The sequence below is a fragment of the Eschrichtius robustus genome, chromosome 5, assembly GCF_028021215.1.
Source record: "Eschrichtius robustus isolate mEscRob2 chromosome 5, mEscRob2.pri, whole genome shotgun sequence".
NCBI classification, from domain to species: Eukaryota; Metazoa; Chordata; class Mammalia; order Artiodactyla; family Eschrichtiidae; genus Eschrichtius; species Eschrichtius robustus.
Genome location: NC_090828.1, coordinates 53,289,086 through 53,361,174, shown reverse-complemented (window position 1 = coordinate 53,361,174; position 72,089 = coordinate 53,289,086). Strand labels below are relative to the sequence as shown.

The 72,089-nt window shown below is 38.0% G+C and overlaps 1 protein-coding gene across 1 annotated transcript; it reads right to left on the bottom strand.

Moving 5' to 3' along the window:
• Nucleotides 1-15,434: 15,434 nt before the first annotated feature.
• LOC137764627 (heat shock cognate 71 kDa protein-like) lies at nt 15,435-47,010 on the bottom strand. The gene is given in 4 exon segments (XM_068543680.1): nt 15,435-16,215; nt 16,218-16,475; nt 16,477-17,535; nt 46,825-47,010. Coding segments are annotated over 4 exon segments (2,202 nt in total). The 3' UTR covers nt 15,435-15,516.
• Nucleotides 47,011-72,089: the final 25,079 nt, after the last annotated feature.

Below are 72,089 nucleotides of genomic sequence, written 5' to 3'. Positions count from 1 at the left end.
AGACATTGTCCTACTAGCCATAACATTACTATGAGTGGTAATTACTAGGAGGTAGGAAGGTAATATTATCCCTGTTTTACAAATCAGGAAACAGGCATACAGAAATAACTTGCCCACTGTCATGTAGCTAGTAAATGGCAGTGTTAGAATTCCGATTCACACAGTCTGAATTCAGAGCCTGAGCTGGTAATTGCTGTGCTATACGCTTATTCCAATCCATAGGGAATGTGCTTACTGGAAGAGAGTGAGCCTATTACCAAATTAAGTATTCCAGTCATATGAGAACAACAGGCCCTTCTAGAAACAATCAGGAACACTTGGAGCGGGGGTACTTCATGGAATTTCAGATAGGTAGAGACTTCAAATAATGTTTTGGGCAAAAACATAAATACCACCCTTTTTGATAGCTTTAGTCCGGTGAGTCCAACGGACTTATGAATTTTATTAACTCATCATTTCCTCTCTAGGTCACAGTCAGTGGGATTATGCCACAGATTGGTAGATGACATAGATTCAAATGAGCAGATGTTTAACTATGATGGAAGAAATTAGTATGGTTGATGCAGAGTATCATGGCATATTTTTTATTGCAAAACAAAAACCTTGGGTTACTTATATTTAACAGATAGAATAGTAGGGAAAAAGAAGAAAAATGTACATTAGGACAGTGAAAGAAAAAATAGTTTTCTGCAGTAACCAATGCTGTTACTCATTTCACTGTTCCTTTGGGGTTAAGGGTGACTTCCTCTATGAATGTCTTATTTATGTGAACATACATGACAAATGGGGCCTATCTGGCCACATATTTCCCAGAGAAAGGGGTGGGCCTGTGTGTGTCATTTCTTCTGATCCTATTTTTACTCTCTTTACAGTTGAAAGATTGAAAAATACTGTATTTCTTTTTTTTTTTTTTAATGTGATGATTTATTTATTTATTTATTTATTTATTTATTTATTTATTTATTTATGGCTGTGCTGGGTCTTCGTTTCCGTGCGAGGGCTTTCTCTAGTTACGGCAAGTGGGGGCCACTCTTCATCGCGGTGCGCCGGCCTCTCACTATCGCGGCCTCTCACTGTCGCGGCCTCTCTTGTTGCGGAGCACAAGCTCCAGACGCACAGGCTCAGTAATTGTGGCTCACGGGCCTAGTTGCTCCACGGCATGTGGGATCCTCCCAGACCAGGGCTCAAACCCATGTCCCCTGCATTGGCAGGCAGACTCTCAACCACTGCGCCACCTGGGAAACCCCAATACTGTATTTCTTGATGCACTATTTTTATTTTTATCTTTCATTTTCATTATTAGGAAGGCTAATCCTGGGTGTGTGTTGAACACTGGGCATCTGTTTTGAGCTTTCAGAATGACTGTGATGGTGGGGCTGAGAGGTGTTGCCCTGTGTTGTTCTGCTCCCGTATTTACCTGGATGATTGGTGAGTGTGAGCCTTCTATCTCAGCTCCCAAATATTACCAAGGAGCTCTAGGTAATATCCCACAACCACTGGGAATAAATCTCCCTTGTAAGACTCTGCTCTCCTAGCTTCTACATTTACCCCTTTTCAGTCTGTTTTCCACACAACAGCCAGGTGATGCTTTTTGGTAAAATATGAGTCAGATCTAGTCACTCTTTTTTCTACCAAAAACTTTCCAATGGCTTTCCAGCACACTGAAAAAGTATCCAGCCACCTTACAAAACCGGCCCCTGGCTATTTCTCCAACATCATTGGGTAGCACTCACCCCTTACCCTTCCTGGGCCTCTGGTCTCCTTTTCTCCAGTATGCCAACCTCACTCTCCACTTGGCCTGCCCTGTATTTTTCATCTGGTGGCTCTTCCCCCAGATACCTCTTGGCTCACTCTCACATTCCACTCAGGGCTCCACTCAAATGCCCTTCCTCAGAAAGGGCTTCCCTCACTGCTTCCTTTCAAATAGCACCTTGGACAGTATGCAACATCTTACCTTGCTTCATTTTTCTTCATACCTCTTATCACTACCAGGCTGGGTCAGGTGGGTCTTGTTGCCCATGGCAAAGACATTAGAGGGGTTTGAGTGAAGTTATCTGCTCAACTTATCTGCTGATAACTTATCTGCTTATAACTTCATCTGAGTTATGGTTTGAAAAGCCCGTGTTGGCTATTTTACTGAACTACTAGAAGGAGTAGGGTGGGAATTAGAAGCTATTACGTTAATTCAAGTGAGAGGTGATGGTGGCTTGGACCAAGGTGGAGGAGGTGAAAAAAGGTCAGATTCTGGATGAAATTGGAAGCTAGAATTGACAGTCAGTGTGTACTTAGCTCACGGAAAAGTATTAGAGAGAAACATATTTGTGAGTGCCAGCAACTTGCCTGATCCATATGGCCATGTGGGTCTGTGGGCCTCTTCAGAATGAAAGCTTATTAATAGCTCCTTGTAGGCTCTTTCTCCACCCATGATGATTCTGCTCCCATCTGAATGTTTTTCACTTGCTTATATTTCTGTGGGGTTAAAATAAGCTAAGTGTTTATGTTTATTTCACTGGGAGTTACATGTTCCAATTAGAAAACTCACCAATAAATCCCTTTTTGATGCTTTTTAAAAGAATTACAGTTACTTTATGTAGGTAGATTTGATCAAAAAGGTGCTTACTCTCCAGCTTTGCATTCTCAGTTGTTACCCCCACCTCGGTTTAAGAAAAAAAGAGTAATAACCAGTAGCCATGTGGACTCTATCATAAGGCTTAGAAAGGAGAGGAGGCTCAATGATCATTTCTATTTAAAAAAAATCTTCTTTGAAATATTATAATTATCATGCATTTACTATGCACTGGATTTAGGGACTTTTATTTTAATGACTTTATGGAGATACTTAATCTCACAGAGCTAGAATACTAATTACTATACTGTGTTGCAGTAGGAAAAACAGCAAATTACTCAAATTGTAATTATGATATTCAGTTTTAAACAAGTGTGTAATAATTGACTTTGTGTGCAATAATTGATTTGTCATTTAGGCAGTAATTTTTTATGCAAATAGAGTACTTTATATGTGTGAACCAGTTATTATAAAATTAATTACTGAATATAATATCTTGCAGAACTGACTATCAAGAGTTCCTCTAGCTGGCTTATCCATTCATGCAAAATTTGGGTTTTTATGTACAGTGATGAGCTTTATAACCAAAGGAAACTAAACCACATTCTACATGCCTGCTAAATGTGCTTTTCATTGCAATTATCCTTTTCAAGTGCTTTATAAACACTTTTCCTCAAGGCTCTCCAATAATGAATTTTCACAGTAACCCTAAAAGCTAGTTAAGCATTTTAAATCTTCCACATTTTGGAGACGTGGAAATTTATTCTATGGTTATATAGTAAATATTTGGATGATATTCACTTTGTAGTATCACTAATTATATTTGGTGACCTGGATTCCCCTCTATGAAGGACAATTTTTATTTTCTTGGTATTTTTTTTTCTCTTAGAGAAATTAGAGACAGTTGAGGGTAGTGAATGGGGCTGTTATTGAGGCACAGACTCAAGGGAGAAAGGAATCCAGAAGACCCATGAATATTTGTGCAGATCAACACAGCACATGGCTTCACATGGGCATCATAGCACAGCCATGACATCACTCCAGAAACTTCTGAGACCTTCTTTACATTTCCCAGGAAACTCCTCAGATCTTTCAGTCAACTTAAACTGGATATTTGTTCGAAGCCGTTTGACATCATTTTCTCCCAGTTCTCATGCTTGGCCCTAAGCTTGCCACTGGGAGAAGTTGAGCAGTCACTTCTTTTAAAGCAATTTTTGAAGCCAAAGATGGCTCATAATTGAGGCTCTAGAGTCTAATTAACTGCAATTACACATTGTTTTGGCTTTCAGATCTATTTACCTTCCCAAATACTACCAAGAATTTAGTGTTGTCTTTGTATGGTTTAGCTTTTCACAGTTAGCAGGGGTGCTTCATAAGGCAGGGATTTTGGCCGTTTACCAGTATCCGCAACATCTAGAACAGTGTCTGCCATACAAGTAGGTGCTTAATAAATATTTGCTGAACAAAGAAGTAGTTACAGTACATTGTCTTTTTAAAATTTTATTCACTAAAACTGCTATTGGTATTACAAATAATGAGAACTTTTATGTTCAGTGGGTTTCCTTTTAATGCTGATACTAAAAATGTAGAGTATATTATAGGAAAAGGAGTTAAAATTGACTTTCTTCTGAATATTTTTCAAGATCATACATAAAGTCATCTTGAAAAGTTATTAAATTATGGTTAGCACATTATAAGAATTTCTCCTCAAAAGAAGTTACACTGAAGACAGTATTACAAAGTGGTTGGTAGTAAGTAGGGTGAACATGATTTAGGTTCCAATCTCAGTTCTACCATTTAGTGACTTTTCACAGTTTCCCTGTTCCTCAGCCTTCCTCTTCTACCAACCCTCTTACAAGGCAAGTTTTTCTGCACCTGTTAACTCATCTCCACTGAGAGATCAACTGATAGTCCTCTCAGTCTCCTCATCTGTAAAACGGGAATAGCAATGCCCCAGAGCTGCTTAGTGTAATTAGTTTCAGTTCCATAGTCAAACACCATCATGTATTTCTAGGTACATGACTAGCACTAAATACATACTGGGTATTATTACTATTAATTTTATTAGTAAGCAGACATGAATACCACATATTGGACCCATGTCTGATCTTTATAAATGAGGTCACTTTCCATATATGATTCTGATTCTCAAATAGAGATTATTGAAATCATCACATCAACATTCTAAATGTAGGAAAAAGTTTGGGAAAGGTATTTATTGAGGAAAAAAAAAATCTGAAATTCAATGAATATGGATTGTTTTTCCTCATATATGTTAATTTTAGGCCAAGGGCCTTACAGGTTGTTGAATTTAGATACTGTTGGGGGAAATTTCCCAGTAGAAGTAATAGATTTCTCTTCTTGTTTTTTCTTTAATTCATATAAAATAAATTGCTCCTACATCTAGTCAATGTGACTGAGCCTTCCCTGGATATTATTGACATTCTTTGTTTGTGACCTTTGTCCAAAAACTATAAAATGTAAAATTATAACTTTCTTCCTATCAAAAATTCTGCCTATGTGGCCGGGGGTGTGTGGGGTGGTGGTGGGATGAATTGGGAGACTGGGATTGACATGTATACACTAATATGTATAAAATAGATAACTAATAAGAACCTGGTGTACAAAAAAATAAATAAAATTCAAAAATTCTGCCTGTGGAACATAGGACATAGAAATATGGTAGCTTATGGGAAAAACTGTGAAGCAGGCGAAATTTAGACTTGAGAGTCTTCTCTTTTCCAATCAGCCCATGCTGGTGTCTTTCACTGAAACCTGGTGCCCACCATGCCAAATTCATATACTGTTATCAGTTAATCCCCACTGAGGTGCTGGCTAACAATCACTCAAGGAGTTGTTCTCCAATGCAGTATTTGTGTGTAGCAAGGACTCTTGAATGCTCAAAAAAAAAATCAAGACCCAAATAAATAAATCGGTAACTGTGTACTTATAGGCCCCTCTGACAAACAATAGGGAAGATGATGGCAGTGTGGGAGTGTGGCAAGATTGCCACTTCAAGGTGCCCTTAAACATCCCTCGTAGTTAGCCTTCAAATAATAATGAATATTGTCTTGTAGTTTACCGTCTCTAAGTGTTTTGACATGCAATGTTTCATGTGATCTCACACTCTTCCAGTGTAGTAATTAGGGAAATGTTATTCTCCTCATCTAACAAATAAAGAGTCTAAAATATAATGGAATTAAACTATTTTCTCAAGTTTACCTATTTAGTGACTGATTTTGTAAAGTCTGGAAGCTTTTTACTCTACATTCTTGTAGCCATCATTGACCCTTTTCTTTTTATCATAACCCTACAAGACCTACCATGAAAGTATTGCCAGAACTCAAACATATAGTTTCGCCTCCACTGCTAACACCCTAATCTAAGTCACCATCATTTTTCATCCAAATTGTATACTAGCTCGCTAACTGGCTTTCTGGCTTCTGCCATTATCCCTTATTCTCCACAAATCAGCCCGAAGGATTCTTGAAAAAAATAAGTCAGGTCATGCCACTGATTTACTCAACAGCTTCCAGTGGCTTCCCATCTAACTCAGAGTAAAAACCAATGTCCTTATAATGATTTTCAAGTCCTGGGGTGCTCCATGTGGTTGATAGGCTCTACACTGCATATGAGTGCCCCAGACTGAAGCAGCTGATAGAAGCTGAAATCCACTCATCAAACCATGTGTTCTGGCATTGACTGATGTGTACCTTTTTCTAAGTCTCATAGAGTTGCCATATGGGCCAGCAGAAGCCTTTCACCTAAATCTCTGAGACCTTATGAGTCATCATTGACGCCCACTGCATGCTCACCCAGTGCCAATCAACTCCTGCCCAGCCACATTGACCTCCTTGCTCTTTCCTGAACATAACCTGAATAACCAGGCATCATATGAGCAGTGTCCTTTGATTATACACATATAGGGGAGAATTTGGTGGAAAGTTTTATGGCTTTATCAAGATTGCTACTTCCTGAGACCCATATGCCACATTTACATCTTGCTGAGAGAAGATAGATCAATTTCCATAAATACCCTACACATATAGTTTCTAGAGGGAAAGGAACTTGTAGGAGTACCTGTCCAGATAAAGTGGCCCCAACAAAGGCCCAGTGACAGGAAAGGCAACGCAGCCACTGAAACAAAATGATCTTGAGATTAATGAGGAGGACTTATTACAGTACAGCCTTCAAGACAGCCACTTTGGCATGGTGTGGTATTCAGGGGAAAAAAGTACTGAGCATGTGAATGTCACGTAAGACAACTGATAACCCTTGGAGCCCAAGCACACCATTATGACCCTTGCAAGAACTTGAGCCAGTTAGCAAGAAGACTGATGCAGAATGAATAGAGTCCACCTTGCTGTGCAAGCATCAGCTCCAACAGCAGCACCATGTGGCAGCAATGTGCAGTCACATTAGTAGGCTAATTAGGTCTTCATGTAGCTATGGAAAGTATCCCGAAATAGGAAATAAACCCCTTTGTACTGAACAAAGTACAAAGAACCTACTATTTGAAAGAGTCTCAAAGACTTACACCTGGACCTTACTAGTGAGCTCTGCTGGGGACTTTGCTACTCAGACCATTGTTTAAGAACTTCTTAGACTCCTAAGAGGGAAAAATATGGCACAGACCCAGAAGATATATGTTTTAAAAACAATAAGTGTCTGTATACAAACATATACACACATATATATAATTATATATAATAAACTAAAAGAAGTACATCTACAGCTGCTTCTTGGTATAAAAAGTAACAAATTTTCTTAAGATTGTGGAGCGTGCATATGTGATCACATATTTTTCAAGGGCTTCATGGTCTACTGAAAGCCCTGCTATATAACTCCTGTGATACCCACTAAGACATGATGTCCTTTTCCCCTCTGATTGTTTCTATGTCTCTGCACAGGGCATGAGGGGAAGAAATTTTGAGATTTGATGATGTAAGGCAGGTTTTCCTGGTGTTAGGTGGTGAATAAGAGGACTGTCAAGCATATGATCCTATAGTTAAAGTAGTCAACAAGACCTTTGGAAAAGGTCTGCACAATTTTACTTTCTGAAGTGCACCAAATTAACAAAATAAGAATGAAACTTAATTTCCATTGAAACAGATGGAGAGCTCCAATTTCAAATCACAGACCCCAAAGAATACTTTCTGACACAAGATAGCACTGTGAAAGAAGTTTAGTGAACTTACCTAGTTCACAAATTTTAACCATTTCCTGCCCAGACTATGCTTACTATCTTCTACCCTAAAATAATCTTATGACTAACCCTGGCCCCAAAACATTATAAGTACCTTTCTCTAATCTTCTGCATATTATATGCTACCGCGACTTTGTCGAGGTGGTACCTGCCCTTGCTCAGCTATTTAATAGACCCAGCTTTGTGAGCTCAGTACATATTCCCTGGGGTCTCTGCATGGGGGATTCGATAAATTATCTTTGGATGGAGTTTGCCCTTTGTCCTAGTTCAGGCTGCTATAACAACAATACAATAGACTGGGAGGCTTAAACAACAAACATTTCTCACAGTTCTGGAGGTTGGAAAGTCCACGATCAAAGTTGGCAGATGCGGTGTCTAATGAAGGCTCATTTCCTGGTTCATAGGAACCAGGTCCTCTAACTGTCTCTTCACATGCTGGAAAGAGGGCTAGAGAGCCCCCAAGGTCTCTTTTATAAGAGGTCTAATCCCTCATAACCTAATTACCTCCTCCTAACACCATTGCACTGGGGGTTAAGAGTCCAACAGAGGATTGCAACATAAATGCTGGGGGGACACAAACATTCAGTTCATAACCATACCTTTTATATCTAAAGATTCACGCCTTCCTTAATTTCATAAAATTTGTTTCATTACATTTTTTAAAATATTTTTCCTTTTTCTGTTTTCTTCCATCAGGCACACCAGTTATACTTCCGAGTTGAGTAGTATTATCTTCATAAATGGCATCTTCTCACTACTTGCTCTTATTTTTGTCATGTTTTCCCTCCATGTTTGGTTTTTTGCAATGTTGAGTCTGCTCTTTGCACTTTCTAAAGCATTAAATTTAAAATGTTCTTCAATGCCTTGGAGAAATTTTTTTTCCAAGTGTGTGTTTTGACTGTCTTCTGCATGCCATATTCTCTCTTTACCTTGTGGTTGCAGAATTTTTTCATAGATAGCATACTGATTTTTTTTCTCTTAGTTATTTTTAACATATTCAGTCCTACATGAGTTTCCTACTTCTGCCAAAAGAATCTGAGTGGGAACTTTGACTCTGCTGCATCTTTATCTGCTCTTTTATAAGTTTTTCCCTTAAAGCTGAAGTTGAAAATTTGAATGTTGAATTTCTTTCTTCTCTGGTAGGATTTTGGATGCCCAAGGAGAGTAGGGTGAAAGCTGGGACCACGAGTACTCTTAGTCTGGGAACTTTGTCCCTGTGTTCTTTTGGCTTGATTTTATGATTTGGCTCCAGCAAGGCAGATTAGCAAGAAGCCAGGTGAAAATTTTAAGCTCCCAGGTTTTTTCTTTGGTAAGTCAGTACATTTTTTTTTTCAGATGATAGTAATCTTCTGTAATTCAAAGTTGGCTGCAGGATATTGTTTCATCTCTTTTCTTCGCCTCTTATAAGCTTTATTTTCAGCATGTGCTTAAGTGTTAGGATGCCAAGTCAATGAAAATGCCACTGGTGATGCTGTTTCTACTTCAGCCCTGGCTGTCATTCCTGTTTGGCAGTAGAGACAGACACCACAGGTATAGTGTTTTCTAGCACTGTCTTGTCTTCAGAAAACAAGAGCTGTGCACCATTACTGTTAATTCAGTTTGAGGTCTTCTCTCACAGCCTATTCAAACTATGAGTTGGAATGAGCTGATAATAAAACCATTTAGCTTAGTTTGTGTTGCATATCAATATTAGGTCCATTTTATCTGCCTTAAAAGTCGTAGTGTTTTCCGTTCCATTTTTCTTTATAAAGGAAACAGTTTAAGATATAATCTGGTAACCATTTTTAGTTAAATATTTTACTGAAGAAAGGAGCTTATAAGCATCTGTAAGAAAAAGAAATGTGTCACCTCTAAAGGGGAAAATGTTACAATCGTCTTTGAATATTAGATGCTAGTATAAATGGAGCATTTTGTACATTATTTGGAAGGAGAAGAAAGTATGATTCAATAATTTCTCTACCCAGACAAATTCATGAACATAAAGTTCATGAGTCAAAGCAATAAAATGATACTTAGATATACAAAATTTTATGAAATGTGCAACTCAAGCATGCTTCTTAAAAATGTCTGTGTCTTGTATTCCAGACAATTGAAAGACAAATCAAAATAAAGAACTCATATGGGGAAGTTATGAAAGGATAGGGGAAAAAAAATACCTGTTTTGCAAGAGAGAGAGAAAGAGAGAGTGAGTGAGCAAGAATGAGAGAGGGAGAGATAGAGAAGAAAACCTAAACCAAGTGAATTGTTACTTTTAAAATAGTTTGCTATCTTTAATTTTTAAATGGAATTTGTCTGGCAGAGGGAAGATAACCTGTAAAGTTCTTTGTTCAGGTCAGAAAGGACCAATAGGAGCTACTTAAACAATTAACATTTACCTATTGAAGGATTACTAGAACCTGCTCTATGATCAGAGTATGGAAAAAAAAAAATCTTCCTGAAAAGTTTATTTATTCCCCTAAAAACATAGTATCCAATTATAGAATTATAGCACTCAATTCATGAAACATCTCCCCTGTGGCAAATGATTGTTTTTATATCTTCTAGTAAACAGAAAAGAGCAATGAAATGTGATGTCTCCAGATGCCCTGCTGGCTTTATGCTTGTATAAAGTCCTCATTTGCCTTCTTTGGCAGCTGTATTTCTTTCCTGAGAGACATTGCTCCTGTCAGATTGGCTCAGTTTTTTCCATCCCTCCTTGAAGTGTTAGTGGTACTGACCAGGGGAAAAGAGGACAGACTAGAAAGTTCTCAAGCGTGAAATTGAACTCATGGCCAAACACTGAAAATACTCTCTTTGTGGCTCAGCAAAAGTTCCATTACCTTTTGTTTATTTCTGGGTAACACAGTATTTCTTCTTGATTATATCCAGCCCCAGCTGTGGAAGTAATAGAAATGTCTTGTGAATCAATTAGTACACGGGGAACTGTTGTACTATAAAAAATTTACAAGCACCTGAGTTTGAGAATGTTTTTCTCATCTGTACCTTAAATTATACAAATTCAACCATCCTTATTGAAGATTAGCTTATTTTCTAAGAACTTGTTGAAGCTAGGCCTCAGAACAAATGAACTGAGATTTTGTTACTATTTTCTCCTACAAAACAAATTTTCCCATGGAATGGCACAGAAATGGCTGTTTGAAGGAACTCTTTTTCATTTACAAAGAGCTTTTTTGGTGTATTTGTGCATCATTTTAAAACCCATGTCTCCCAATACTATTTCTGTTTGCAATCCTGATTTTCAGTACTTAAAACTGACCATAATCTTTAATATGGTGTTTCTAAGATGGAAAAGCTATCCTTGTTAGGCAAATCATCTGAGAAAGTGTCTGGCACAGTTTTTGACACATGGTTCATTAGTTTCTTTTATTTTTAGATTTTTTTTCAACTTAAAATATTTTCTCTCCTTCTTGACAACTATTGTGTCTAATGCAGCTACTGTCCCTCTTTAAAACAGATTGTGCTTTGTCAGCAACTCATAAAATAGAGATAGATTATTTCACATATTAAAGAAAGTTTGGTTTAAGGGCAATTTACAACTGGACAGAGAAAGCTTAACTTTTTTCCAGGCAGTCAGAATTTTCAATAAGTCCCACATATAGCAGTGAAGTATAATATAAATGTTAAGGTATCAAGAAAGATGAAACCTCAGTTAGTGGAAATGAAGTATATAAACCAGTTATGATTAGTGTTGTTCATCTGACCTTTCTGGAGTATGGTCCATTCTCCTGTATGCTGCATGACTTTAATTATAGGATGCTAGGCTCCTATATATACACACCCAACTTTTTGTGCAGAGTGATGTATAACACCTAGCACGCTGGTGGCCTTCATTAAATATTAAATAATAATAATGCACATCCTGCCTCACTTAAAAAGTAAATACTGCCTTATTTTAAAAGGTCGTAAGTTTTCGTCTGTGCAAGGGACTATACCGTGAATTTTTAGTGCTGTTTTTAAATGATTTGCTTTATGGTGCTAGTTTTATAAGTGAGCTAAATTGCCCAGCTTTTCAGTGTCCCATCAGAGCAGTGGTGGAAAAGCAGCCTTGCCTATTCAGCATCAGTGTCACAAGGGGAATTTATGCAGGTGAGGCTCTTGGGATAGAGTCTTCTACAGGTGACGATATGATGGCTCATTCTTATTTTTCTCCTGAGGTTGATGCCTGCTGTCAGAAGACGTATAGATTGATTTGATCACCTTCCTTTCCTCCCTCTGGTGTCCAGCGTGAAAAAACTGAAACTAAAAAAGTGACCTCACTCTATGGAAAGAGGGGATCCAGCTATATTTCGAGTGGCTCTACAGCAGCCTTCAGTAATCAGAGGCCACTCAGGCACGCATCTCATCACAGATGTCTCAGACTCTTTTTTTTTTGTTTGTTTTTTTTCCTTTGCTGTAGGGACACATTCATACAGGTGATACCCGCCTCGTATGCAATCCTTGGTGTCTTAGCTTTCACTTCACACTTTCTCTCCCTCTTAAGAAAGTAGATATCGTAACCCCAGTGGGGTGTTGACTCAGCATCCCCACCACTCCCTTCCGACACTGGGGACTTGTTTCCCAGATCCCCTTTCCTGTCTGGTTTCAGGCTAGCTTGCTGAAGAAAGGTACTTGTGGAAGGTTTGGGAGGCAAAGGCAGAAAGGAAAGAGGAAACCATTATCCTGGGAAGCCACCAGATGAAGCAGCGTCAGAGACTTTCCCACCAGCGCCCACTTTGCAGGCCAGGTGGCCAGACACGACATACTCTTAGACTGACCACAAGCCCAACTCTCCCAGCCATGCCCGGGCTTTGAAATCACTAGTGATTGTTTCTTTGTCCCGGTGCCTACAGCTGTACAGTCCCTGCCACATTTGTATAAACCTTAATTTCTATATTGAATCCTTTATTCCTAGAATAATTGCAGGGGCTCTGTTTTTCTGACCAAACTCAGACTGACCAAACCCAGAGAGAGCCATATTACAGGTATAACCTTGTATCTGCTCTGATTTAAGAAGAAAACTAAATTATTCAATCAAGTTTCAGCACTTTATTAGTAGTAACAATACATGTGGTACGTTCCATGAAAGAATATGGAAAACCTATGTGTTTTGACACTACAGTTAAGAAATTATTCCTCTATTATTATTGTTATTATCACTCCTCTGTCATATATTAGCTATAGTAGTCCCCTCTTATTTGTGGTTTCTCTTTCGGCAGTTTGAGTTACCCGGTTTGGTCAACCAAGGTCTGAAAATAGTGAATGGAAAGTACTAGAAATAAACGATTCATAAGTTTTAAGTTGTGTGCTGTTCTTAGGAGTGTGACGATATCTCACACTGTCCTTATCCATCCCACCCAGACGAGAATCACCCCTTTATCCAGTATATCCTGCCTGTTGGTCACTTAGTAGCTGTCTTGGTTATCGGATGGACTGTCCCACAAATCCCTCCTCAGGGGATATACTGCATACTCCTTAGTTCTCCACTTATTTTTGGTATCCCAGTACTTGTGTTCACGTCATCATTATTTTACAAAATAATGGCCTCAAGAGTAGTGATGCTGGCAATTCAGATAAGCCAAGGAGAAGCCGTAGTAAAGTGCTTTCTCTAAGTGAAAAGGTGAAAGTTCTAACCTTAATAAGGAAAGAAAAAAAAATTGTTTGCTGAGGTTGCTAAGATCTACTGTAAGAGTGAATTTTCTTGGGACTTCCCTGGTGGTCCAGTGGTAAAGAATCTGCTTTACTATGCAGGGGACCCAGATTCGATCCCTGGTCGGGGAGCTAAGATCCCACATGCCGCGGAGCAACTAAGCCCACATGCCACAACTACTGAGCTCGTGGGCCTCAACTAGAGACCGTGTGCCGCAAACTACAGAGCCCACGCGCCCTGGAGCCTGCGTGCCACAACTAGAGAAGAGAAAATCTGCACGCCAGAACTAGAGAGAAGCCTGCACGTCTCAATGAAAGATCCCGCATGCCTCAACAAAGGTCCCATGTGCTGCAACTAAGACCTGACACAGCCAAAAATAAATAAATAAAAATTAAAAAAAAAGAATCTTCTATCCATGAAATTGTGAAGAAGGGAAGAGAAATTCCTACTAGTTTTGCTGTCACACCTCAAAATGCAAAAGTTATAGCCACAATGCGTGATGAGTACTTAGTTAAGATGGAAGTGGCCTTAAATTTGTACACTCAAATATTTTGAGAGAGAGACCACATTCACACAACTTTTATTTACAGTATATTGTTACATTTTTTTCTGTTATTAGTTATTGTTGTTAATCTCTTACTGTGCCTAATTTATAAATAAACTTGATCATAGGTATGTATATGAAAATACACAGTAAAATATGGTTGGGTGCTATCCGCTGTTCCAGGCATCCACTGGGGGTCTTGGAACGTATCCCCTGCTGCAGGCAAGTGGGGCCACTATACTGTACTGTACTTAAATTCTATCTAGTAAAGCAGTAGTGTGAGGGGATGCCTATTGTTCACTTAAGCGATACCATGTGTATATGCACACCTGCATGCTGGCGCACACACAGACACACATTACCCTCATTATACAGATCCCTACTCAGGGGCCAGCCACACTGCTCACTCCTTAATTCTCTGTTTGTTTTTGGTAACCTGAAAGCTGACACAGTGACCTGCCCTCTCTCTTGTCTAGCCAGTTACAAATAAGCAATACCCTTGCCCTCCCATCATCACTTTGTATTAATTCTTCCTCTTTTCTGTCAGGAGCCTTCTGAGTGAAAAATGATTGTTGATATTCTACCAAGCGGTGGAACAAATATGGGCTTTGAGTGGAAAAACCTGTATTTGAATCCATTCCTTTCTGGTTACTAAACACAGAGTAATGCAAAGCCCCAGCAATGTGTCTACCACATCACAGGTATTCAACACATGTTAGTTTACTAGACAAGACTTGGCCCCTGTATGCTTTGGTGTCCTCAGTGGTAAAAGGAAGCACTAGTGATCTTAACCCACAGGGGTTTTGTGAGACTAGTTGAGGTTATGCTTAGCACAGGGCACAGCGTAGTGAGAAGCTAGCCAGTGGTGTCTGCTTCTGTTGTTCTTGTTAATGCCTCACCAGAGATATAGTATATGAGATTCTCAAATGCAACTCTCTTTTTAAAACCAATCCCAAGGTAGATCTGCCTTTCTTAAAATTACGTTGTGTATCTAGAAAACACTCCTCTGTTCCTAGAGTCACCCTTGCCACTCTGCAGAGGCCTTAGTGTTCAACCTTGCTGACTTGTTATTTCCAGCTCTGCTAAGGCTTTTTTATTTTTTTATTCACCGCATGTCGGTGATGGTGAGTTTTATGTGTCCACTTGGCTAGTTTTTCATTCAGACACTAATCTAGTTGTTCCCTGAAGGTATTTCTGTAGAGATGATTCATATCTTTAAATACTTGACTTTAGGTAACAGAGGTTATCCTGCTCCTTTAATAACAAATAACTAATAGAGTTTGTTATTATTTAACGGGTAGCATGTTTACATAACTAATATTTATGAATTGCCCCCTTTTTTTATGGTGCCAATTTTAAATACAGTTTTATTTAAGACATTGTATTTTCCGCTTATAGTACAGTGCTTGTAAAGTGCAATGTTATTTCCTTTCCCCGTGCACACATTCCATGTTCAAGCATCAAGAATGCCCAGTTTACTATAGCAGCTCAACTTTAAAACTGCCATGGAATTTGCTACAAATTTGGGTCCTTCAGTGTTTTGTGGAACAATGCTAAACCTATGCTAGGCTGGCTTAATCAACCTCTTCAATGGTGGGCCCAGAGGAGGCACCACCAGATGGAGGAGCTCCACCACCAGGGAAGCCCGCAGGCATTCCTCCTGGCATGCCTCCTGCACTCTGATACAGCTTGGTAATGATGGGGTTGCAGACTTTTTCCAGCTCCTTCTGCTGATGTTCAGATTCTTCCTTCTCTGCAGTCTGGTTCTTATCAAGCCAGTTGATTATTGCATTACACTTATCAAGAATCTTCTGTTTGTCCTCATCATTAATCTTGCCTTGAAGTTTCTCATCCTCAACAGTAGCTTTCATGTTGAAAGCATAGGATTCAAGAGAATTCTTTGAAGACACCTTATCCCGCTGCTTCTCATCTTCAGTTTTGTACTTCTCTGCTTCCTGAACCATGCGTTCAATGTCTTCCTTGCTCAAATGGCCCTTGTCATTAGTGATGGTAATCTTGTTCTCTTTTCCTGTGCTCTGATCCACAGCAGAGACATTGAGGATGCCATTGGCATCAGTATCAAAAGTGACTTCAATCGGAGGAACACCATGGGGGGCAGGAGGTATGCCTGTGTGTTCATACTTGCCAAGCAAGTTGTTATCCTTGGTCATGGCATGCTCACCTTCATAAACCCGAATGAGTACACCGAGCTGGTTGTCAGAGTAGGTTGTGAAGGTCTGCATCTGCGTCTGCTTGGTGGGAATGGTGGTGTCGTGCGCTTGATGAGGACAGTCATGACTCCACCTGCAGTTTCAATTCCAAGGGAAAGAGGAGTGACATCCAACAGCAGCAAGTCTTGAACATTTTCAGATTTGTGTCCAGATAGAATGGCTGCCTGGACAGCTGCACCATAAGCAACAGCCTCGTCAGGGTTGATGCTCTTATTCAGTTCCTTCCCGTTGAAGAAGTCCTGTAGAAGTTTCTGAATCTTGGGGATGTGGGTTGAACCACCCACCAGGACAGTATCATGGATCTTGAGACTTGTCTAGCTTGGCATCCTGAAGGGCTTTCTCCACAGGGTCCAGTGTGTCACGGAACAGGTCAGCATTCAGTTCTTCAAATCGGGCACGGGTAATTGAGGTACAGAAGTCGATTCCTTCATAGAGGGAATCAGTCTCAGTACTGGCCTGGGTGCTGGAAGAGAGAGTGCACCTAGCACGCTCACAAGCAGTATGAAGGCGACGGACAGCCCTCTTGCTCTCACTGGTGTCCTTCTTGTGCTTGTGCTTGAACTCTGCAATAAAATGGTTGACCATTCGGTTGTCAAAGTCCTCTCCACCTAAGTGGGTATCTGTAGATTTGACCTCAAAGATTCCATCCTCAATAGTGAGAGTTGACACATCAAACGTGCCACCACCTGAATCAAAGATCAGCACATTTCTTTCTGCTCCGACCTTTTCGTCTAAGCCATAGGCAACAGCAGCAGCAGTTGGCTCGTTGATTCGAAGTACATTGAGCCCAGCAATAGTTCCAGCATCTTTGGTCTCAGCCTGACGCTGAGAATCACTAAAGTAAGCGGGTACTGTGACAGCAGCATGGGTAACAGTCTTCCCAGGGTAGGCTTCTGCTATTTCCTTCATCTTTGTCAAAACCGTGGATGACACCTCCTCTGGATAGAAACTTTCTGTCTCTCCCTTGTATTCTACTCGAACCTTAGGCCTGCTTGCATCATTCACCACCATGAAGGGCCAGTGCTTCATATCAGACTGGACCACAGCATCGTCAGGTCTTCGCGCAGTGAGGCGTTTGGCATCAGAAACCGTGTTGGTGGGATTCATTGCAACTTGGTTCTTTGCAGCGTCACCGATCAATCGTTTGGTATCAGTAAAGGCGGCATAGCTTGGGGTAGTTCGGTTCCCCTGATCACTGGCAATTATTTCCACTTTACCATGCTGGAAGACACCCACACAAGAATAGGTGGTGCCAAGATCAATGCCAACTGCAGGTCCCTTAGGCGTGGTTGCTGGAGCGTAGGCGCAGGTCTGCTGCAGGAGAAAACGGCAATCTGGGAAGCTGCCTCCGCATTCAATGAGCTTGCCCCATATTAACAAGCATTACTGAGTGCCTACCTAATACATCCTGAGGAGTACTAATTCTCTGATCTTAGAATCTTCATTAATTAACCTAATAATACTATCTCTATAGAGAGCAAGGATCTACAACTTGTGTGTGTGTGTGTGTGTGTGTGTGTGTGTGTGTGTGTGTGGTTCGTTCTGTTTGGTCATTTGCCCTCACATGCCTTCCTCCAGCATCTTTCTTCCTACATCTCAGGTCTCTCTACATTCTATCCTTGGTCACTTCTCCCTCTCTGTATTTCTTGGCATTCAAATTTCCTTCATTCCTTCCTACTTTTTTTTTGTTGTTGTTATTCCTTATTCTTCCTTGAGACAGTTTCACAAGCATCTTCACCATCTCTTCTCTAAGCAGATGATCAACCCCAGAGGGAAGATCCTATCACAAGCCATCATTTTCCCTGGGCTCTGGGCTACAGTTTGTCAGTTTGTACGCCTGCATTTGTTGGTTCAGCGTGGTACTTTGTGCGGCAAGCATTGTTGTCTTTTAATTCTGCCTAGCGCTGGAACTCATTTCCTGTTTCAGGAGGATCCCCAGCTCCCTGTTCATAGAGGTGGTGAGCATATGAACTCAGCTCACCCACTGTCCACAACTTCAGGGCATTTAGACTCCTGAAGGCACTCAGACACTGAGAGAGTTTGGTTCTCCCTCTGTGATGGAGAGCAGGCAGAGGGCAGTGGAGCAGCTATTGTAGGATTTACAGTTGGTGGCCCAAGCAGATCATGGCTGGAGTCTGAATCTGCTGTGTTCTCTTTTCAGAGTTTGGTTCTTCACACTTTTGATGAGTTCTGTGAGCTATGCAAGACCTTTCCAATGTGTTCCTTTTCTGCTCAATTTAGCCAGTATTGTTTCTGTTGTTTGTAATCAGGAACTGTGACTGCCTAGAACACTTTAAATGGGTTATGTCGTTTTAACTGTGGTGTCTCTGCTAAGTGATGTGGGAGGATAAGGGTGGATGGGCAGGCACTATGTCTGCAGTTTGAAAAGGCCTCTTTACCCCTGGATATCCTGATCCAGAGACCTGTACCACTTGGCTTGCTTAATAAATGGTAGTAACTTGATAATTGATTGAGTTTCTAGAAACTTTGCCAGTGGTTTGCTGAGAGGGTGATGGGCAAACATTCCTAGGACCACTCTGCCATGGGTTCCCTGATGTATTATTATCAAGTTACTCTTTGTGCCTATGAAGTGAGAATAAGTCAGTTCCCAACCTAGCTGAGAAACGTGTCAAATTACAAATGAGTGAATATGTGTGATGAACTTGCAACCCCATGAAAGAAGTGACATAGAAATGACAGATCCTTCATCAAAAAATTATAAGAATTACTTTTTCTATCATAAAATTAGTGAAGGTCTAGACCATAAAACTTAGAACATATAGAATATCATAAAGGAGAAATAATAATTTGTAATTCCAGGACTTAGAGTTAATATTTTGTATAGTCACTAAAAGTTTTCCAAAGGCAGCAATATTTCTTTGCTGTTCTGATTACAGAATCATATGAAGGTTTGAGAATTAAGTTCATAGTTTTTAATTCACGTAGAAATTTCCTTGATGTATTAATCTAGAGGCTATTGGAGAAGGGAAAATTTCCCCCTATCCTTTTTGGTTCTTTTGGCTAGTCTAATAATTAAATTGACACAAGGCATATTAACAGGAGTAAAAATTAATTTCATATGTATAAAGGCCTTATAGGTGCATGACTCAAAGTAGTGACTAAAGCCAGGTACCTTTTTTACCAAGAAACAATAAATTTGTGAGGAATTGACAAGAAAAATAAGTTTGGGCTTGCAAGAAACAAGGTTTGTTTATACAGCCTTCTCAGATTTGAATTCCCCATCTCTGGTGATAAGGATGTCTCTGTACCTCCTGGTACAGGGAAGTTACCTTTCACATGGGAGATTTATTTTCTTCTTTCAGGGGGGCAAAGGAGGGTCAGAGTATCCTTCTTGCATTGGCTGTTTCTTAAGTAACTTTAATTTAAACTAGTCAGTACACCAAGTGGCATATTGGGGGTGGTCTGCTCTGATCCCCATCGTGGCCAGATTATGATTCTAGAGAATGAGTAGATATTAGTCAGTGTTCTTTGGTGAGTGTTTGGTGCTCCAAGCAAAGAGCAGGGCAGAAAGCCAAGGTCTGTGGATGTGGAGAAATGAATTTTGTCCAGGGATGTGGATATGGTTCAGGGTGGCTGGAGGTCAGTGGAGAAGTGGATCAATAGGCAGGTTTTCCTTCACAGATGGCTCAGACGTTTAAATTTTATCCTGAAACTAGAGAAGATCTTTATAAGGGCTCACAGCAGAAGAATGAGTTAATCAGATCTGCTTTCTTGAAATCTGATTCATCAACAGTTTGATTCATCAGAGAAGACTGGGGATGAAGAGTAGGGCAAGACCACAAGCAGGCTACTCCGTTGCAATAGTCTAGCAGCAGTGCCAAGACTAGAAACAAAAGCAGTGGTGGTGGCATGGAGATAAGGAAAAGACTCTAGCATCACTGAGTAAGGGAAACCAGACAACTCTCTGACTATTTGGGTATAAGGAGTGGAGTATAAGGAGTGAAGAAGGCCACCTTACTAAGCTATGTGGTTGGTCACCATGTGCTTAATCACAGAAGTGAAAGAAAGATGCTTTCACATCTACTCTAAAATTTACTCTCTTAGCCACGTCTCTGAATAATGAGACTCAGTCTCAATGGTTAAACTCACGTTCTCACCTACCCTGTTCTTTCTTGGTTCCATTCAGGAACTCTCAACTTTTCCCAGAGGAAAGTAATAAACCAAGTTCATACTAAGATGTTGCAAAGAGGTTTCAGTCAATGTGGACCAAGGATTACCTGCATCAAAGTCTCAAAGGGGCAGGGCTGGATATCTGCATTTTAACAGGCATCCAAGATGATTTTTATGCCCAGTAAATTTTGGTAACCACCGTGACAGAGACTTAACATCTCAACTCTCCCAAGAGTATTTTAAGAGAGGAACACAAAACAGAATAATCCAATTCAATAGGTGTTTATTCAGTATATCTAATGCCTTTGCTAAACACTATCTGCTCTTCCAGATTATATCTATCTACAGGGGAACAGATGGGAAGGGAGGGAGCGAGGGACAGAAAGATCTGCCCACAGGTCAAATAAGTAAATAACTAACGCTAGAATTTAGATATTCCTCTGCAGGTCAGGAGAAGAGAGATTTTTACAGTACGAATGAGGTAATTCCTCTCAGGAAGCCTTAAATCCTAATCCTTGGGTGAATGCCTACTCTCTTTCCACCACACATAAACGCTGTCTTTCCAGGAGAACTCAGAAAATAACTTTTTGTAATTTTTTAAAGTCAATCTTAGAGATTTCCCCCAACTATTGTTAGAGCCACAAATAGGACCCACCCCAACCCTTCCATAAGCTTTTATTGCCTTTGTATTTGCAACTGTAAATGGTTTTATAGTGTTGTTCTAGATAGTCTAAACATAATTGATTTTAACAAGGAATTGGCAATAAAGCTCATTTCAATCCTTTCGGTTTAAGTGGAAATTCATAAAAAGTGAACTGAGATGTAAAAAATTGATTAAATCTTGGAAACCAATGTATGATCTAAAATAAAAATTCCGTATCACAAAACAATTAACTCCAGTGATTTAAAAGGGAAAATTTAAAAGTCTGATAATTTCATTCTTAGCTAGATGGGAAAAAGTTGAACACACTGTACTGACAGTGTTTAAACCAGAAAACATATTCAACATCTGTTTAACCTCAGTTGGAAAGAGAGCTCCTTGAAAGTATTTTTTATGCCTTTTAGATTGCTTCATATCATCGAGAGACTCCATTTCCACTATATATAACTACCTATTGAATGTGATGAGCAGTTTTACAGGGGGATTGGGCTATAGCTGAAAATACAGAAAATTCAATAGATATAAAAACCTGGCTTAGTTTTCATTGCTATTGTAATAGAGTAATGCTAGATCATTTTAGGTTAATAGAGCAAAGTATTTTTAGAAACTTCTGGACCTTAAATAGGTTCTAAAGCAGTAGAAATAAGATTTGAGAACTTTAAAAAAATGGGAAAAGATTCACATTTACAGCTTTGTCATAATGTGAAAGCAAGCATTAGAAAAAAATTTGGCTTATTATGATTTTTAAACAGTAAACCCTTTACTGAGTATAAGCTGAGCTCGACAAAGAAAACTTATTTCAAGAGTAATAGCTGATTTTCTGTAACATTAATATGAGCATCCATATCTAGCACCCTCCCTCCCAGTTGACTAGTGAAATGGAAAATAGAATATAAGGATGGGGAAAGCTTTATCAAGTGGAAATTAGGAGAATGAGATATTCATGCCCAGAAACTTTGAGCAATTTCTGCAAGGTAAGTACAGACATAATGTAGCTAAGAAAGGGAAGGACAATTTGTAAATTCCTACCTATGAAGTCATGACGTAAGTACAAGAGATTCCAACATCCTCCTACCCCACCCCACGCCAGTGCCACACGGTCATCCCTAACTCATAGGGGCAAAGGCTGGAGGCAAACCCCCATATGGCTGTGTCCGCATTAGCTGGGGAAGCCTTGGTGATGCTCACTCGTCCACCCTCCATACAAACACACTTGATGTGGACTACCAAGTCAGGCAGAGAGCTGGCATTTGGCCGTGGTCACCTTGCATTAAGAGGAAGTGGACAAGGTTTAGCATACAGGAGAAATGAGGGTTGGAGCAGAATACTCCAGCACATTTCTGGCTGCCATATCTAAGAAGAGAAAGACACCTTCAACCAAAAGTAAAGTTTTCTGCTGCTGCTGCCTCAGCCTCAGGTGCCTTCCAGACTGGTCCCAGAGAAGGGAGATTCTGAAATAGCAAAGTAACACTATAGCAATTCTGAATTTTCTTTTTCTTCTTTTATCTAGACCTGTCAGGTTAGAGTAGGAATCCAAGCACTCTTACAAAACCAGTCTCAGCTCCTGCCTAGACAATAATGGAACTTCCTCTGTACTAATTGTAATGATGTTGATTATGATGGTGATGAGAACAATGATTATAATGGCAACTACCATTCATTAAGCAATTACCATGTGCATGACACTGTGCTAAACTCTTTCTGGTATTAAATCAGTTAATTATAACTGAATTTAATAAATAATCATATTTATTTTCATGATCATAATCATGCTTTTTATAGTACGTGCCATGATTAGGAATATTTTATAAATGAGGACTCTGAGCTTAGAGAGACTTACTAACTTGCCCAAGCTTGTTTATCTAGAGAGAAACTGAGTTAGGATTTGAATTAGGGTGAGAAAACAGAGAAACATCGATGAATTTAAGAGACGGTAGGTATCTACTCTGAGAAATCAGAGCAAACAAGAGAATGAAGAATACAGAAGTTTGAAAAATCTCTACCTCATGTTCTTTAAAGGATACTACGTTTATAAAGTTAGAGGAAGCAAACATGAAATGAGACTAATCTAAGATCTGAAAGGCCTGAACGTAGTTTAAAAGAAATAAAAAGATTGCTTCCATACGAATTTAGAAATTTTTTGTTCTAGTTCTGTGAAAAATGCCATTGGTAATTTGATAGGGATTGCATTGAATCTGTAGATTGCCTTGGGTAGTATAGTCATTTTAACAATATTGATTCTTCCAATCCAAGAACATGGTACATCTCTCCATCTGTTTGTGTCATCTTCAATTTCTTTCATCAGCGTCTTATAGTTTTTGGAGTACAGGTCTTTTGCCTCCTTAGGTAGGTTTATTCCTAGGTGTTTCATTCTTTTTTGATGCAGTGGTAAATGGGATTGTTTCCTTAATTTCTCTTTCTGATATTTCATTGTTTGTGTATAGAAATGCAACAGATTTCTGTATATTAATTTTGTATCCTGCAACTTTACCAAATTCATTGATGAGCTCTAATAGTTTTCTGGTAGTCTTTAGGATTTTCTGTGTATAGTAGTAATATGTCATCTGCAAACAGTGACAGTTTTACTTCTTTTCCAGCTTGGATTCCCTTTATTTCTTTTTCTTTTCTGATTGCTATGGCTAGGACTTCCAAAACTATGTCGAATAAAAGTGGTGAGAGTGGGCATCCTTGTCTCGTTCCTGATTTTGGAGGAAATGCTTTCAGCTTTTCACCATTGAGTATGATGTTAGCTGTGGGTTCATATACATGGCCTTTATTATGTTGAAGTATGTTCCCTCTATACCCACTTTCTGAAGAGTTTTTATCATAAATGGATGTTGAATTTTATGAAAACCTTTTCCTGTATCTACTGGGATGATCATATGATCTTCTTCAGTTTGTTAATATGGTGTATCACATTGATTGATTTGTGGATATTGAAAAATCCTTGCATGCCTGGGATAAATCCCACTTGATCATGGTGTATGATTTTTTTTTAATGTATTGTTGGAGTCAATTTGCTAGTATTTTGTTGAGGATTTTTGTGTCTGTGTTCATCAGTGATATATGCCTGTAATTTTCTTTTTCTATGGCATCTTCATCTGGCTTTGGTATCAGGGTGATGGTGGCCTCACTGAATGAGTTTGGAAGTGTTCCTTCCTCTGCAATTTTTTTAGAATAGTTTTATGATAGGTGTTAACTCTTCTCTAAATTTTTGGTACAATTCACCTGTGAAGCCATCTGGTCCTGGACTTTTGCTTGTTGGGAGTTTTTTAATTACTTATTCAATTTCAGTACTGGTAATTGATCTATTCGTATCTTCTATTTTTTGCTGGTTCAGTCTTGGGAGATTGTAAATGAAAAAAGATTGCTAAATGAAAGCACAATGGAGGCAGGACACATTAGGTTAGATAAAATTAAACCAATACTATAGAAAATAAGTGTAAGAATTCTCCCAAAATTTAGGAAAAGAAGTAAAATAATGAGAGAAAAGATAAGAGACCCAAAGAACAGATCTGAGAGATGTAACATACAAAATAGGAATCTAAGGAGTAAATAACTGAGCAGATAGAGAAAACAACAATAAATAATAAGAAGAAAGTTTTCCTTAAAAAAGATTTGTGTCTTCAAGGCAAAAGAATTAGAAAAATTATAGACAGGAAACAAAGATTTCCTACCAAAAATGAACAAACAAACAAAAAAGGATAGTCTAGCAGAGAAAAAGAGAGAGGGGAAAGATCATTAATAACAATCTAGAGGGTGAAAGAAATAAAAGATTGTGACTTGAACTGTCAAGTTGCTGTTTATGAACAGGGGTAACTGAAAGTTATTCTCATATATGGAAGGATCTAGAAAAGCACACAAAAGGGCCCTTCCTAAAAAAAACAAAAAAACAAAAAACTCTCAATCAGTTCTTTAGGCTAAGATTTTAATCAAAATAGAAAACACAAGAACAGGGAGCTAGTAACATTAAGAAAATTTTTAATGTACAACAAAACCAGTGGAACATAAATGTTGTGATAACTATAATGCATTGGTTTTTCTACTGCAGTAACAAATCACCACAAACTTAGTGGCTTAAACAACACAAATTTATTTTTTTACAATTCTGCAAGTTAAAAGTCTGACACGTGTCTCTTTGGGCTAATATCAAGGTGTCAGCAGTGCTGCATTCCTTTCAGAAGACTCTAGGGGAATTTTGTTTCCTTGCCTTTTCCAGCTTTTAGAGGCTGTCGACATTCTTTAGCTGATGGTCTCCTTCCTCCATCTTTAAAGCCAGCAGTGTTGCATTGTTTGGGCCTTCTTCTTCTATAGTCACATCTCCCTCTGACTCTCTTCTTATGCCTCCCTCTTTTTAAGGACGCTTGTGATTAGATTGGGCCCACAAGGATAACCAGGAAAGTCTTGCTGTCTCAAGTTCCTTAACTAAATTACATCTACGAAGTCCCTTTTGCCACGTAAGGTAACGTATTCACAGTTTCCAGGAATTTGTTCTAATTGGAGGGGAGGGGAATTTCCTGCCTATCACATGGTAATAAAACAATGTAAACATCAAACCTATTCTGAAATTACTGTAAAAATTAGTATTTTAACTCTTGTTCTAAGGTTTCATGATTATGTGTTTTCCTCATATATTTCTTTTGACTCTGGCCTTAAATGTTGCTATTCTTGATTTTGCAGACAGACTTCTAAATTCCTATCTTTGGCTTTTGAAACCTGACACTGACTTTAGTTTCTTCTTCTGAGTTGGAGTGAGTATAGGACCGCTCTATGGGAACGCATTATATAATATTACACTCCTATGTAAAATCTACAGATAGAGATGAAATTAAAATGCTTATTATCTCCACTGTTCCACCCTTGGATGGGTGTGTGAAAGAAGGGAGATGGGGGTTGATATACTTACAGAAAAATGAAGACATTCAGGAGAGCCAAACTTTAGAATACGGGGAGAGTAATACAAACTCATATACAAAATATAAACTAAATATAAATTACAAGATGATTCTTAGATTTTTTTTGGTTTGGTCTATATTTGAAGCATGAAGTCATGATTTTTAAAACTAAAAAGTGATAGACAAAGTTTATATGCATATAAAATATAGATATATACATATATATTTACACATGTGTATGTAGATATGCATACAACATATCCGTAAGTTATCAAGAAATAAATAAGCTTTCACCTCAGAGAAGCTGTTACTTGAAGCAATTTTTACACGCTATTGCGCAAAGGGTAGAACTAAGAGGAATGTAAATATAAGTTACGCTTGAAAACCTGCTTTGGCTAAAACCCTGAATTCTTTTTAAGTGATGAAAGAAAAATGGGATTACAGTAGATATTTCCAATCCAGTTTTTTAAAAGTAGTGTTAATGTCTGCCTGTTAAAGGAGGTCATTATTTGTAACCTAAATCTGTTGATGTTTTTGTTGGACATTGATTCATTAAAAGAAAATTCATAGGCAAGACATTCCTGCCAGTTGTCTGAAAAGCAAATTGAAATAAATTGGCAGGAGGGGTTTAGGCATGAATGAGAACTCTGCTTGCCTGCTTCCTTTCCAACATGGGAAAAATTTGCGACATTATTTCTAAACTGGAAATTTTGATCAGATTATACCCAGGCTTCTGAATTTTAAAAAAGTAACTATACAAGGAAAGTATTGGCAGGAATTTTAAACTATTACATATATTTGAATGAAGTATATAACTAGATCTATTAAATTCAAAACCACATTTTAAGAACAATATGAATGAACTCCCAGGTAGTTGTAATTGAGGTGGTGGGAACCATGCCGTAAAACAAATGTGTGAATGAGTGGGAAAAGTTTCATTTCAAAAAAATAAGTCTAAGAAGAACGTGGAGCAGACTTATTCCATGTTGCCCTCTGGGTTAGGTATCTCCTAATTGCCACTTCAGACCCAGTCTCTACCTTTCTAGACCCTGGAGCCTACAATTCCTGCAATTTCTATACTCTACAATTTCAAGACCATGGTCGGCAAACTTTCTATAAAGGACCAGATAGCAAATATTTAGGCTTTGTAGGCCATATGGCTTCTGTTACAAATACTCACCTCTGCTGCTGTAGCACAAAATCAGTTATAGGCCAACCTTATATATTGAAAAAGGCTGTAAGCAAAAAAAAAAAAAAATCTGTGGACCTGTTCTAGACTCCAGTCTTCAACTCCCTATAGGTACATGAGGCTGGGGGGTATGTGGTTTATAGACCACAAGCCTTGTGATATGAGGAGATCTTAGAAAATAGGATTCTTAGGGTACGGGGGGAAAATATCACAAACAGTACAAAGATAGAGCTCCCTTTCAAATCATAAGAAAACTATCAGACCTGTGAAAGGACTCAGTTGTCTGGAAAAACAGGGAATCATTCTGAGTAATTATTTTTTAAGGCCCCCAAAATAGAAGTTTATTTATGAAATAAGAAAAGAAAACATGGTAAGGGGCAGTATCATTGACAACCCTCCAATTCTAAGGCCAGGGACAACCCTGCTTAAGAATGAAGCTGGAGCAGGACAACAGAGAATCCCCCTACCACTGTTGTCGTAAGGTTAGAAAGTACCAAATAACAAGCAACACATATCTGTCCCTGAGAAAGAGCTAAGAAAATTGAGATACAAGCACAAAGGGAAGGCTGAGAGCTGAAGGTGGGACAAGAGCATTGAGGAAAAACCTCTGGCTACACAGCTCCCAAGGTTAACACGAGATAACTCTGAAGGGGACAGTAGCATCAGCTACTCAAAAATCAAACCAGCTCAGAGACTGCATGAAGTGACACAACCTCCCACACTACTGGTCTAACAGAAGAGGCATACCCATTCCCAGGCATAAATATTATGTGACTCAGTTCCTACTTATGCTACACACAATAACGGGCATTCAAAAAAAAAAAAAAAAATGAGACACAAGCAAGAAAAAAGAACCCACTGTCAAGAGACAAAGCAAGTAACAGAACCAGACTCAGAAATGACCCAATCGTTGGAAATATCAAACAGGGAATTTTAAATACTATCATTTATAAATAATAAATTATTATTATAGTGGAAAACATAGTCAACAGGCCTGAACAGGTATGGAATTTAACAAAAAAGATGTAAGCTATAAGAAATAGTCAAATAGAAATTCTAGAAATACCTTCCAAAAATGAAATAGAATTTTTGAGACTAAAGAATGAGTGAATGAATGAATGAATGAATGAAAAGAGAATTTAATATCAGCAGACCTACACCACAGGAAATTTAAAAAGAAAACAATCCACAGGTCTCTAGGCAAAAGGAATGTGATACTGGACAGAAACATGGATCTATACAAATATGTGTAAATGAAGAATTCTAGGAGCAGTTAAAGTGCAGGTAAATATAAAAAACATTTTTCCTCACTTGCATTTGCTCCAGAAAATAATTGAATGTCTAAAGAAAAACTATTAGTTATGCATTAGGGTTTATGGCATATATAAATGTATCACGGATGACATCATTTACATCATTGGCAGTATGCTGTTTTAAGAATTGCACTCTAAATAAGGCAGCATAATATTTGGAGTATACTGTTATTAATTAATGATGTACATTGAAAGCCCAGGGGCAACCACTACATTTTTAAAAAGAGGTATGTATAATCTAATCATGGAGATAAAATAGAATTGTGTAAATTAATCAAAAGTAAGCCATGAAAAAGAGACAAGAACAAAGAACAGATGGAACAAATGGAAAACAAATAGCAAGATGGTGGATTTTAATTAAACTGTATCAGTATTTAGTCTTTTAAAAAATGGCTTAAATACACCAATTAAAAGACAGAGACTGTCAGATTGGATAATGTCTTAGTCTGTTCAGGCTGCTATAACAAAATACCATAGACCAGGTGGCTTATATAAAACAGAAATTTATTTCTCACCGTTCTGGAGACTGGGAGTTCAAGATCAAGGCACTGGCAGATTTAGTGTCTGGTGAGAGCCCGCTTCCTGGTTCCTAGATTGTTGTCTTCTCACTATGTCCTCACATGGCAGAAGGGGTGAGTGAGTCCTCTGGGGTCTCTTTTATGAGGGCACTAATCTTATTCATGAGGGCTCTGCCCTCATGACCTAATCACCTAAGGCCCTGCCTCCTAATACCGTCACATTGAGGGTTAGGATTTCAACATGTGAATTAGAGGGTGGGAGGTGGCACGTTCAATTTATAGTAGATAAAAAGCAAGACCCAACTTTATTCTGTCTAGATGAAAACATTTAAATATAAAGAGATATGCAGATTGAATGCAAAAGTATATGCTGTGCCAGCACTAATCAAAAGAAAGCTGGAGTGACTATATTAATATCAGACAAAATAGACTTCAGATCAAGGAATACTACCAGGAACAAAAGAAGGACATTACATCATGATAAAGGGTGCAATTAAATAATAAGACATAGCATTCCTAAATGTTTATGCATTTAACAACAAAACCTCAAATTACATGAAGCAAAAACTGATAGAATTAAAAGGAGAAATAGACAAATCCACAAGTAGTTTTGGAGACTTCAATGCTTCTCTCTCAAAAGTCAATAGAAAAGTAGACAAAGAAACTGTAAAGATACAGAAGATCTGAAAAACACTATCACCTAACTTCATCTAATTAACATTTATAGAATGCTTAGCAATAACATTAGCAGAGTACACATTTGTTTCAAGTACTCATGGAACATTCACCATATTCTGATACATAAATCAAATATTAACAATTTTAAAAGAATTTAAATCATATAACGTGTTATCCACAACAGAAGTCAACTAGAAATCAGTAAAGACATTTGCAAAATATCCTAACATCTAGAAATTAGATAATACACTGTTTTAAACAACTCATGAGGCAAAGAAGTCACAAGGGAAATCACAAAATACTTTGAGTTGAATAAAAATCAAGACATCACACCAAATGTTGTGAGATGTTGCTTAAGTCGTGCTAAGAGAAAAATCTAGACATCAAATGCTTACGTTAGGAAAGAGGGAAGGTCTTAAATTTATTATCTAGGTTTCTACCTTAATAAATTATGAAAATAAGAGCAAATTAAGCCTAAGGAAAAAGGGGAGAAAATTACGTTTAATCAAAAGCATAAAAACAATAGAATGAAATTAAAAACTGGGTTTTTTTGACAGATCAATAAAAATGATAAAACTCAAGCCAGGCTGATCAGGAAAAAAAGAGAGAAGACACAAATAACCAACACCTGGAATGAGTAGGGAACATCACTGTAGAACCTATAGATATTAAAAGGATAATAACAGGCTATCAGTTTTATGTCCTTAAATTTGACAGCTTAAAAGAAATGAACAAATCCCTTACAAGACACAAACTACCAAAGCACACTGAAGAAGAAACAGATAATCTGATTAGTCTGACATCTATTAAAGAAATTAAATTTGTACTTAAGAAGTTTCTAAATAATAAGACTCCACACCTAGATGTTCTCACTTATAAATTCTATCATACATTTAAGGAAAAAATTACGACAATTCTACAAAACTTTTCAAAGAAATAGAAGTTAAAAGAACACTCTTGTTTTATGAGGCCAGTATTACCCTGATATCAAAACCAGTTAGAGGGGCTTCCCTGGTGGCGCAGTGGTTGAGAATCTGCCTGCCAATGCAGGGGACACAGGTTCGAGCCCTGGTCCGGGAAGATCCCACATTCCACGGAGCAACTGGGCCCGTGAGCCACAATTACTGAGCCTGCGCGTCTGGAGCCCGTGCTCCGCATCAAGAGAGGCCGCGAGAGTGAGAGGCCCGCGCACCGCGATGAAGAGTGGTCCCCGCTCACCGCAACTAGAGAAAGCCCGCGCACAGAAACGAAGACCCAACACAGCCATAAATAAATAAATAAATAACTTTAAAAAAAAAAAAAAAAACCAGTTAGAGTACAAGAAAAGAAAACTATAGAATAGCCTTCATGAATATATATATATATATATATATATATATATGTGTGTGTGTATATATATATACACACACACACACACACACACACACATATTTTTTTTTAGGTGACAGGATCAAGTGAGATTTGCCCCAAGAATGCAAGCCTAATTCAACATTTCAAAATGAATCAAAAGGCAAAGCTATGTTGATGAAAAACCAATCAGTGGTTGCCAGGGGCTGGGCTGGGGCTTGGGGTAGAAACTGACTACAAAGGGGCCTGAAATAACTTTTAGTAGGGATGAAACCTTACATATCTTGATGGTTGTGGCAGTTACATGAGTTTATACATTTGTCAAAACTCATAGATCTATACACTAAAAAAGGTGAATATTGTATGTAAATTATACCTCAGTGAATCTAACCTCAAAAAAAAAAATTGTCACCCTACATTCAAGCAAAATAAGAAAAAATTTATTTATTTCCTCAAATATTTTTTGAATGTTTGCTATGTAAGTGACACTGTTTGAGGGCTACTATCTAGATATACCTTTTTCTTTTCATTTTCTTTTAAGTATAATGTGAGTTGTGTGTGACATATTGATTTTTTCCAGTAAATATTTTTCATTGACATAAAATACTATCTTAATGGCCCAATTAAAGTATTATTTAAGAAAGCTTTTTCTACTTTTTTTAAAATTCTGAATTCCCTTTCTTATTATGATAAATCTGTAAGCAAGTAGGTGAAATCATGAACATAAAACAATTGTTTGTTTCAAAAACTATTTCAGAAATTCACAGTGAAGTAAATGATGTTTTTGTTCTTGTTCTATTACTTGGTAAGGACAATTGTTAGTCTAACCATCATTTTAAAATTAGGGTAAATAAAACTTTTTCTGTAGAATGCTTTTGACAGCATGCTGTTGTATGGAATGAGCAGGAGGAGTGAAGGAGTGTCAGAAATGATGCTGGGACTTTGAATTGCTTTTTTTTTTTCATGAAGTACAGTGATAACTCACTTATCTCATACAATAACCCACAATCAATATGCTATAAAACTCATTACCATGAATTAGAGAGAAGTGAGAAATGTTAGCTTATCCTTTAAGTGTTAAGGCTGTAATACTTAGCATCATTTTAATGAGTTGCCTGTGATTTATTCACCATCTAGTATTAATTGAAAAAAAGACATCTCAGATAATACTGCTCATTGAAATAGATAAAGGAGCATTTTTGGAAATAAAGCAATACTTTGTATAGAATTTCCTTCTAGACACATATTTGGGGTAACAAATCATTGTACAAATTTAGAGTTAAAGTGTATCTCTAAGAGAATATATGTGTTCTCATGCATGAAGCCCTCTATGCCATATGCTTTGGTTGATGCAGGCTGAAATCTGCTCAAAGGGAGGTAAATACATTTAATATTGACTAGTGTGAACTGGGCCATTTCACTATTTCAGAGTAAGTAACTGATTTCGCTGTCCTGTTTATAATATTCCTGCTTTGCATGAATGGGAAGAAAAACTCTCTCCCCAAACTTTCACTTATTTTTATTTCTTATTATACAAATATTTTAGAAATTATAATTAAACACCAAATAAAAGGACAGCATTTGTTCACAATCTTGTCACATCCACAATCAAATTTTAAGCTTTCTATTATCCTTTTGAAGCCTTGACAATCTGTCTTATAAAATTTTTGACATAGTAGTAAACATAGTGACAAAACTGTTTATTCATTCGTTCACCAAATGTTTATTAAGTGCCAACATTATTTTAGGAGCTTAAGATATAGCAGACCAAAAAAAATCTCTGCTCTCTTGAAGATTAAATTCCAGGGGATTGAAGACAGATGATAAAAAAAAAAAAAAAGTACGTTATATTACTGCTAGAAAGTGATAAATACTTTGGTTAAAAAATAGAGAAGATATGGGGGGTGTCAGTAGTGCCAGGGTAGGGGGAGGTGCATTGCCATGATAAATACTAGTATAAACTGAGTAGGTCTCCTTGAAAAGGCGACACTGGAACAAAGACTTAAAGGAGGTGAAGTGGTTAGCCTTGTGGATGTCCAGACAGGGGCCAGAGCCAGGCTGAGGCCCTAGTGGGAGCAGGAATGGAGGCCAGCATGGCTGGAGTGCAGGGACCAATGTGGAGAATGGTAGGGGATGAAGAGAGACAGCTGGTAGGGGAGGGGTCGGGGAGGACTTTGTGAGCCACTGCAAGGCCTTTAGCGTTTGGGTTGTATAGTTATCTTGTATTCTTGTTGCTTATTTTTTTCCCCACTTACCATCATATCAGAAACATTTTCCATATCATTTCATCCTCTTCTACATCAGGTATATGGCACAATAGAAAGTAATTCCCCCAGTGATGTTAGCCTGACCAATGGAGCATAAACAACCTTCTATGAAAAAGAAAACAGGGAAAGATACAAGTCAGTTAAATTTTACTTTTGGAATCTCTCATTTTTCTCACGATTTATTTCCATTTTTTTCTTTCTCATCCCCATTACCACATATAGTTGCCTAGAGGGAAAAAAACCTGTTCTAATATTTGTATACCTTAAAGTATTAGAGACTTGATATATAGATATATATATATATTTTTTTTTTTTTTTTGCTGTCACTTCTTTATTTTGGATGTGGAGAAAACAATGTTTAACACAAAAGGAAACTGCAAAGAAAGAATTTCAGGCATTGGAACCTTCTCCCATCGTGTGTAAGGAAGACTTGTTTCAGGGGTGGCTAGGATATCGACTCAATAGTGGTTGATATAACAGATGAGTCCTTAATAAGCCAATGTGTTTACCCTCCTGTGAATGCATGTGGCTAGAAATGGACTTTGGTCCAAAGATGACTATTTAAAACCATATAATTCTGAGGCACATATGTCTTTAAGAAAGTCTGCCTTCTTCCCAGGAGATAGTGTTAGAATTGACCTGTCTTCACATCTCTATGCTAGCTCTTCTACGAGCCTTACTCATTTTTCCAAAACTCTTGTCAGTGTCCATTGTACATGCAATAAATAGAGAGCAGAGCCTGCTCGTTTCTATGAGACACTGTCATGCACTCACATTATTATTTCTTTTTTGATGCAACTGGCTAAAATGTGTTCTTAAAATGTGGCAATTAAACAACAGATTCAAATTTCCGTTTTTGCTTTCAAGTGACTAGCTAATTAGATGATTTATATTTAAATGCTATCCAACCTATGCAACTGTTCATTATATTTATTTCCAGTGTAAATATAAACTTTAAAACAACAAAACTTAGAATAAGCATTGGTTACCTAAAAATGAATGCACTCGTTTCATTCCTTGTTATTTTGCCAATTTCACATTAGATTTGTTTCTATGTAGAAGCACATTGGTCAATCGAATTAATTCTCCCACATCTTCATCATTTATTCCTTACAGGAATAGTTATTCCTAAGACTTAAAATGAAATATTTCAGATGTTGTTTTGCTTGATTGCCATGTTATATTTAGGTAAGCATTTGCCTTTTAGTGCTCTCAAAGCTGTCTAATGTGATATACTATGAGTTTAATTTCTGTAAGTCCATACTTTATTTCATTGACATAAATGCATGGATTTCAGTAAACTTAAACTCCTATTTATAGGAGGCAGAATTAGCTTTAGTTACATAGAGTAGGTGTCCTCCTTTTTCCTCATTTTTGCTTCTAAACCATTTCTCCTTCAGCACTGCCTGCTTCTTTGAAGTGCATTTTATCAGTTTTTTTTTTTATTATTATCAGTTTTTCTTTTTCCTTTTTACTATCATCTACCAATGCCAGGAAACTGTCCTCCCCACGTGGATCTTATAGTTACTGGTTACTTTAATACGTGGGTCACTGTACTCTTCTTCAATCTAGTGATTTATTGTCTACAACAATGACCCCCACTCCTGGCATCCCAGCTCATTGGCACTTCCCCTGCAAAAGATCTTTTTCTCCTTATCTGCGCTGCCTTGAAAAATTTCAGTGTCAGCCATCTCCCTCTCTGACCTCCAGTCTTTTCAGTTCTGTGACTCTGTACCACCTTAGGACCCCCAGTCCATTCACTCCGCTGTTTTTCACCCTCAGTCACCTCCATGTCCCCACTTAAGATTCTGGGTCTATCAAAGTCAACACAACCTTCCCCTCAACACCTTTGCCTCTCTATAAATCCCTCAATTCTCTTATTCTTTACCTATATCCATGAATCTTAATGGCCACTCATATACTGCCAGGTAATAATATTATACCTCTCGAATAAACTGCCTTCCCTAGTCTGTGAAATGAATACTTCAGACCTATTCCTTTCTTCTTTGAGTTTCTAACACCTGTCCCTATACCCATCTTGGCCAATTACTGTCTCATATTTAGAGAGAAAATTGATGCTATCAGATTAGAACTACTCCCCTTTCCCACAACCAAATTCACCAACCACCCTACATCTACATCCACATTGCCATTAAAATAGAAAAAAATATCTCTCTTCCTTTCTAAAGTTAACCCTCCATTAGTGTTCTGGATAACCTCCATTCGGTTCTGTGGGATAGCACCATGCAGTCATTAACGGTGAAGATAAGTTACTTGTGTGCCTTACTTTTTTCATCTATAACCTGGGGAATAATAAGAGTACCTCACTCAGTGTGAATGAGGAGTAATTAGTAAGTACAGACTAACCAGATCAGAGCTTGGCATAGCAAGTGCTTTACAGAGTTTAACCATTTTTATTTTTTCTCAGTTTTTATTCCTGGAATTTCCCCCATTATCTCCTGTATCAATTTCTCACTCTCACCTAGATTACCCCCATCAATACACAAAGATGACTTAAAACTTTCTCTAGACACCAGGAAGGTCTACCTCCAGCTATGCCCTGTGTTCACTGTATATATTCACTGTCTATACTCAGTGAATCTACTTCCTCATTTTCAGTTCTTTCTTCAACTCTCTTTAATCAAGTTTTCAAACCCACCACTGAAATAAATCTAATAAAGGTCATCACAGCTGCAGTTGACATGGTTGGCTTCTCCTTTTATCTTCAAACTCTTAATTTTATAGGATTTTCTTCCACTACACTCAGTAGTACTTACTACAAATTTACTCACTTCTTCTAATATACTTTTATTATTTATTTCCAGTTGGGAAACATTCTCCATGGGTCTCTTGCTATTTTCTGCACATCTTGCAATCAGAGGCACTCTCTGTCTTTGGTCCATACCATCTTTTCAAGGCTTTTTGTGTAGCAGATAGCCTTGGAGGATATAGATAGTGTCCCTCCCCAGTACAAAGGGTAGGTTTGTTTACTGCCCAGTATACTAAAATAATGTCTCCCTTGTAGCAAAAGTGGAAAAGGCTAACTGTCTATTAGAAAGATTGAAGTTTCCTAAGTTCACAGTTCTTTAGGACACAAACCCACTGCATGTACAGCATCTACCAGACTCCTCTGTGTCACCCACCATGGAAACTGGGATATAAGCATGATGTAACATGGTGATGCTCATTTTACCTGTTATGCTATGAGTAATAAAATTCTTTGCCTCTGATCTAGGAACCTGTCTTCTGCTAAGATTCATGAAACTTTAGCAAGCTAATTTGTTAGCTTGAAAGAAGGGCAAAATCTCAGACCTTTCACAATTCTTGCCACTTCTCAGTCACCAGTTCTTCCTCTTAGAATGTTTTAAGCTTAGCCCTTGTCATTTTCTTTTCTCTGTCAGCATGTTCTTCCTTGACAAGCTTATGCAATATCCTGATAACTCCCAAATGTGTAATTGTAGCCCTGGTCTCCCCACTGAGCTGCAGATTCTTAGATTCAATTTACCTTAAACTTTGACTTAGCTATCTAATAACTATCTCAAATTTAGTATAGTGAAAATAAAGTAATTAATATTCACCACTCCCTGTTCTGCCCCAAATTTATTCATCCTCAAATATTTCACCTACCTGTAAATAGCACTAGTATCTACCCAGTTGTTTAGTTTAAAAACCTAGGTCCTGTCATATTTAGCTTTAAAATATATCATAAATTCTATCACTTCTTATCACCCCACACCATCACCCTGATTTGAATCTCTTAAAGCTTACATCTGCATTATAGCAGTAGATTCCTAATGATTTCCTTACCCCTTAATAATTACCTATTTGTCAACCAAAGTGTTGTTTTAATCATAATCAAACAGAGTCCCTGCTTAAAAATCTTAATTTTTTATTCTCAGAATAAAATCCAAATTTCTTACCATGAATCATACATAATCTCAAAATCCAGAGGCAAACATGTTTAATAATTGTTTCCTTCTAATCCTTTTAACAATTATGTTTCCTTCTAATCTTGTTTGAATTCCCTTATGCCATTAAAATGCTTTGTGATTCATGTTTTTAATGGCAGCGTGATATTCCATCATATGAATGGATCATAACTTATGTAACTAATATCCTAGTGTTGGACATAATGATTTTCCTGAAGTCAAAGAATAGGATCTCAGTTTCACTTATTGATAGAAGTCTCCTGGCAACTATGAGAGAATACATTTTCTAGCAGAGTTAGGAAAGGAAGGTATGGTTTAAGAATGAACCACACCTAGATAATCAGTTCCCAACTAAGGACTCTGTAGATAAAATAAATTTAGCCTATTTTATGCATCGTAAGTAAATGCATAGAGTTAAGTAGTTTTATTGCATTTAAACTAACTGGTCTGAAAATAAATTTTGGAAGAGTTAGTTTAAAAAAGAGGTAAAGTGGTAAGAGGGGGCTGGGTGGATCCATTTCTGAGACATAACCAATGTAAGATGTAAAGATCTTTTGGATTAGTGTCTAAAACAGCAGAGCCTGCTATTACGCTCAAATTGAATCATGTCAAAATTGGGGTGATTTGGAGGGAGAGGATCTACCAAATATCTATGCTGCAGGTAGTCTTCAAAATAAAGATGGATGATTCAATAATATTTACAAGGAATAAATAGTTACATTAGGATCATATGTATCCAGAATTTAGGTAATCAGTTTCAACAAGCAGTGATACTGTATTTTATCTAGGACAGAGATTTATTACCTTTTGGCAACACGGATTCCTTTCTTGATTTCTGATTTAAAATTTTAAAAAATCTGTCCAGGAAATGCATATACGTATATAAGTATAAAGTTTTGTGTATACATTTGGGCAATTCCAAGATGCTCTGAAAAACATTGTTTCATTCTAGCTTAAGAATCACCAAGATGAGAATTAATAAAAAGTATTCAGAAGAATTCTCACAGTATCAAGAAATGTAGCCTACTAACAAAGGAAGAGTTTAAAAAAAAAAGTTATAAAATAATCAGAAGATCTCAAAATACGTGGGAATTTACTGCAGTGGCAAATGGCTCTATATATCTCATGTGAGAAATCCATAATTGTTTAATTGGATCTAAACAGAGTGTTATGAAAGATGTTCACAGCACATTCTCTGAGTTATAAAGAATAGCTAAATCATCTTTGGAGTTTCTAAGAAGGCACTTAATTTAATAAGGATTTCATCAAAAAAAACTTAGTATTAGAAATTTAAAAGGTGATATGTCCAGCAATTCCACTAAAGAGACCATCTCATTCCCCAATGATGCCAAATAAGCAAGTTGCTATTATAACAATATCAGTCTTCTAACAGTCTTCCTCACATACTTGAAACTTTTCTTAGTTATAAGATCACTTCAGTTAAGAGGAGCATTCAGGGCATCACCTTTGAAAAACAATTTTTTTTTCTTCAAATATAGTTGATTACAAATATTAGTTTCAGGCATATGACATAGTGATTCAATATTTTTATAGATTATACTTCATTTAAAGTTATTGTAAAATATTGGCTATTTTTCCTGTGCTGTACAATTTATCCATGTAATTTATTTATTTAAACATATCAGTTTGCACCTCTTACTCCTCTATCCATAGTGGTAACAATTAGTTTGTTCTCTATATCTGTGGGTCTATTTCTGTTTTGTTATATTCTTTCATTTGCTTTATTTTTTAGATTCCTCACATATGTGATAACATAGAGTAGTTGTCTTTATTTGTCTGACTTATTTCGCTAAGTGTAATACACTCCAGGTCCGTCCATGTTGCTATAAATGGCAAAAGTTCATTCTTTTTTATGGCCTAGTAATATTCCATTGTAGATAGAGATAGAGACAGAGATAGAGATAGAGATATAGAAGTGAGGACAGGGCACATCTTCCCTGGGGTGTGCTGGCAGCTATTACCTTGGTGGGAGTTAGGGCTGGAAATGGAAGGGCTAGAGCCAGAGCCAGGTGTGAGCCTGGGCTTCTTCTGTGCTCAGTGGCCATGGGGTTGGGGCCCAAGGTGCTAAAGCAGAAGTGCAAAGAGTCAGGTGTGAGCTGGTTTCCTTCTCTCGAAGTGTGCCCTCTCCCTCCAGCAGTGGCTCCTCCACACTACTGGAGAACAGCACCAGAGCAAAAAGGGCTAGAGCAGGTCCCTGGCATGGGCTGGGGCACACTGGGATGGTCCTGACAAGTCAGTTACTGCCCCAGGCAGCTTTTAGTCTGCTACCTCTGTACCTGCAATGGCAATGGCTGTTCAGATGCAGTGCCAGGTTTGAGCCGGCTCAGTTCCTTAAGTGGGCACACTCCCCTCGGCAGATGCAGCCTTCACCCTAGTGAAGAGCTCACCGGAGTAAGAGGGGCTGGTGCAAGTGCCTAGTGTGGGCTGAGGTACATGCTGGGGTGGTCACAGGAAACTGGCCAAAGCCCCAGGCTGTTTTCAGTCTTTTTCATCCACCTTGTTTCCAGGAGTAAGCAGGGGTCTGCGTGTGCTCTTCAGGAGTGGAGTTTCAGTTTCTTTAGCCCTCTGGTAAGTTCCACTGGTTTTCAAACCAGCTAAGGGGACTCATCTTCCTGGTGTCAGACCCGAAGGCTGAGTTGCCCAATATCTGGCTCAAACCCCTTACTTCCCAGGGAGGATCCCCAAGCCCTTGATATCCCCCTCCACTCTGTGTCCCCTGCTGGAGTTGTGGGTCCTGACCCAATTGCTTCCCCTCCCTGTCTGTCCAGTCCCACGTGGATATTTCTAGGCTTGGTTGTAGAAGAGCCTTACTGTCAGTTTTCAGCAAGAGTTGCTCCACAGGTAGATGTATTTTTGATGTGTTTGTGAGGGAGATGAGCTCAGCGTTCTCCTATCCTGCCATCTTGATCTCCCTCTCCAGAACTCCATATCATTCTCTTTTTTTGCCACATAGCTCGGCTTGTGGGATCTTAGCTCCCCAACCAGGGATTGAACCCGGGCCCTCGGCAGTGAAAGTGCCGAGTCTGAACCACTGGACCGCCAGGGAGTTCCCCGTATCATTTTTTTTAAATGTATCCAAGGGATATATTTTCATGATTGTTGTTTGGTCCCACCAGTGAAGCTTCTGCAAGAGTCCAGTGTTTGTTTGTTTGTTTTTGCCTTCTCCAGCAGGGAAGGCAGCCAGTGGGCCTGGGTGTCTGTGCTCAGAGAACTAGGTGGGTGTCACCTGGCCTTGAATGTGTGTGGTGTTCGGCTGGGGATCACTTTCTTATAGTTAAGAAACCTTTACAGTTTTGCCAAAATTGATTGTAATAGATTGTAACAGATTGACATAATTTAAATGAACAAGAGAATTCATCATTTAAAGTAATCCTATGGTGAAAGATTTATTTAATGTGAATTTCTTTAAAACTCATTGACTTTACCACTTCACTCACATTAGGATGGCTATAAGACAGACAACAAACAAGTTTTGGTGAGGATATGGAGAAATTGGAACTCTTGGGAATACAGAATGGTACAGCTACTTTGGAAAATGGTTTTGCAATTTCTTTTAAAAAGTTAAACATAGTTACCCTATGACCCAGTATTTCCACTCCTAGGTGTGTGTCCAAGAGAGCTGAAAACATATGTCCACATAAGAACATGTATGTGATTGTTCATAGAAGTCAAGACATGTTCATAATGGCCCAAAAGTGGAAGCAACCCACATGTCCATCAACTGATGGATGTGTAATCAAATCGTGTATGCTATATGTACACAATAGAATATCATTCAACCATAAAAAGATTGAAGTATTGATTCATGCTACAACAAGGATAAATTTTGAAAACATCATACTAAGTGAAAGAAGCCATACACGAAAGGACAAATATTATATGATTCCATTTATATGATATATCCAGAATAGGCAAAAGTATAGAGACAGAAAGTAGGTTGGTGGTTCCCAGGGCCAGGAAGGAGGGGGGAATGGGGAGTAAGTGCTAAAGGGTATAGAGTTTCTTCAGGAGTGGTGAAAACGTTCTGGAATTAAGGGTGAGAGTTGCACGCTTTGTGAATAGACTAAAAATTGCTGAACTTTACATTTTAAAGGGGTGAATATTATACATGTGAATTATATCTCAATAAAAAAGTCATCCTCTTTATAAATTTGGTTATTTTATGCATCAGCTCTTGAAGTGAGCCACACCCTGGATTTGATTTTCCCGGTGTGTGACACTTCTGTAACTGGGCCCAGAGGCTTCCAAATAAAGGGGTGGCTCTAATTAAGCAAAGTTATAAAATAAAAGGGACAGTGATTTTTAAGGACTAGATATATCAACAAAATGGTGGTTAATAAATTGTCAGATTAAATATCTGAGACGAGTAAAGACCCAATTATATCAGTGTCTCCTAGTCTCTCTCTTCCCTCCTCCTCTTTCCTCCCTCTCCCCCCACCAATTACAGACTCCTGAAGGATATTTCTGTTGTAAAGTAAACATCTCTGTCAAGAAGTTGCAAGAGGGCACTGAGCACTTTCTTTGGTACTCTATTTCCTTACTGATTTATACAGTTCAAATTAAGTATTTGATCTTTTAGCTACAAAGCAGATGCAACCCAGCCTGGGGATGCTGAAAATTGTTAATTAGGAAAATGAAAGGGGGAAGGAGAAGAAATTTAGCAAATACACTTAAGCTTTACATGAAGGAAAGTAATAAACCTCTACATAAACATCTGTGGTTTATGAGAGCACCATATACTTTATTATTAAGCAAAAATCATGAGGCAGCAGAGAATACACTAATGATGGTATATATTTGCCAGAACTAGATAAATTGCCTGAGGGTATAAAGGTTACATTTGTTAATAATAGCATCATAAGTTTATTTTATTATTTTCCCTCGGGGAAGGATTTCTCAGTATTCTACTGAATATGAAGGATTCCCTTTCTTCATTCACGGTTTCAAAGATCTTGCATGTTTTTATCTAATGGAGAAATAACACTCTTCAACAGTATAAACTATTCTATAAACTCTGAGGCTTTTTCCTGCTGGGCCTTAGTATCTGAACCATATGTAATTTGTAGCCCTGTCATTAAACTACTGAGATTTCCTCTCAATTCTCAGCTGACATGAGTAGACACAGAATCACAGAGTTCTGGGTAATTATTACATTGAGATTTTGCTTCTTTCATAGAATATTTTGTTATTATGATGAAATGCTTGGTCAATGCCCAACCTATTTATTTTGAGTTTGACCAGGAGGCATTTCCTTTTAGAAGAAAAATAGTCTCTTGAATCTTTGCATCCATAAAATTTTGATGGTTGCTTATAAAATGGCCAACATGATTCAGCAAGTTATGTAACAATGTTTAGTTTTCAGTTGTCTATATGGAATTGTAACAATGATTGACATGCTCAAGGCACTGAAATCACAATATAGAACTAATTTCAAGCAGTAGGAAGAATTTATTTCAGAATGATGTGTTTCTTAGTATGGAGGATTAATGGAATAAAGAGGGTCTCTGGAGGGGATCAATAAAATATCAGTATTTCATGTTAGTTCACACTAGTCATGTACAAGGAGAGAGTAGAATTGAGTTTACCAAATGATTAGGCTTGGCTCTAGAAAAGGATAGGGATTTCGTATCATAGAAATTAGATATCGTGGTAATAACAGATACAAGAACATTTAAAGTAGGTGATCAGGGGACTTCCCTGGTGGTGCAGTGGTTAAGAATCCGCCTGCCAATGCAGGGGACACAGGTAAAAGCCCTGGTCCGGGAAGATCCCACATGCCGCGGAGCAACTAAGCCCGTGTGCCACAACTACTGAGCTTGTGCTCTAGAGCCTGCGAGCCACAACTACTGAGCCTGCGTGCCACAACTACGGAAGCCCACGTGCCTGGAGTGCGTGCTCCACAACAAAGAGAAGCCACCGCAATGAGAAGCCCATGCACCGCAACGAAGAGTAGCCCCCGCTCGCCACAACTAGAGCAAGCCCGCACGCAGCAATGAAGACTCAACACAGCCAAAAATAAATAAATTTAAAAATAAGTAAAGTAGGTGATCAGTGTATAGGTGGCGTATGGAGGCAACAGAAATATCTATCACGTGAATATAGAGATTCCAATAGTGCTTTATCCAATTTCTGAAACTCTTTCCACCCTGATTGTTTCAGTCATTTCTTTTCAGTCTCCATGTCTCTTGTATGGCTCCTTTCCGTTATCAGCCTAACCACCTTAGGCTAGTTCTACCAGCCCAGTCTTACTCTTCATGATAAGAATGTGACCACAAATCCTTCTGATGCTGGCGGAGAAGATCAGACACTACCAGGTATCAGTTCATGAAGCTGATGTAATAACTTATGAAAAATGATGACAGAGTAATATTTGTGTCCAATATTTTGTGAGCTAGTCACAGTTCTTTGAGCACCTAGGAAATAAGAGGGTATATTAATTCAAGATATTGATGATGTTATTATTTATATCATCATCACTAAATATTAGGTGACTTCTCAATACTTTGTGAAGTTTTATCTTTTTAGGTATGACTGGTTCTATTATCTTTTGACTTGTGATTTTAATTTCGCATCAAATGTGTGATCCTTTGAAAATAAGGAAGAATAAGCGAACTATATTCAAGAAAAATATCCCTAAAATAGAACACTATATTGTAGTATGGGAAATTTGAAGAAAATATTTCTTAACATTTTCTTCCATATTAAGATATTTAAATCTAGCCCAATTACAAGTTTTGTTTTGGTTTCTTTAATATTTTCTATTTAGTTCTCCTGTTCTTATTTGCTAATTTGCTTTAAGCCTTAAAGATATATGAGTTTGTTTGTATTTTTAAGTAGATCTCAGGTGCAGAGTTGAGTTTCTTACTCCTCAGATCTTTGCACATTGTCATCATTCATTTCAGTCAATTCAAGGCTTCAAACTTGTCTACTGTATTTTTTTTCCTTCTTCCCAATACCCTTTCCCATTCCCCTCATGCTCATGGGCATCATCCTATTTGTGATACAGGTCTTAAATATGCACGTATCCTGGTAGTATTGTTTTGTGGGAGGGTATTTTTTAATTTATATATAGGATATTTTGCTGTTAAGCTTCTCTGTGTTCTACTTTTCATACTTTAATACATTTGAAATCTCACCACTCTGTGGTATGTACATTCACTTTCTTTTATTTTTTTTTCATTGTAGATGGTTTTTCCATTATCTGCATGGTTTATATTTTACACATCCTTGGTTAGCAACAACCCAGGTTGTTTCTAGCTTCCTGCCATCACTAACAGTGCTGCAGTGAACATTGTTATACACGTTTCCTTAGGAAGCTGTGTGAGAACTTCTCTGGTTATATATATCTAGGATTGGGACCCATGGGTTATAAGGCAAATGGATAATTTATCCCAGTATATATAATACCAATTTTCTTTCAGAAATATCTATACCAATTTATAGTATTCTTAACAGCAGTATATGAGAGTTTCTCTTTTTTCTCATCTTTTTCAACATTCATTATTAAATGCTTTTCTTAATTTTGCCTTTCTGACTGATGTAAAGTGATATCTCATTATTGTCTAATTTTGCCTTTATCTGATTAATAGTAGCATTGAACATTCATTCATGTATGTTCTTATTAGCCATTGCATCTTCTCTGTCTATAAATTGCTTATTCATCTATTTTGCTCATTTTTTCTATTGAGATTCCTGTCTTTTTCTTGTCAATTTATAAATATTTTTCTTAGTATGCCATCTGTCTGTTGACTTCGTCTATGTTGTTTTTCATTAGACAAAAATGTTTATTTTTTTTTACTTATTTCAGAAATGTTTAATTTTAATGTAGTAAAATCCACTTTTAATTTTTATTTATTTATTTATTGCCTAATAGTTTGTATGTTTGGGGTTTTATTTAAGAAGTTTTTTTCTATGCCTAGGTCACAAAAAAGTTTTTCTACATTTTTAAAAATCTTTTTAATTTTAACACATACGTTTTTAATCTGTCTGCCATCTATGCTATGGTAACGTGAAAGTTTAGCTTTACTTTTCTTCATAGTGAACCTGTTTTGCGAATACCATTTATAAACAATCCTTTTCCCCATTGCTTTGTAGTGCTATATTTTCCTTCCGTTTTCTATTCCCATCCATTTGTTTGCTCCTCTGTTCCAGAGTTAATACAGTATCAAATTTTTTATCACTATAGTTTTGGTCCTGTCTTCATATCTGTTAGAGAAAGTCCCTCCCCTCCCACCCTTTTAGGCACCCTTTATTTTCTCTTTCAAATCTGACTTAGCTATTTATGGACCTTTATTCTTCCATATAAATTTTAATATGAGTTTTCCAAGTTCCTCTTCAAAGATCTACTTGTAAATATGTCTCTTAAGGACCATATATGGCAACATATTGCTACATTTTGATTGTTATTTAAAATCAGGAAGCTATTTCCTTAAACCTTTTGAAAATGTTATTCTACTCTTTTTCTACACTCAAGTGTACTTTTATAAAGTCTGACTTTTTCCCCTCTATGGTGGTCCACTCTTCTCTCTAGAAACTTTCAAATTTTTTCTCTTTGTCTTTAATATTCATGCATTTTACCATAATGTTTCTAGGCTTGGCTTTCTTATTCTCCATGCTTTATCACTCTGAAGCCCTTTCAATCTGAAGTTTTCCATCCTCTTTCAGTTAGGGGAATTCTTGGACATCATTTCTTGAACTAGTTCCTCTTCTGTGCCTACATACATATTTCCTCTCCAAATGGGACTTCTTTTTTATATATATTGATATTTCTATTGCTGATTCCATATCTCTTGACCTGTTTACCGTTTCTCTTTCTTCTTTCCAATTGCTTTTTGGGAAAATATTGTAGGCTAGTTTCCAGTACCCTATTTCATTCTTTTCCTGGACCCTTTTAGTTATTTATCCATTGCATTCATAATTTATTTAAACTCACATATTTTTCACACCAAGTATGCCTGCCTGGTTCTTGTTTAGAAGTGCTTGTTCTAACCCTTGAGTTGAAGAACACAGAATGCCAGGAAATTGCTCTCATGTGTGGTGACTAATTTAAATTTAAGACTTCTGGGTTTATCAGCACATTTTAAATCATAATCTGTAATCCCAAAGATGCACAACACTTCTGTGTCTCTTGTTTGCTCTGATACAATGAGAAATGAATGAGGTGGGATCGACTTTAAAGGCTAAATGTGTCTCGGGATTTGTCAGGACCAGCCTCAGGGGAGATGTAGTATGCCTTATCGAGACCAAAGAAGACTGAAACTCAGCATTTCCAAGAATTGCACAAATATATCTTTTAAATGAGTAGATTAATAAAATATGTTTAACAACAACAAAAAAAGAAGTGCTTGTTCTGCTTCATATTCCAACTTATTCTCTCTTAATTTGTTGAAAATTAGTTTCATTAGTTTTATTTTGAGTAACAAATAAGATAGTAAGTAAATAAATGATAAGAACTGCTTCACCCAGTATTTGCAGTTGGGTTTGTCGTCTTTGTTTTGTAGTGGTTATTAACGCTCCTCGGATGTCTAGTTATTTTTGCCTTTGAGCTTGTTTCCCTCTGGCTGGTTTTGTCAACAGGAAGGCCCAGGTTCTAGCTTGTGCTGCTCCTGAGGGCTGAAGGTGGGTGGCGGGATGATGATCTGGGGCAGAGAGCCCACCACGCTACACACTGGGCTTGGCCATGCTTCTTTGCTCTCTCCTCACCAGATGATCTTCACTGCTTGGTTGTAGTAGGTTAATGCTGGGGATGGGTTTGGTGATGCTGCGGGGTTTGCTGTAATCACCAGCCCTTTTGTTATCCATCTTAGCCTTTGTGAGGCTCCTGTGCAGCCTGGGTGTTATCTGCTGATCCAGTGACACTGGGTAGGCAGTGCTGTTTTTCTGTCCCATGAGTTATCATGTGGCCAGTATAATTAAAAAAAAAAAAAAAAAAAGTAGAGCTTTACAGACGCATAGATATAGAGAACACAAACTAATGGTTACCAGTGGAGCAAGGGAAGGGAGGAGAGGCAATATAGGGGTAAGGGGGAAAAAGGGGGGGTTATTATGGGATTATATAAAATAATGTGTGTGAAATTTTTGAAAATTGTAAAGCACTGTAAAATTTAAAGAATCATTTAATTTAAAAAAAGAATAAAAATAAATATATAAATTTTAAAAATACAGTTAAAAGCCCTCCCCATCTTATTCCCCCACTGTGGTACCTTGTTCCTCGGCCACATCAGCCCAATTTTCAAGCACTTCTCTCCATCTTTGTCTGTTTTTTTCCTTCATATTCACTTTGTTTTTCCTCTAGGACAACTTCTGTGATAAAAGGAGAGGAGAATGCCAACATCTAGGCTAATGCTCAGTTTTGTTGAATCCCATCCATATTTGTTTTCAAATGATGGATATCAAAATAGTACCAAATTTAATTGAGTGCTCTCTATGTGCCAGGCCTGTGCTAAGTGTTTTTCCATGCATTGCATCATCTCATCCTCACAAACATTCTAAGAAATAGGTGCTTTTATTATCTTCATTTTACTGATGAGAGAATTGAAGTCTAGATTAACTACTTCACATAGGTAGTAACAGAACTAAGGTGCAAACTTTGGCTGTCAGGTTCCAAAGTCTTTTCCTTTTAGGCTATATTGTAATTTAGTGTTTTGGTTTAAATTATGTTTGTTCTGGGTGGATGGACTTCATGGTGTTCAAGAACCTTCTGAAAATGTGTCCAAAATTTTGTGTTTGTACATACAGGATTTTACCTTGTATTGAGTCCATTGCTTTCATTAGAGTCTCAAAGGTGTCTATGAGTTCCCACGAGGTGAAGAACCACTTTAAGAGTCAAAACTTACATGAGGACTTAGGTGCTAAAGTTAGCTAGTAATGCAAAGCAATGGTGTATAGTGATTTACCTCTGAAATATTCTTAAATGACCCTCATGTTTAGACTGAGCCAATAGAAGCTCAAAAGCCAAGAATTAACATTTTTTATTTCTCTTCACTTTTGGTGCGGGTATTTCTTTTCCTGGAGCAGTGGAGAACAAGTTAGTTTGAAAATATGGTAGGGGTAGAGGAAGGAGGGTTAAATAAAGGATTTTATCTCAATAGCTTATATAATTGCGTTCATTTATTTCAGTGCTCAAACAATGGAAGTTAACTGCAAATTGAAAAAAAAAATTTAAGACAATGTCAACCTGGTATGAAGAAGAGGAGGTAAATAGCCATATGTTCAATGGCAGGCTCTCCATGCCCTAAAGCCTGTGCAGTCATGTACCAGCCCCAGGAGCTGAGTGCCCCAGTGACCCTATTCACTCTGGTCAGAATCCGGTGGGTTTTCCATTCATAGGCTCTCAGGAGGATGAGGGCTGTTGAAAAAACTTCTGACACTTCTTTCCGGCAAATAGAATACTCTGTGATGAAGCTTAGATAGCAACCTCTCCAAGATGTCAGCGGCTCACCTTGGCTCAACTTCAGACCTGACCCGGCCTCTCAGGGCTCCTTTGTACCAGGGGTACCCCTGGTTCTCAAAGCCCTTTTTACAGCAGCCAGATCATCCATGCTCAAGGGAAGCCTGAGCTGAATTGGCCTCTGGAAACAGATAAATAAATTGGGGAATTAGATCAACCTTTGCTCTTCTGAAGTAAGCTCTAAAGCATGAACATATTTCATAGAAAAATACTTATATGATAGACATGTAAGACTTTTAAAAATGTATGTCCTATCAAAGTTAGAGTACAGTGCTGTCTAAGTAAAATGAGAGACGATCTAGTTTCTGGATCTATTTCAGAAAATGAGAGGTTAGAAAATGTCAACATGTGCCATATGCTACTTTCATAATTCAGTCATTCACTTAAAACAATAGTGATTTATAATACTGAAACTTTTAAAAAGTCTGCCAGTTTCAGCCTTGAGATGTTTTGTGTTCTCTAGAAAGTGTCAATTTACTGGCTTTGGGTTTCTGGTCTCACATGGACCTTAAATAAAACTCCTCTGTGAGGTGTTCGCCGGTAGCTTGTAGAAAATGTTTTCTTGCCAAAGACACAGAACGTGGATCTTGAGTTGCCCCAAAATGAGTAACTGACTCTGAAGATGTCAGGAGTAAAATGACTCCATCTTACAATCTCTGCTAGCGGCAAGGAGCGTCTCACTTCCAGAATAAATTGATGGCGAGATCCATTTTTTTAGCTGGTAGGATGTTGATCAGCAAAGCTTTCCCTCCAGCTTGCTGACAAGGGGAAAGGCCCGTCCCAGTTGTGAGGTGTATGTGACTTGTGAAATGGAAGGCTGTATAACTGGGCATGCATGATGGTTCCACTGAAAGTCTTTGGATGTTACAAGCACAACTATTTGTCAGTTGCACTCACGTGGGGATACCACACCTCCCTCCTGTATGTGGGGTTTTGATTCTTCCTTCTTGCAGTTCCCCAATATGATACTCTATTTGATAGTCCCTAAACATCTCATTCCATTTAAAACCCCAGTCTGGTATTCTCATGTGTAAACCATAGTGCAGCTGTACATAAACTGTAAAAGGCTTTCACGTTTGTTTTCTGTATCCATTTAACTCTGAGCAAATATCACCATCTTATTTTACAGCTGAAAACTCAGAGACACAAGATAGGAACAACTACTACGCAATCTGGGCTCCCTATATTTCTACTGTTTTCACTCTTTTCCTTGGACTGGAATTCTCAAACTTCAGTGTATGTAAGACTCATTCAGGTTGCTTGCTAAAAATAATAGGAATGATAGTTAATGTAGTACTTAATATGTACCAGGTATTCTTTTAAGCACCTCACACGTATCAACTGATTTTTTCCTCAGAACAACTCTAAATTAAATATTATGGTTATGCCATTTCACAGGAAAGAATGTGGAACTACAAAGAGGTTTTGTCAGTCGTTCCAAGTTTAACACTTAGTAAAAAGCCTGGAACTAGAATTCAGATGAAGGCAGCCTGCTTCCAGGGTCTGTGCTTTTACCCATTCTGCTGGTCCCTAGAAGATTCTTTTTTCCCTTTCCCTGAGATTTTGGAATCAGAGAGTCTGGGGTGGGGCCCATGAATCCTAATTTTTCAACATGCAATTCCCCCAGTTCCCAGATGGCTCTAGTGCTGGAGGTTCTCAGATAATACTATGAAAAGCATTGACTTTGGGATTCAAAGACATAGTTGGTCTTCAGTAGTCATACATTGCATTGAGAATTCCTCTAGGGGACATTATAAATGAACAGTTTATAATCAGTAGAGCAAAATATAGAGGGGATGTGGCTGGAGATAGTGCTTGATGGTTAGAAAATGGTAAATGGTATCAAAGGATAAGATTGATGGTAAGAAAAGCCACAGAACTACAGCAGACATCATCTACCTTATAACTTTCCTTAGAGCTAGATTTACACAAGACTGCTCAATACCAAATTTGAAAATTAGAATGTAAGTTTCTTTCTCAAGTGGTTTTGAGACAAGTCAGTGGAAATAATGGCAGAGGGCTTGGGTTAGAGTTATTTACTAAATGATAACAATTCAAGGTCCCTAACTTGTAGGATCTGTAGCTGCACTGTTCAAAATGGTAACCACTAGTCACATTATTTAAATTAATTAAAATTAAATAAAATTTAAAATTTAGTTTCTCAGTCATCCTGGTCATATCTCAAGTGTTTAATAGCCATAGTGGCTACAGTATTGGACAGCACACAGATCTAGAGTTTTGCCATCTTTGCAGAAAATTCTACTGGGCAGTGCTGATCTGAGAACTTTTCCCAACTCTTCTCATAATTTTTTTTTCTTACCATTAGCGAAATCTTCCCTGTTAAAGTAATTAAATGACAGAATTTAGCATTCATAGTTAGGCCTGTTTCAAGAACACCCGAATGTTCAATGTGTAATTTTGCAGTGCTGGTCACTTAGCATCACATCTCAGTAAGGATTTGTTATTTTCCCACTGTTTTATACGGGGTTATGTGGGTTGGAGGGAGGGTGGTCTGTGAATTATAAACCATGATAGTCTTTCCTCAAATGTTAATAGGCTATCTCCCATGCAAATATCACAAGGAGTTTCAGATGAACCGGTATCCCTGGATGAATGCACCAGGAGGGCCAGGAACCATATCAACATCACAGATATGACCTCTTATATTTCATATTTAGCTTGGTTATGACTTTACCCTCCATTATTATTGTAACTCATGGATGGCAGATTTTTAAGACTTTCTGCCCTGATACAAGTCAGGAGTGATTTTATTAGATTTACGTACACAACCCATTGTCCCGCAAACTAAAGCATGTGCTGAATACACCATGTCGGGGCTCAGTGGGTCTTCAGAGACCCCCGAGCAGCAAGTTGTCTCAGTTCCAGTCCCCTTTCTCCAGCAGGAGAACGTGATGTTGGCCGTGATTCAGTCTCCCATAGATGGACTGCTCTGGCCTGCAGCTGGACCCCAGAGCCGTGAAATTGTTACAGTTCTGGCCTGGCATTCCAGGGTCAGATTCCTAGAGTTATTTTAGACATTTTCCTAGAAGTGTGTGGTTCACAACATAGATATCCATTCCCTGGAGTGAGTTTTATAAGAGATCCAGTTAGCTCAAATCAAGTGAACTCTGCCCGGTGATCTAAGTACCAAATAATCAGAATAGACTTTGGTAAAGAATAGCTCTTAGCTGTTAGCTAAGTCAGTTTAAAGTGGTTTTTCTTTCAGCTTCAGATATGAATTATTATATTATACATGCAGTTATTAGCTATTAGGAGTCATACTAACCCTCCCTCTCTCATACTGAATAGAACCCTAAACAAAAAATCAAAATCATTGAAACTGAGAGCTGAAAGGGAATTGTGAGATTACCTACTCTAACCTCTTTTTTTTTCCATACGAGGAACTGTGTCTCAGAAAGGCTAAGAAAATTACCCAAGATCCCCAAGCTAATTAAGGGTATTAGTACTGCCAACACATATCTCCTAATTCCGTGTTCGGTACTATTTCTCCTGTGTCATCCTTTTCTGTAGGAGTAAAGATGTGTACTGTCACATGATAGCATGAAAATCTTTTCCTCCTACTGAGGGAAGATGCTTGGACTCCAGTTCCAGAAAAGGCACAACTTAACAATAGCTAATGCATATATGGCGCTAAGTGTAATATATGCTAGGCACTGTCCTGAGCCCCAGTGATCTATGATCTCCTTTAGTCCTCATGGCAACACTTTGAGATCCTATCATTATTCCCATTTTACAGATGAGTGAGCTGAATCACAGTGAGGTTAAGTAACTTGCCTGAGAGCACACAGCTAACACTTGGCAGAATCTCAATTCAGAGTCAGGAAATACAGTTCCAGACTCCACATTCTAACCATACTGCTTTGCTACCTATAAGCCTCTTATCTGGGGCCACCAACCAGGATGAGTAAGTGCATGCAGATGATGTTGGAAAAACTTCTGTGTGTGTAGAGTGCTTAGTTCTAAGGCAAGACTTTAATAATATTTTCTAATTAGCATTTATGAAAACCCAAACTGTTATTTTCATTAACGCATTCATTATTAAAGGCACTGTTTTTGTTATTGTTGTTTTTTAACTAAAACCTTTCAGTGATCTTAATGAGTCCAGCAACCAAGTAGCAAGTAAGCATAGCAGTAAAACCTGCTCCTTTGGTGGCAGTACTGAGCAGTCATTTCTCACTGGTAACAGCAGCGCTGGCAGGCTAACGCCATTCTCTTGCTCTCTGGGGTGCAGCCCTTCTGAACAGAGACACGGCACATAATCAGGAGGGATTTCCATTTGAAACAGTGAAATGGCCTGGGGTTGTTAGTCTGGGAAATATTATTCCTGCTTTCTGTGGATAAGTGTTGATATCACAATGAAAAGGGAAGAAGTGTTCTGATGAAAACAGACTCACTTATTTTAATATAAACATACTGGCTTATATACAGAGCAAGTCCCTGGGCCCATCACAGAATAAGTTATTGAGCAGAGGTTAAGGAAAAGTGATTCCCAGAAATGAGCCCTCACCCTGTGTGGGGTATGTCATGTTCATAAGAGTGATAACGTGACATATTGAACTAAATAAATATAAAATATGTAAAGAACAGTCTGTCTAGATTGTGAGCTCCTTGTTGGTGAGGACGCGTGTTACGTTTCTGTTTTCTGCCTGGAGCCCCGCACAGTCCCAGGCTGAGGTAGGTGAGATGGACACATGGGTAGGTGAATGGGATTGGAAGCAGAGATGGAGACCCTGCGAGGAGGGAAGTCATAAGAATGTTTCTTCCTGGCTTCATCTTGGCTGTTAGTGCAGAAGGAAGCTTTGACCCGTAGTCTCATCACTGATTAGCTCTCCAAGATTTAGCCAGACGTTAACTTCTCTGAATCACAGTGCTTTTAATTAAAATCCTTATCATACTGGGTGGTGGTAAAGATAAAATTAGATATTTGTAAAATTCTTTATAAAATCAAAAGCTACGTATAAGTGTAAGTTATGAATAAATCGTTTCATAATCAGATAATTAGTGGTGAACAAAATTAAGAAAAACATATCCACCTCTTAACCCCCATCGTGACTTTTCTGAGTACTTCCTTTTTCCACTACCACTGAGGGTTAATTATAGCCCACGTTTCTCCTTCCTCACACTGTCTCAGACTTCCCGCTGTCTACTCCATCCTCCAAATAAGTTATTTATGTTCTTCTAAGGTATATGTATTTTTAATCAAAATGTCACAGAGAATAAATCCTATTCAAAATTCCCTGGAGTAACCAAATGTCTGTCATTGGACTTCAGTCCCTTCTAGTTATAGCATAATTTATTGCCATTCAGAATACTTAAGAGAGGAACTGAAAAGTCTTGATAATATGGATGAAAAAAAATCTCTGGGTAGTGAATCGTCAACCACGCAAGTACCTGTAAAACTTTAATGTTCATACAAATCCCCTGAGATCTTATGGAAAGGCAGATACTGAATGAGTGACCTGGGGTGGAGCCTGAGTTTCTGCACTGCCCAGGTGATGTCAACACTGCTGGTCTGTGATGTATACTTTGAGTGACCGGCGCCTACACTGTGATTCCTAACATTTCCAAGTATGAGGACACTCTTAAAATTTTAAGTATTGGCATTATTCTGATTATAAATTTTAAAATACATGTAAGCAAAAAATCATCTCACCAACCAAAGACAACTAAACTGGTTTATACATGGTACTAGATACCAAATCAAACTTGGGGTCCTTCTATCCACATTGGTTGATTGGTTTGTTTTTTTTTTTTAGTTGAAGTATAATTGTTGTACAGTCTATCCACATTGTTTTAAAGCTGCCTTTAAATAACTTTAAAACTAATCAAGTAACATATTAATTTTAGAAAATTCATAGAATAAAAGCAAGCAAAAAGAAGATAATTTCATACCTGGGTACAAGGCACAAACAATGTGAGCACATCCATCTATTCTGGCCTGCTGGAGGTCAATATGGGTTTCTCCTTTATCCCTTCCCAGAAGTTCATGATAATTGTGAAAACTAGCAATAGGTATCACAATAAGACATTCTCTCACTAATTCTAATTACTTTAAATGGAGGTGAAACAGCCATATCTCTGCAGTTTTCCAATTGAATCAATGTCAGTCAGGAAGCGGGAGGCCAAGAGGGCAAATTTTCCTGAGTGCTAATAGTTGAATCACCGTCTATTTCCTCATATGAAATGATTACCTTTAATGCTCGTTACTGTCAAGTTGCTCTGAATTGGAAATAGGGGTTTGTGTGGATGAATGGAGGTGCTGATATATAAATCAAATTCTTACAAATCACAAAAGACAGACACACACCCACACTCACACCTACGTGCTCACTCTTGTACGAAGGATATTAGAGCCTTTCCTTGGCACCAGAGATTTGTATGCAGCATTTGTGTTCTTGTGAGCATCAGAGGGATAGAACAAAAAGGGCTTTGAACTAGGAGTCTGATGGACCAAGTTCTAGTTTCTTTTTTTTTCATTTAGTATGTCACCATAATTTTTTGAAAATTCTAAGTAATATGCTTCTGGGTCTCAAAGGCTGCAAAGTGTCATGTGGAGCTGCAGTCTTATTCATGTGAGGTTCAACGGGGAAGTCTCCACTTCGAAGCTAACATGGTTGTTGGCAACACTCAGTTCCTTATAGATTGGCAGACTGAAGGCCTCAGTTTCTTATTGGCCGTCCGTCAGAGGTTGCTCTCAGTTCCTTGCTAGGTGGGCTTGCCCATCACAGCCATTTGCTTCCTCAAAGCCAGCAAGAGAGAGACTCTCTCAATAAGACTGTAATCTTATGTAATATAATTATATGTATATATAGTATATACATATAATATGTATGCAATGACATATATCCCATCACCTCTGTTAGTTACAAGTGTCAGATCCTGCTCACACTCAAGGGGGCAGGATCACAAAAGGGTGAGAATACCATCTACATATACTGTATATGTATATATATATGAATATCATATATATATGTATGTGTGTATATACACACACACATATATGATTTATTTTAAGGAATTGGCTCATGCAGTGGGGTTGGCAACAGGGTAGGCTGACAGGCTGGCAACTCAGGCAGGAGTTGATGGTGGGTGTAGTTTTTTTTTTTTTTGCTTCCAGTTTTATTGAGATATAATTAACCTACAGCACTGTGTAAGTTTAAGGTGTACAGCAAAATGACTTCTATACATTATGGAATGATTATCACAATAAGTTTAGTGAACATTCATCACCTCATATTTTATATCTATAAAATTAAAGAGAAAAAAGTTTGTGATGAGAAGTTTTAGGATTTATCCCCTTAACAACCTTTATATATAACGTACAGCAGTGTTAATTATATTTATCACGTAGTACATTACATCCCTAGTACTTATTTACCTGATAACTAGAAATTTGTAGTACCTTTTGACTGCCTTTATCCAATTTCCCCTCCCCCTCCCCATGGCCTCTGGGTGGTGATCTCTTTTTCTATGAATTTGTTTGTATATTTGTTTGTTTTGAAGTATAAGATGGCATAGTTTTGAGGCAGAAACTCTTCCTCTCTCGGAAACTTCAGTTTTCGCTCTTAAGGCTTTCAACTAATTAGGTGAATTCATTCCTATTATTAAAGGAAATCGCCTTTGCTTAAAGTTAACCACATCTACAAAATACCTTCACAGCAACACCTAGATTAGTGTGTGACTAATAACTGGTACTATAGTCCAACCAAACTGACTGTACTAGTTTCCTAGGGCCGTTGTAATAAAGCATCACAAACTGGATGGCTTAAAACAACTGAAATTTCACAGTTCTGGAAGCTATAAGGCTGAAATCAAGGTGTTGGCAGGGCCGTATTCCCTGCAAAGATTCTAGGGGAGGATTCTTTCTTGCCTTTTCCAGTTTCTGGCAGCCTCAGCTATTCTTTGGCTTATGATAACATTACTCCGTTCTCTGCCTCTGTCTTTGCATGGCCATCTACCCCCTTTGTCTGTTGGTATCCAAAATTTCTTATGAGGACACCAGTCACATTGCATTAGAGCCCACCCTAATCCAGTGTGATTAAATTTTAACCTGATTACACCTGCAAAGACCCCATTTCCAAAATAAGGGCACATTCACAGGTACTGGGGGTTAGGACTTCAGTGTATCTTTTGCAGGAGACACAATTCAACCCATAACACTGACCATAACAGGCGTTTATGCACCATCTCCTGTTTCGCATCAGTTGAGGGCTGCTCCAAGGGCTGTTTACTCTCTGGAAATTCAGCCTGGCTTGAGAGTGGGCCAAGAACACTGAGGCCAGACAAAACCCTCAAGCAGGGCTTGCTGAGAAAAACCATAGCATGTGTGAGAACAGCGAGTGTGGAGGGGTTACGGGGATGTGGGTGGGGTGTGGACACAATTCACTGCACAGCACTAGCCAGGGGACATCCAGAGGTGACATTTACCTAAGAATTCACGCTGTGTCCCCAGAAAGTTTATCAGTCTCACAGTAACTGAACAGGGGTACAGAGTGCCTTATACCTTGAAGCCCAAGTGACTGGAAAGAAGACAAGCTACTATTTCACACCTCTTTTCTGAAGTGATAAGCAGAATTCAACCTTAGAAAGAAAACTTTCTTTTTTTAAATTTTGGGTAAATACTTCATAGGCCTCTTTGGTTATACAAAGGTAAAGCCAAACATTATATTATAATGGTGAGGTTTGAGACAACTTCTCTCATTGTGATTAGAATTACGTCTCAGAACTCATTTTGATCTTGACTGTGAAGCAGACCTTATGCAAACAGTAGAGAAAGAATATTTACTTTCTTTTAATCTTTCAGAGGGGACACAAGAAAGTTGGTTGTCGGGTAGGCAGTAGGTAAGGAGAGCCCAGCATCCCTTCTACAGAGAGTTACATGTTTATCTGTAGGTGATCTGGGTCTGCAGTGTGGCAGCAGGTGGGGGCCTAAGATGAAGCAGGACCCATGGAGGGGCCTAGTCTGAAGTTTGAAGGAGCTGCTGTAACAACGTACCATAAACTAAGTGGTTTAAACAAGATAAGTTTACTGCCTCACAGTTCTGTAAGCTAGAAGTCCAAGATCAAGGTGCCAACAGGGCCATGCACCCTCTGAAAGCGCTAGGGGAAGATCTGTTCCAGGCCTCTACCCTAGCTTCTTATAGTTCCCTGGCTTGAGGAACTCCAGTCTTCAGGTGGCATTCTCCCTGTGTGTTTGCCTTTCTGTCCAAAGTTCCCCTTTGTATAAGGATACCAATCATATTGGATTAGGGGCCCACCCTACTCATATGTAACTTCATTTTAACTTAACTAACTACATCTGCAACATCCCTATTTCCAAATAAGGTCACATTCTGCTTTACTGGGGACTAGATCTTCAACAATTTATAACAATACTTTCATCTAATAGCAATGCCTTTCTCCAATTTTAAGAATGTTTTCTTTTTTTTTTTTGGTAGTTACTCTTTTTTATAAGCCCACATCTTTAGTGAAGTAAACTAGGTTTGTTTTCAAGCCTATGCCAGGTCTGTGGTGACACTATATAGGAAAACTACCAAAGTATGGTAACACTGATTAGGACATGCAAAAAGCAACTGGCAAAGAAATCTGCTGGTGGGGAGGAAGACAGTTGACAGAGATGTTAAATGACAACCAGGATGGGTTTTAGGACTTGTAGATATTCCTAAGAAACTGAGAAATACTCAGAGAGGTGAAAAGACAGGGTTCCCTACTAATCAAGCAGGAGAGAGCCTGGAACTTTTGTTACTTACATTTTGAAAAGAGTGAATCTCAAAACAGACGAATAGGTATAACAAAATAGAAATAGACTCAAAAGATACAGAGAAAAAAACTAGTGGTTATCAGTGGGGAGAGGGGTGGCGGGTAGGGGCAAGATAGGGGAAGGAGGATTAAGAGTAACAAACTACTAGGTGTAAAACAAATAAACTACAAGGATATATTGTACAGAGAAAGAAATATAGCCGGTGTTTTATAATAACTTTAAATGGAGTATAATCTATAAAAATATCGAATCACTATGTTGTACACCTGAAACTAATCTAACACTGTAAACCAACTATACTTCAATAGGAATAAACAAACTATAAAAGTTGGCAATTTCATATGGTTCAATCTAAAAAAAGAAAAAAAGAGTGAATCCAGAGTCCAGAATACTTGGGGATATGTGGTTTTAAATCTCATCTTGTCAGAATCTTTAGAAAAGATTCATCTCCCAGGGACAGATTCCCATTCATAAATCTCAGTGAGATTGGTATATTTCCACTACAATGTCAATTAATCAATTAATTTAGAATGAGAAGTACAATTATTAGGTAAACTAGAACATTTGAATGGTCCAGTTGATACATATACCCCCTGAGGTCTGTTTCTCATAGAAATCCCATCAGAATGCAGATTTATTTATTTCCAACAAGAAACATATCACCACAGGCAAATTGGATATCGATGTCAGTCTTCCCAGTGCGTTCCCTCCCTGTGAGCCAAAGGCCGCCTGTGAAGTGCAGAATCAGATCAAGGCAAGTGAGTATTAGCTCATTGGAACACTCAGGTGCATCAAGCTCTGGAGCTCTGGTTTTCCCATCTCCACAGAGGGAACGCCTCTCGCGCACACTCTCAGACTCAGAACTGGATAGGTAAGGAAATCATACATAAAAATACATCTATTTGGGCTTTCCTTTTCTATTTTCCAGGGTGACTGTGCATACTCCATTTACATTATCCTTCTCCAAAAAAAGTAAACACACGTGTTTAGATCTCATCATACTTAGACATCTTCACGTTGCGTTTCTGGGCTCCTGAGTTGTGAGTGTTCCCAAGCCCTTTGATCACAGAGTCACATGCATCTTCCCAGTTAATTCCCCCTGATGACTGGGCCCAACCATAGTGTGTGAATTTTACTTCTTTATCTACCAGGGAGCGGGATGTCCCTCCCCTCCAAGTTTCGTGGAAGGGAGCACCTTCCTGTGACTCACGCATTCTAATAAGACTCTAGGCACTGGAATTCTCTGACATATGTGCAGGTTGAAAAAGATCTTGTACAGCCCTGAAAAATGATCTTGTGATCTTAACTGAACCCTCTCATTTTATAAATTATTGCTTGGAAAAGCCCTGTGAGATGCTCACATACCCAGAGGTAGTGAGTGACAGGGTTGAAACACAGCCTGGCCTTTCAGACTCTCATTTGCTGCCTCTGGCTGCTGGGTTTTCCAGGGTTTGGTTGCTTCTGCCCAAGAGTGCTCACTGATAATCATCTGTCCTTTTCCTGATTCCTTTCTCCCTTTTTTCCCCTCACAGAGGATGGAATGTCACAGAACCGAATCACTGAAATGTAAAAACATTTAGAGGGTTTAGATTTTTTTTTTTTTTTTTTTCATTTCTTGTCAAGGGAGGAACACACCTCTTTGTCGTCAAGACAAAGTAGATTCTTTAAGAGAATTGTTTTCAACAGGGCTGCTCTGTAGTGGGTACTGGCCATGACCTGCTAGAAAATGAATTGAGCCATTCAAATGTGTTAGTATCCTACTACTGAAAATTTATTTTCTCATTCTAGTGAAAGGTGATGGCTTCTTCAATCATAAACTTAGTCTGGTTTTATTTAAATATTGTAAGTGTCATCAGCATAGGATCTATTATGCTGGGCTTCTGAAGAGAGAAGCAAATAGTCACTTACTGAGCTTGATTAGGCTTGATGTGCTATGACATGCAGGATAATTTATTCTTTCTTTAAGTCCAGGTAAGGCGAAACAATCCCAGGACAGCAGAGATTTTGATGGTCTGTGTTTATATGGATTACAAAGATGACTTTTGGAAGGGAAATTTACTGTTCGACGGTCTAGTCCACTGTTTGAATTGGAAAAACTATTTTTCTTAGAAAATGTACTGTTACTGATAAATATCAGAAGCCAGTGCCTATCTTTGAGTTAGTCACAGCAACTATAAGGCTGAATGCTCACCCATCTTTTTCTGTTCCACAGGCGTACATGTGAGAGGACAATGTGGTACAGAGAAAAGGGGAGAGCACAGGCTCTGAGGTCACCTCCTTCACTTCTTAGCTCTGTGACTTGGGCAGGGTACTTGACCTCTCTGGACCTCAATTTCCTCATCCTTAAAATAAGGATGATGATGAACAGTGTTCACATTCAGAGTTGGTGTAAGTGTTGAATAGTTTAATACCTGTAATATGTAAGAAGAGTGCCTGCTGCTAATAAAACTAAATAAATATTAGCTAATGTAATTGTTATCACATCACATTTTACAGACAACATTCAGTATAGAGTCCAAAGTCTAATATCACTCAGAATGGCCAGATATGAATTATATATCTACCTTTAACATTATTGAAGCAACTTAAAATCACTTCAGGTTTTTATTTACATCAACTATGGACTTACATACGTGTAATAGACAGAAAATGCGTCTTGGAGCCTTGTAGTCCAAGAGTTAAATCATGGCTCTGCCATTTACCATCTCAGTAAACAAAGGATTAGCATCATTGTGTCTCATGTTCTTGTCTACAGAATGGAATAATAATACTTATTCGTAGCTAATATTTATCCATAGTATCAGTAAGCTGATACTTGCTACATATCAGGCACTGATTTAAACACTTCTGATGTAAGAATTCATTTTGTCTTAACAACCATCCTGTGAGGAATAAGTCCTTGTCCCAGTTCATACAGCTAATGAATAGCCAAACTAGGGTGGAAATCCAGGCAGCTTGATTCCAAAGCCCAAGCTCTTCATTACTGCATGTATAATGCATTCATTCATTCCACAGATATTTATTTCATGCTTCACATGTGTCTAGGTGGTTTGGATACAGCAATGTATAAAATAGAGAAAACAAACAGATGCCTCCTGACAAATTTAACTCTCTGTGATAACATGTGAATTAATACAGAGAACAGCATGGTCCATCTGAAATATAACTCAAGCCACAGATGCAAACCACAGGTACAATTTCAGATTTTCTGGTAGCCACATCATGAAAAGAAACAAGTAAAATGAATTTTAATAATATATTTTATTTAACCCACATACCTAAAATATTATCACTTCAGCATATGGCCAATAAAAATTATTAACGAAGTCATTCTTTTTTTTATATACTAAATTTTCAAAATCCAATGTGTATTTAACATAGCACTGCTTAATTCACACTAGCCACATTTTGAGTGTTTGATAGCACATGTGCTAGTGGCTACCATACTGCACAGAGCACTTCTCCAGGATAAGCATGTGCCCTTGAGAAGAGCCCAGTGTGAAGGCTCTGAGTGGAGAAGGGCTTGGTACTCTGCCTGGAGCAGAGTCAGGAAGAAGTAGAGTGGTCAAGATGAAGTTTGATGGGAAGGCAGGGCCCAGGTCACGTAGGACCTTGTAGGCCATGATTGTAGGTGAGTCATCTGGGAAAAGGCAGGGATTTCTTTGCCCTGTTACTTTAAAGCACAGCTCCCTTTATCTTTCAAAGTCTGAGTCCTAATTCAATGAGTGTATAATGAGTAACTAAGTCACCCCCAAATCTTGTTAGCAAAAAATTGCTTGTGTTAGTGATCTTTTCAGTGCGGCTTATTTACTTTATCAGAGCAAACTAATGCCTCTTGTCATCTGAAATACAAGTGGCTGTAGTACTGACTTCCAACACAGCTTTCAGTGTGTGAGCCAATTGAATTTCACCTTTGCAAACAGCGTACATGCATAATCAGCTTTGAGAGTTGAAGTAAAATGAAGAATTTTCATCCAAGGTTGGTTTAGTTCATTTAATACTGGCTTTGATTTAAATTCCGAGTAATGCTTTTAGCTCACGCAACAGTTAAAATGGAATGAAATTATCTAATTCCAAATCATAATCCCTTCCCTTCAGTAACCTTAGAATCCAGTGTGTGGCATTGGGTCATACAAAGCGTGAGTGTTGGTACAAGAATGGCATGATTCATGTATGGTTTTTCTTTCGAATTTACACAGCATGTTCAAGTTGAAGAGTGACTGAAATTTTATAAGCTGAAGAATCTGGAAACACTAGAGTCCACACATCTTTTAACTCTAATAGTAAGCCTTAACTAAGTGCTAGACACAATTACAGGTACCTCTCCAGAGACAGGCAAGAAGGAGTCTTTATAAGCTGTATAAATTTTAAAAGATCCTTATGTCTGTCTTGTTAAAACTTTGTATCCTTCACAATCTACTACCAAGTTATCTTACATTATAAATTTGGAAACATTTCCACATGGAAATACTATTTTGATCTTGGTAGATAAGTTTAATGATGTTGCATTATATATCAAGAATACCCAAAGACCTATTCTCTTCTCTGAATATGCTTATTCTTGGATTTCCCTGCTTTAATAAAATCCTGCCTACATGCTCCACTCCTATTACACAGAACAGAAGGCTTTGTATGTAATTATCAGAAGACCGAGTTCAAGTCCGTATTCAGTAAGTGAAACTATTTGGAAATCTAGTTTTTGCAAATTGAAAAGTTTCTGTCTTTCTTATCCTCATCCTTGCATTCTCCATGGTTCGTTCATTCATTTGTTCATTTATCTGATATACATTTATTGAGCTTTTTAAGGACACTAAGCTAGGTGCTGTGGGATTTCTTTTTAATGTAAGTGGCTCCTCATTGAAAATGTTACGTATGTGATTATAACATGATTTAGAATGTGCTGAATATACCAAAAGGTATATATAAAATGGTATGGGAATTTAGAGAAAGGAGGAACTATGGGTGAGATTCAGAGATGTAGTTAGTTATTGAGGTTGGTTCTCAAAAATGTGTAGAATTTCAACAGGAAGATCTTTGAGGGTGTAAGCATTTGAGAGAGGGAACCTGTTCAAAAGAATGGTCACGTTATTCTGTTCTTAAGTCAAAGTCTTCAAAAAAGAGCAAGAAGAGGGTAAGAATGGGAGACAAGGCAAACTGGGGTCCGGTGCAAGAAAGCTTTTAGTGGCAGTCTGAGTATATACCTCATTCTGTGGAAAATAAGAAGACTTAGAAATTTTTTCAGCAGAGAAACCATTATTCTTTAGACTTCTTTTTTCCTGGCAAAACATTTAGGATGAATTGTAAGGGAAGTGGACAGGAAATAGGGAGACCAATTGCAAAGTAATTGCAGCAGTCCAGTGGTAAAGTAATAGGGGTTGAAGCCACCAATCTTAGTGACATTGTGGAATTTTAATCTCAAAGCCCAGATCTTTGAGACAAGCAAGTGGAAAATGTTGATGACACTTAAATTTTTAATCTGACCGGTGTGAGGAATAGGAGGGTGAGTGAGCAGCTGGTTTGTGGGGAGGATGGTGTGTTTTGGACAAATTAAATTAAGCATTCTATCCTTTTTCCTCTCTAGATGGCTGAACTAAAAACCAAGCTGATGTGAAAAATGGAGCCAGGAGGCGGGATAGCGACAGGACATTCTAGAGGTAAAATGTAAAGATCCATGACATTCAAGCTCTTTCTCTCTACATAAGACTAAGCTGGTTCTAACAAAATTCCATACAGGCCAAGTTCAGATTGTAGCTATTGGTTTTCTTCTTTCTTGTGATATTGTGACTTATAATAAGAAATATATATTTGGTCTTTGTCACTGTTTCTGGCACAGAGACCCCCCAAACCCTTGGAATTTCCTAAATGTTGAGAGTGATAAAGGTGCCTTTTGTTATGTTAATGACTTTGGGAAAGCAGCTGAGGATAGGGGTTGTTGCCTGGAGCCAACCCTGCTTAAGGGGTTGGAGTTTTCATTCCCACCCTGACCTTGGGGAGGCAAGAAGAGCTGGAGATGGAATTCAGGCACCAGTGGTCAGTGATTTAATCAGCCATGCCTATGTGATGAGGCTTCCATAAAAACCCAAAAGGACAGGGTTCAGAGAATTTCTGGGTTGGTAAACAGGTGGAGATTTAGGGAGAGTGGTGCACTCAGAGAGCATAGAAGTGCCATGCCCTTTCCCCATGCCTTGCTCTATGCGCCTCTTCTTTTCTGGCTATTCCTAAGTTATATCCTTTTATTATAAACCAGTAATCTAGTAAGTAAATTGTTTCTCTGAGTTCTGTGAGCCTCTCTAGCAAATTAATCAAACCCTAGGAAGGGACTGTAGAAACCTCATATATAAGTCAGTCAGAAGTACAGGTAAGAACCTGGACTTGTGCCTTGTATCTGAAGTCCAAGGAGGCGGTCGTTGGAACCCGCAATCGATGGGCAGTCAGTCAGAAGCACTTTTGACTGGCATCTGAGGGTTGGGGAAACATTCTCGTCGGACTGAACCCTTAACTGGTAGAATCTGATTGTTACTACCCCTGGTTATGGAGTTGAGTTCTTGGACACCCTGCTGGTGTCTGAGAATTGCTTGGTAGTATGTGGAGAAGCGCCCCCGCCAACACACACGCACAACACACACACACACTTTGGGATTGGTCTCAGAACACCAATAGGCATTCCTTATTAAAAAATGAAATCATAGTTTTATTGCTTCATGAAAAATTAAATGTACAATCTGATGTTTGTGGAAGATTTGGACATTGAAATGCTTGGCCTCAATTTTCTTCTTTAAGAGAGAATTTTCATTAGTGACTAGAAAGAGACGCTCTGGGTGTTTGTCCAGAGAATGGGCAGTGTACCGACTCTAGAATAGAGAAAGACCCTACATTTCTCGGAAGTGATTTTAAGACTGTCCCACTGTTTTATCTACCCAGGTCAACAAATTACTTCCCACCACCTTTCCTCTGCCTCTCCAAAATCCATCCATCCAAATTATGTCTAAACACACCTCATCCATTAAGCTTCCTCTTGTCTACACTTACATGTTTTCAATTCTTTAAATTCCCTTAGCAATACATTTATGACCATTATTGGCATCTAGTTAGTGATGTGCAAGTCTCCTTGTTAGAGTGTAATATCTTTGAGAACACAGAATGTTGCTCATTTGCCCAACCTGCAGGTACCTTACACATAGCGAAGGGTTGACAAATGGTTGGGGAATGAATGTGTGTGTCATCACCTAGTTTGCTGAGGACATCCTATACGCCAGGCAGTGTTCTAAGCACTTTACACATGCTACTTCATCTAATCTTTGCCACAACCCGAGACAGAGACTGTACTTTTGCCTAAGAGAAGGTGAGGGTAAGGACTTACTGGCCACTTAAGTAGCAGAGCCGGGACATGAACCCAGGAAGCCTAGCTCCAGAGCTTACGGTCTTAGTTACCCCCTTCCAGATACTATATATTGCCCCTTCCAGGTACTATAGTACATGTTCCAATTTGCTTACCATATGCAGTAAAGAGGAGAAAGGAGGAAAATAAAGTTTAGAGCACTGCCTTTCTAATCATGGATATATGACTTTGTACAAGACATAAGTCAACTTCTCAGGTTCTTCACATAAAGTGGATTAACAGCAGTATGTATTTTATGAAATTTTTGTGGCGATTAAATGAGACAATGTACATAAAACGCACATAGTGAAAATAAACTTTTGTGTTGATGGGGAGGGAATTCCTAAGGTGTGTAATTCACATTATCTCCTTCTAGATCACCATGTTACCTTCCCTCTGGGAGTGATATCTTGGCATCTGCCCTTTTGTGTTTGGTGCTGCAACGTTATTTTTCCTGAGAGCAATGATTTCTAGCCAGTCTGAAGCTACCCAGTAACAGTTGTGAAAATACAGAAAATAGCAATCATGCACTGTAGAGAGAATATGCAACAGGCCAAAAAGAAAATTAAAGAACTTATAACTTTAAAACCAAAAATTGAGTCTCCCGCGAATGTTAAATTGTAGGCATTTCTTAGTATTTTATTATACTTTACTCTGTGTGGTAGCATATTTGTGCATTTTTCTTTTTCAACCAACCTATCATGTTGTATGTTGTCTGTAGCACTTGGAGTGCATAGTTAAATAAACATAGGGGTAGAAAAAAAAGGTCATTTAAAAAAGATATTGTTTTAGTTTATTTATTTTTAAAAAGATCTTTTTTTAGTTCTTTGGGATTTTTCTGAAAAAGAAGTACTTAATCTCACAATTACAATAAGAAACAAAAAGATGCCAACTCCACTGAAGGAGAAGAGATAAAAGTGGTTGAAGAAGAAATATATGCTTTTAACTCCCTTTTATTCCTCAGATAAAATAATTCACCTAATGCTAATATATAAGCCAGGCAATGACAAGAGAAAATAATCATTTTATTGCAGTGGATCTTTGTGTACAAAATTTAAGGACAGGACCTGTTCTTATTCTTGGTGGGGGGGAGGAGTATTTGATTTACAATACCTACTTATCTCCTTAGAAGAATGTCTAGCATAACATTAGCAAGACTTCATGTAACATTAATAAATTGAGTGAGGATTTATCAAAAGGTCTGAGATTCATATTAGTTTTTCTTTAACTTTTTTCTCACCTCTTTTGAATTATGGACATGGGAGCAATTTTTTAAACTATTTGGTGGGTCTGTCACTTTTAGCAGTAGCATTGGCAGTGTATGCCTTGAATTTGAATGTGTATATATGACAGCTACAACCAAATGGCCTATAAGATATTATTCATTTCTTTATACTGTATCTGCTAAGATATGACAGTTAAAATTTTACAGTATTAAATACAAACTTTCTAAATATTAATTGAAACTCAATAGGAAGTGAAGTAGCATAACACAAGTCTAGTTTACTGCTTTGAATTGTGGTCTTAATAAATCTCACTCTGCTAAAATGATGACTCTTGTATTTTGCCTGCATTAAAATCATTTTAGGAGGTAATTGGTTTAGCTTATTGTAATACTGCCTGATAATATTTCTTTTGCTTTTCAAGCAGAGAATAAGGTATCATTAAATTATTGTTGCACAGGGAAGTCATGTATTACAAATGTTATTGAGTACAGAATATAAAATGGACTCAAGAAAAATAAATACCCTTCACACAGGAGATTCACTACAGGTTTCACTGGATTATTTAACTCACTCAAATGTGCTTCTACCTGATAGGCTAGAATTACTTGGTAACTCTTTTTAGTTATTTTTATTATTTTAAATTTACTGATTGAAAATATATATAAATGCATAAAATAAAGCATTAAAAGGCATATTTTGGAAAAGTTACCTGATTCTGCTTTAGTACTAAATGAGATGTGTTATTGTTTTGAACATTTAAAAAATAATGTTCATTTGATAAAGTATATCAAAGTTTAATTTTTGTTGAACCTGCATTTATTTATTTATTTATTTATTTACTTATGGCTGTGTTGGGTCTTCGTTTCTGTGCGAGGGCTCTCCCTAGTTGTGGCAAGCGGGGGCCACTCTTCATCGCGGTGCGCGGGCCTCTCACTATCGCGGCCTCTCTTGCCGTGGAGCACAGGCTCCAGACGCGCAGGCTCAGTAATTGTGGCTCACGGGCCCAGCTGCTCCACGGCATGTGGGATCCTCCCAGACCAGGGCCCGAACCCGTGTCCCCCTGCATCGGCAGGCAGATTCTCAACCACTGCGCCACGAGGGAAGCCCTGAACCTGCATTTAGAGAGAGAATGCCTAGGTTTTTATAACCTTATTATAATTTTTTGACCATTAGAATTCCCGTAACCAGAAAAATTAAACTTTTTTTAAAACAAAGATTCTCACAAAGTATATATAAGTATCAGTATATAAATACATATGTATATATACATATATGTATGCGTGTATATATGTACACATATGTAACTGTATTTTCCAGTGATGATTCTTTTTAAATGACTTAAAACATGCTATTTAACTAAATTGAGTATATTTTTAACTAATTCATCCAATCAGCTAAACGTTTTCCTCCCATAAAAGAAAAAAGTCAATAGTCCATAGCTTTTCTTCCAGGCGGAGGTGAACTGGCTGAACTGACCAATTCTGGGGAAGCAGGTGGTTCATGAAGTTACAACCAAGGAGTCTAAAGTTTCCCTGGCATCTGGCTTGACGTCATGTGTACCAGTTGTATCCAGTCTTTTTAACAGTTCTACCTTGTGCTTTGCACTTACTGAGCTTGATATTTTACCACAATACCCAACTGTAGGTTGGGGGCCTAGTGCCTTGTGAACTATTGGCAAAGTCTCAATCAGCTGAGCACACACAGTGTGTAAATATATCGGAAGAGAAAATGGATGCATTGATGGATGCCTCCCCAGCAAGAAAAGCAGAGACTGTCATTCAGCCGGCTGCAAGAAAGGAATGGAAAGCAGCAGGCTGACAGCACTGAGCAGGGAAGAGAGAGATGGACTAGCTGAAGCAAGGAGGCCAGGGTAACAGCCCTGGAGGTAGTTAACAGCCGGCTGCTCTAGGACATAAATCTAAGCAATTCACCAGCTGGAGATGCTTGAGAAGGCAAAGGAGTAAACTCACCATACTTTCATTGCAACCTGGGTAAAATGAATGTTTAATTTAGATAGAGCCAGTAGAAGACTATTCTCTAACTACCAGCATCTGCTATAATAAAATGATTTTATATGTAAGTATCATACACTATAGTTTGGTTGGTTTGTTGGTTGGCTGTCAGGTTGTGGAATATGTGGGTTGAGTTTTTGTTCTTGGTTTTTTTTTGAGGTATAGTTGATACAGAGTAGTATATAAGTTTCAGGTATACACATAGTGAGTCACAATTTTCAAAGGTTATATTCCATTTATAGTTGTTATAAAATATTGGCTATATTCCCAGTGTTGTACAATATATCCCTGTGGTTTATTTATTTTGTACATAGTAGTTTGTACTTCTTAATCTCCTACCCCTATCTTGCCCTTCCCGTCTTCTCTCTTCCCACTGGTAACCACTAGATTGTTCTCTATATCTGTGAGTCAGTTTCTGTTCTGTTATATTCACTGGTTTGTTGCAGTCATTAGATTCCACGTATAAGTGATATCATACGGTATTTGTCTTTCTCTGTCTGACTCATTTCGCTTAACATAATATCCTCCAAGTCCATCCATGTTGTTGCAAATGGCAAAATTTCGTTCTTTTTATGGCTGAGTAGTATTCCATTGTATGTGTATTTACCACATCTTCTTTGTCCTTTCATCTGTTGATGGACACTTTAGGTAGCTCCCATATCTTGGCAATTGTAAGTAATGCTACTATGAACATTAGGATGCATGTATCTTTTCGAATTAGTGTTTTCCTCTTTTTTTCGGGTATGTACCCAGGGGTGGGATTGCTGGGTCCTATGGTAGTTCTATTTTTAGTTTTTTGAGAAACCTCTGTATTGTTTGCCACAGTGGCTGCACCAATTTACATTCCCACCAACAGTGTACCAGTGTTTCCTTTTCTCCACATCCTCGCCGACATTTCTTACTTGTGTTTTCTTGATGATAGCCATGCTGATAGGTGTGAGGTGATGACTAATTGTGGTTTTAATTTACATGTCTCTGATGATTAACGATGTTGAGCATCTTTTCATGTGCCTGTTGGCCATCTGTATGTCTTCTTGGGCTGGGTTGTATGAAATAAAGTGGACTTTAAGATTGAAGAAACTAAACATCTTAGTACATGGAAATTTCAAAGCTAGTTCATTTGTGACAAATCACAGTCAATACCTCAGTCAAGAACAGGAGGAAAATGTCAAAAAAACTGAAATATAAACATGAGAAGCATGTGCAGATATAGTAAGCTTTAAGGGAGTTGGCCATTTCAGTTGGTAAGACAGGAAAGATTATAGAAGCCAAGTCAGCTTAAAGCAAAAAGTTCAAGTACCAATTAAAATAGGGCCTAATAGAAACTATTTGTCAGCTCTTGACTCTGCAGACATGGAAAGTCTATTTGCTATGGAGATTTGTTCATGGTTTTAACTATATTTAAGTAAGAATTTTAAATATATTCTGATTTCAGCTCAGCAGAATTACTAGAGGTTAGAAGAAAAAAATTACTATCGTTAAATTTAATGGATTGTCTAGGCCTTTGATTTCTTTTTTTATTTCCACAGTTTTGATTTTCTTTCTGCTTTAGGATTCAGTTCTTGTATCTGTGGAAATGATTACATGTGGGAAATTCTAGATGCTATCTTTCTTAATTATTTTATTATTTCTAATGAATGGAAGTAGTGACAGTGATGTAACTGGATAAAAATAATCCAGAAATATTTGATTTTGACATATATTATGTGGTATTTTTAGAAAATTTTCCTGGTTTTTTGGGTACACATATACTGCGTCTCTATAGCAAAAATATTTGGTTGCACATTGTGTTTTGTTGCCATCTCTCTCTCTACATATATAGCTCACCATGAAAATTGTAAAACACCATGTTGACCCTGACAGATAAGCCCTGAACTAGAAACAGGTATCCCTGTTTCATATAACTCCTTGTCTTACTACACACATGGTCTTGAACAAGGCATGTACTTCTCTGAGTCTCAGTTTCCTCATTCACAGAAATGAGGAATATCTTTCTTGTTAATCTTGCTATGGGAAGCAAGTCAAATAAGGTATGTTACTCTACTTTGATAAACATATGAATTAAAAACTCAACAGGCTACAGACAAATGAGCTTGGTCTCCATCTTAAATAAAATCCTAGAATGAAATAGACAGTAAAGTCTGCTTAGCATAAGAGGTATCTGATCTCTTTTCCTTGTTTCAGAGAATTCTTTTATTTCTTGGTCAGGAAAATATAAAAGATAATATTGGGTCTAAGCTTAGAGGCATTTAGTAGAATCTCTTTTGACCTCTTTGTGGGCAAGTTTTATAAATACAGAGTGAATTCAAGAAAAAAAAAAATAACTAAAATTTGCTGAGCATCTCTCTGTGTCAGTCACCGTGCTTGGTGTTAACGTACTTTATCTTGTTTAGTTCTCCCAACCTTGTAACCAACCTCTGGGGAGCAGTATAACATGGGTGGATGAAAGTACATGCTCTGGAACTAGCATACTTGCTTTAAATTCCAACTCCTTCACTTTCAAGCTGTGTGACCTCAAAGAAGCTATTTAACTTCAGTGTGGCTTAGTTTTTTCGCCTGAGGCACATTAAGGTTGTAAATAGAATAGTTTATACCTTCATAGAGTTATCCTGAGGATTAAATAAATAAATACCTGTAAAACCCCATAGAATACTGCCTGGCACTTGGTTAGCAGTTAATAAATAATAATTGCTAGCAGTTTTTTAAAAAGCAATTATTAAACGTTAACTCAGAAAACTGCAGCTCGTTAAGAAATTTGCTCTAGGTGCCAGAGGAATGGAAAAAGTGGAGCAGTGAATCAGACCCACTGCCCTTTCTGGCTCCAACACTTTATTCTTTAAACACCTCCATACTGTGCTGTATGGACTATTGGACTCTGCTGAAGGTATGAGGTGATGGAGCAGGTGTGTATCATAGCATTGCAACCAACTAAGAATGCAGTATTTGGTATTTCTGTGCTTAAAATTGATTTGGCCTCCCCACCCCTGGAAACTTCCCACTGGGCATGATTTTCTACAATCCTGGCTTTGTGCCATATACTCTGACATTTCTGTCTTTACCTCTTTCTTTTCTCTCTTTCTCCTCTATCTTAAATATCCCTCCTCTCTTTTGTGATCTCCCC